Source organism: Lolium perenne, chromosome 6, assembly GCF_019359855.2.
Source record: "Lolium perenne isolate Kyuss_39 chromosome 6, Kyuss_2.0, whole genome shotgun sequence".
Taxonomy (NCBI): Eukaryota; Viridiplantae; Streptophyta; class Magnoliopsida; order Poales; family Poaceae; genus Lolium; species Lolium perenne.
Window position 1 is genome coordinate 197,807,518 of NC_067249.2, and position 67,397 is coordinate 197,874,914.

Genomic DNA, 67,397 nt, shown 5'->3' on the forward strand with positions numbered 1-67,397 from the left:
TGCTTGTTTTATGACAATACCTACATGTTTTATACATACTTTATGTCATATTTATGCATTTTCTGGAACTAACCTATTAACGAGATGCCGAAGTGCCAGTTGCTGTTTTCTGCTGTTTTTGGTTTCAGAAATCCTAGTAAGGAAATATTCTCGGAATTGGACGAAATCAACGCCCAGGGGCTTATTTTTCCGCGAAGCTTCCAGAACACCGAAAGGGAAATGAAGTGGGGCGATGAGGCGCCGCCACACTAGGGCGGCGCGGCCCAAGGGGGGCCCGCGCGGCCCTAGCGTGTGGGCCCCTCGTTAGCCCTCCGACTCCGCCCTTCCGCCTACTTAAAGTCTTCATCGCGAATACCCCAGTACCGAGAACCACGATACGGAAAACCTTCCAGAGACGCCGCCGCCGCCAATCCCATCTCGGGGGATTCAGGAGATCGCCTCCGGCACCCTGTCGGAGAGGGGAATCATCTCCCGGAGGACTCTTCACCGCCATGGTCGCCTCCGGAGTGATGTGTGAGTAGTTCACCCCTGGACTATGGGTCCATAGCAGTAGCTAGATAGTCGTCTTCTCCTAATTGTGCTATCATTGTTGGATCTTGTGAGCTGCCTAACATGATCAAGATCATCTATTTGTAATGCTACATGTTGCGTTTGTTAGGATCCGATGAATATTGAATGCTATGTTATGTTGATTATCAATCTATCATCTATGTGTTGTTTATGATCTTGCATGCTCTCCGTTATTAGTAGAGGCTCTGGCCAAGTCGTTACTTGTAACTCCAAGAGGGAGTATTTATGCTCGATAGTGGGTTCATGCCTCCATTCAATCTGGGACAGTGAAAGAAAGTTCTAAGGTTGTGGATGTGCTGTTGCCACTAGGGATAAAACATCAATGCTATGTCTAAGGATGTATTTGTTGATTACATTACGCACCATACTTAATGCAATTGTCTGTTGTTTGCAACTTAATACTGGAAGGGGTTCGGATGATAACCTGAAGGTGGACTTTTTAGGCATAGATGCATGCTGGATAGCGGTCTATGTACTTTGTCGTAATGCCCAATTGAATCTCACACTACTCATCATAACATGTATGTGCATTGTCATGCCATCTTTATTTGTCAATTGCCCAACTGTAATTTGTTCACCCAGCATGCTATATCTTATCGGAGAGACACCACTAGTGAACTGTGGACCCCGGTCCATTCTTTTACATCGAATACAATCTACTGCAATACTCGTTCTACTGTTTTCTGCAAACATCATCATCCACACTATACATCTAATCCTTTGCTACAGCAAGCCGGTGAGATTGACAACCTCACTGTTAAGTTGGGGCAAAGTATCTTGGTTGTGTTGTGCAGGTTCCACGTTGGCGCCGGAATCCCTGGTGTTGCGCCGCACTACACTCCGCCGCCATCAACCTTCAACGTGCTTCTTGGCTCCTACTGGTTCGATAACTTTGGTTTCTTACTGAGGGAAAAACTTGCCATTGTACGCATCATACCTTCCTCTTGGGATTCCCAACGGACGTGTGCTTTACCTTCACAAGCAGCAAAGCTTTTTCTGGCGCCGTTGCCGGGGAGATCAAGACACGCTGCAAGGGGAGTCTCCACTTCCAATCTCTTTACTTTGTTTTTGTCTTGCTTTATTTTATTTACTTCTTTGTTTGCTGCACTATATCAAAATACAAAAAAATTAGTTGCTAGCTTTACTTTATTTACTATCTTGTTTGCGTTCTCTATATTAAAAACACAAAAAATTAGTTACTTGCATTTACTTTATTTGCTTTTTGTTTATTTCATCATGTTTCCTCCTAAGTTTATTCTTAAAGATGTACCGGTAGGCCGAGGGTCTATCCTTGGGAAAGATAATATAGAAGATTTTTTCACTCATATTAGTACGGTTGAAGATTTTGAAGATAGACACTTGGTAGAACTTGCTCCTACTTATGAAATTGTTGTTGCTTCTTTAGTACACGCGTTAGAAGCTAGATTTGTTAATCTCAATCCCGTGATTCAACATATGTTTCTTACACTCAGTGATATGGAAAAAGATAGACAAAAGTACACTAATCAAGTTAATTATGAGGGGGATATTAAAACATCAGTACCTTGCAAGCTCTTAGGGATGTGCGAGGCACTAGAAAATAACTATGCTTGGCTTGTTCCCGAAAATTTGTTTGATGAGAATAGCAAGCCTAAGACTAATGAAAAGGGAGCCTCTGAAACTTACATAGATAAGATACAATGCATAGTTGAGAAAACTCCAAACCCCGCTGTTGACGCATCATCTCTTGATAATACTTGATACACACTTTCTGCGTCTAGCTGAAAGGCGTTAAAGAAAAGCGCTTATGGGAGACAACCCATGATTTTACTACAGCACTTTTGTTTTATATTTGAGTCTTGGAAGTTGTTACTACTGTAGCAACCTCTCCTTATCTTTATTTTGTTGCATTGTTGTGCCAAGTAAAGTCTTTGATAGTAAGGTTCATACTAGATTTGGATTACTGCGCAGAAACAGATTTCTCGCTGTCACGAATTTGAGCAGTAGTCTCTGTAGGTAACTCATAAAAATCTGCCACTTTACATGAGTAATCCTCAGATATGTACGCAACTTTCATTCAATTTGAGCATTTTCATTTGAGCAAGTCTGGTGCACCTAAAAAATTCGTCTTTACGGACTGTTCTGTTTTGACAGATTCTGCCTTTTATTTCGCATTGCCTGTTTTGCTATGCTTGATGGATTTCTTTATTCCATTAACTTTCAGTAGCTTTGTGCAATGTCCAGAAGTGTTAAGAATGATTATGTCACCTCTGAACATGTGAATTTTGATTATGCACTAACCCTTTACTGAGTTGTTTTGAGTTTGGTGTGGAGGAAGTTTTCAAGGATCAAGAGAGGAGGATGATACAATATGATCAAGGAGAGTGAAAGCTCTAAGCTTGGGGATGCCCCGGTGGTTCATCCCTGCATATTTCAAGAAGACTCAAGCATCTAAGCTTGGGGATGCCCAAGGCATCCCCTTCTTCATCGACAACATTATCAGGTTCCTCTAGTGAAACTATATTTTTATTCCGTCACATCTTATGTGCTTAGCGTCTGTATGTTTTTGTTTTGTTTTGTTTGAATAAAGTTGGATCCTAGCATTCATTGTGTGGGAGAGAGACACACTCCGCTGTTGCATATGGACAAATATGTCCTTAGCTTTATTTATAATGTTCATGGCGAAGGTTGAAACTGCTTCGTTAATTGTTATATGGTTGGAAACGGGAAATGCTACATGTAGTAATTGGTATAATGTCTTGAATAATTTGATACTTGGCAATTGTTGTGCTCATAAGGATCATGTTTAACCTCTTGCATCATATACTTTGCGCCTATTAATGAAGAAATACATAGAGCTTGCTAAAATTTGGTTTGCATGATTGGTCTCTCTAAGGTCTAGATATTTTTTAGTAAGGGTTTGAACAACAAGGAAGACAGTGTAGAGTCTTATAATGCTTGCAATATGTTTTTATGAAAGTTTTGCTGTACTGGTTCATACTTGTGTTTGTTTCAAATAACCTTGCTAGCCTAAGCCTTGTATTGAGAGGGATTACTTTTCGTGCATCCAAATCCTTGAGCCAAAAACTATGCCATTTGTGTCCACCATACCTACCTACTACATGGTATTTCTCTACCATTCCAAAGTAAATTGCTTGAGTGCTACCTTTAAATTTCCATTCTTTGTCTTTGCAATATATAGCTCATGGGACAAATAGCCTAAAAACTATTGTGGTATTGAATATGTACTTATGTATCTTATTTCTTATTAAGTTGCTTGTTGTGCGATAACCATGTTCCTGGGGACGCCATCAACTACCCTTTGTTGAATATCATGTGAGTTGCTATGCATGTTCGTCTTGTCTAAAGTAAGGGTGATTTATCATGAGTTGAATGGTTTGAGTATGCATATTGTTAGAGAAGAACATTGGGCCGCTAACTAAAGCCATGATCCATGGTGGAAGTTTCAGTTTTGGAAAACCATCCTCAATCTCTTATGAGAATATTATTTGTTGTTGAATGCTTATGCATTAAAGAGGAGTCCATTATCTGTTGTCTATGTTGTCCCGGTATGGATGTCTAAGTTGAGAATAATCAAAAGCGAGAAATCCAATGCGAGCCTTCTCCTTAGACCTTTGTACAGGCGGGATAGAGGTACCCCTTTGTGATACTTGGTTAAAACATATGTATTGCGATGATAATCCATGTAAATCCGAGCTAATTAGGACAAGGTGCGGGCACTATTGGTAATCTATGCATGAGGCTTGCAACTTGTAGGATATAATTTAGATAATGCATATGCTTTATTACTACCTTTGACAAAATTGTTTCTTGTCTTCAAAATAAAAGCTCTAGCACAAATATAGCAATCGATGCTTCCCTCGTCGAAGAGCCTTTCTTCTACTTTTATGTTGAGTCAGTTCACCTACTTCTTTCTGTCTTAGAAGCAAACACTTGTGTTAACTGTGCATTGATTCTTACATACTTGCTTATTGCACTTATTATATTACTTTATGTTGACAATATCCATGAGATATACATGTTACAAGTTGAAAGCAACCGCTGAAACTTAATCTTCCTTTGTGTTGCTTCAATGCCTTTACTTTGAATTTATTGCTTTATGAGTTAACTCTTATGCAAGACTTATTGATGCTTGTCATGAAAGTACTATTCATGAAAAGTCTTGCTATATGATTCAGTTGTTTAACCATTGTCTTTACCATTGCTTCGAATCGCTGCATTCATTACATGTGCTTACAATAGTATTGATCAAGATTATGATAGCATGACACTTCAGAAATTATCTTTGTTATCGTTTACCTACTCGGGACGAGTAGGAACTAAGCTTGGGGATGCTGATACGTCTCCAACGTGTCGATAATTTCTTATGTTCCATGCTTGTTTTATGACAATACCTACATATTTTATACATACTTTATGTCATATTTATGCATTTTATGGAACTAACCTATTAACGAGATGCCGAAGAGCCAGTTGCTGTTTTCTGCTGTTTTTGGTTTCAGAAATCCTAGTAAGGAAATATTCTCGGAATTGGACGAAATCAACGCCCAGGGGCTTATTTTTCCGCGAAGCTTCCAGAACACCGAAAGGGAAATGAAGTGGGGCGACGAGGCGCCGCCACACTAGGGCGGCACGGCCCAAGGGGGGCCCGCACGGCCCTAGCGTGTGGGCCCCTCGTCAGCCCTCCGACTCCGCCCTTCCGCCTACTTAAAGTCTTCGTCGCGAATACCCCAGTACCGAGAACCACGATACGGAAAACCTTCCAGAGACGCCGCTGCCGCCAATCCCATCTCGGGGGATTCAGGAGATCGCCTCCGGCACCCTGTCGGAGAGGGGAATCATCTCCCGGAGGACTCTTCACCGCCATGGTCGCCTCCGGAGTGATGTGTGAGTTGTTCACCCCTGGACTATGGGTCCATAGCAGTAGCTAGATGGTCGTCTTCTCCTAATTGTGCTATCATTGTGCGATCTTGTGAGCTGCCTAACATAATCAAGATCATCTATTTGTAATGCTACATGTTGCGTTTGTTGGGATCCGATGAATATTGAATGCTATGTTATGTTGATTATCAATCTATCATCTATGTGTTGTTTATGATCTTGCATGCTTGATGACCCACAAGTATAGGGGATCGCAACAGTCTTCGAGGGAAGTAAAACCCAATTTATTGATTCGACACAAGGGGAGACAAAGAACACTTGGAAGCCTTAACAGCGGAGTTGTCAATTCAGCTGCACCTGGAAACAGACTTGCTCGCAAGAGTTTATCAGTAGTAAGAGTTTTATAGCAGTAGCAGTAGTGAAATAACAGCAGCAGAGTAACAAAGACAGCAGTAGTGATTTTAGTAAACAGCAGGATTAAAATACTGTAGGCACGGGGACGGATGAACGGGCGTTGCATGGATGAGAGAAACTCATGTAACAATCATAGCAGGGCATTTGCAGATAATAATAAAATGGTGTCCAAGTACTAATCAATCAATAGGCATGTGTTCCAATTATAGTCGTACGTGCTCGCAATGAGAAACTTGCACAACATCTTTTGTCCTACCAGCCGGTGGCAGCCGGGCCTCAAGGGAAACTACTGGATATTAAGGTACTCCTTTTAATAGAGTACCGGAGCAAAGCATTAACACTCCGTGAACACATGTGATCCTCACATCACTACCATCCCCTCCGGTTGTCCCGATTTCTGTCACTTCGGGGCCATCGGTTCCGGACAGCGACATGTGTATACAACTTGCAGGTAAGATCAATAAACAATGAATATCATGATGAAACAATAACATGTTCAGATCTGAGATCATGGCACTCGGGCCCTAGTGACAAGCATTAAGCATAACAAGTTGCAACAATATCATCAAAGTACCAATTACGGACACTAGGCACTATGCCCTAACAATCTTATGCTATTATATGACCAATCTCATCCAATCCCTACCATCCCCTTCGGCCTACAGCGGGGGAATTACTCACACATGGATGGGGGAAACATGGCTGGTTGATGTAGAGGTGTTGGCGGTGATGATGGCGATGATCTCCTCCAATTCCCCGTCCCGGCGGAGTGCCAGAACGGAGACTTCTGGCTCCCGCGACGGAGTTTCGCGATGTGGCGGCGTTCTGGAGGGTTTCTGGCGACTTCGACTTCCCTCCGTGCGTTTTTAGGTCGAGGCCAATAAGTAGTCCGAAGGAGGGCGTCGGAGGCCGGCCGAGGGGGCCACACCATAGGGCCGCGCGGGCCCCCCCTAGGCCGCGCCGCCTTATGGTGTGGGGCCCTCGGGCCTCCACCTTATTTGTCCTTCTGGCTCCGTCAGTATTCTGGGAAAATAGGGCCTTCTGCATAAATTCCGAGGATTTTCCCGAAAGTTGGATTTCTGCACAAAAACGAGACACCAGAACAGTTCTGCTGAAAACAGCGTTAGTCCGTGTTAGTTGCATCCAAAATACACAAATTAGAGGCAAAACAATAGCAAAAGTGTTCGGGAAAGTAGATACGTTTTGGACGTATCAACTCCCCCCAAGCTTAGCTTATTGCTTGTCCTCAAGCAATTCAGTTAACAACTGAGCGATAAAAGAACTTTCACGAACACATTTGCTCATATGATGTATATATTCTCATGCTATGGCTAATACTTAAGCAGTTCATAATGAGATACATGCAAATAAGATCATCTAACAGCTATGTCAATCATGGAGAGGTACCAACAATTAATAATAAGCATCATGAATCACGTATATAAGCAGGATTGCAATGTTCATAAGAGAGTATGATAAAGTGGTATCTCGCTTGCCTGTATTTGATTGGCAAAACATAAATGCCCGGGCACCTCTGGAGTTCATAGAAAGACTAGAAGTAGTGATTGTCAAAGATAAAAGCATCAAAGTTATACCACAATCAATCATATTTTGAGACAAGCATATTATACTAAGAATGATAGTTGTGCTCTCAAGATAGTGCTCAAAGAAATAATGGAGACACAACATAGAAGTAAAAGATTGACCCTTCGCAGAGGGAAGCAGGGATTAACATGCGCTAGAGCTTTTCATTTTTGAAATCAGGAGTAAAATTATTTTGAGAGGTGTTTGTTGTTGTCAACGAATGGTAATGGGTACACCAACTACCTCACCAACCGGACTTTCAAGAGCGGCTCCCATGAATTATTTTTATGTTTATGCGGCACTCCTTCCAACCTTTCTTTCACAAACCATGGCTAACCGAATCCTCGGGTGCCTGCCAACAATCTCATACCATGAAGGAGTGCCTTTTTATTTTAGTTTTATTATGATGATGACACTCCCCCCAACCTTTGCTTACACAAGCCATGGCTAACCGAATCCTTCGGGTGCCTTCCAACAGTCACATACCATGGAGGAGTGTCTATTTAAGTTAATTAATTCGGGACTGGGAATCCCATTGCCAGCTCTTTTTGCAAAATTATTGGATAAGAGGATGTGCCACTAGTCCATATGAGAGTCCATCAAAAGTAAATGACAAGGTTGAAAGCTAAACACCACATACTTCCTCATGAGCTATGAAACATAAACACAAATTGAGAAGCATTTTGAAGGTTTTAAAGGTAGCGCATGAGAATTTATTTGGAATGGTTTGAAATGCCATGCATAGGTATTTATGGTGGACACTTTGGAACAACTTGGTTTTCAGGTGTTTGGAAGCATGAGCAGCGTTCCCGCTCAGTACAAGTGAAGGCTAGCAAAAGACTAGGGAGCGACAAATCAAAAGAGCAGTAACTGTCATAATCATGCTTGCGGCAAAATAAATTAACGGAGGCATAAAAGTGATACAAAAACTCTGAAACAATGTAAATCATCGAGGCTTAATTGACTCTTGTTCAGTCATATGCATGCGTGAGCATGTGCCAAGTTAATTCAAACGAATTATTCAGAGGAGGATACCACAATATCATACCTATCTATGAATAAAACAATGCAAGCAAACACCCATGACATGCTACTCTTATTAATAAATTGGAGCTAAACATGAGAGATCATGAACTACTAGACTTTCTTAAATGACATATACCTCACACGAACCAGCTAAGCATGCTCACATGGATTAGTATATGTACAAAAATGAAAACAAATAGAGTTCATACCAGCCTCTCACCACAATCAGATTGTCGTAGATCGTCATTATTGCCTTTTCACTTGTATAGCTTGGATAATATGAAATGAAAACCACGCTCCAGCCACCGAAGACCATTGAACTCAAGATGAACTTTACAAACCAAAGAAGAACAGCAAATATTTTTGGTATTTTTGAATTTGAGAACAAGAACGAAAGGAAACAAGCAAACAAAGCAAAATCTTTTTGGGTTTTCTTATAGCGAACTAGCAATAGCAAATAAAGCGAAACAAATGCAAGAAACCAAAGCAAACAAATGGTGAAGAGAAACAACAGAAATATTTTTGGTCTTTTTGTGTTTTGGAAAGGAAACAAAACAAAAACAAGAAATAGCAAACTAAAAGAAACACAGAAAAGCGAGATGGCAGAAATCTGCCAAAACCTGACAGCAGTACAGAAATCGATTTTTACAAAAATCTTACGTTGCTCAGCTCGAAAAGTGTTCAACTAATGAAAGTTAGATAACAATCTGGGGAACCTGCACAAAAATTGGCAACTCAAAATAATGCTCTGGCTGTGCGCACGAATTTTTCTAGTAACAGTCCAGAATCTGTTTTCAGGCAGCACTTCCCCAAATATCATCTTCCTCTCATTAGAAAACCACTCAAACGAACAAAACAAGTATGTACAAGTATCCAGCAATCATAATATGCAAAGAATGAGTGATGCCGGTATACCTCCCCCCAAGCTTAGGCTTTTGGCCTAAGTGGAGTTCAATCCCATCGATCCCATGAGGTAATATCTCCGTAGTATGACGAAGATGGATCGTATTCCGGGTATGTGCTAGAAGAAGCACCGGGATATGTGACGGTGTAGTCGTGGGAGGCCTCGGCGTCCTCGGAGTCATGCTGCTGGTGGAAGTCTTGTATCTTCATATGTTCATCCACCTCCTCCTTAGTGCACGACCATGATTGCCTGTCAATACTGAACAAACCTGGTTGGGGAAGAGGGATTTCCTTCTCCTCCCCGTCAGCAAACAACATTCTATAGACCATATTATCTAAAGTAGAATCAGTGGTAACAAAATGATGACTCTTCATAGCAGCAATATCGAGTCTCCTAGGGATCAATGGCACATCATTAGGATCAAGAGGAAGTCTTAAATATGTTAAAACGCGCAGTGCAATAGTTCCTCCAAAAATAGGCCCCCTGTTAGTCAGGCGGCGAGCAATAAGAGAACCAAGATGATAAGATGTCTGACCAGTAAGTGCAATATTCAAGAAAGCAAGATGGTAACTAGAAATATTGCTAGTGTTCTCCCTACCAAGAATGCTAGTAGCAATATAGTATGCAAAATACTTAATGGCGGGGAGTTGAATGTTCCTTATCTTGCCACGCTGAATGGTGCGACAATCATCATCGGTGATCCCTCGATAGAGCTCCAACAAGTCCCGGGGGTTGTCATCAATCCTACTTGCTGTACCTACAGGGGCAATATCCAATGCACGACAAAAATCTTCCAATTTCATAGTAACAGGATTACCATAGATCTTGAATGCAACTGTCGGCTCGTATTGCGTGTTGTTGAACCTGAAGCTCTCGACGAAAATTTTGGTGAGCATGTAGTATTGCTCCCTTTCGTCTCCCACGTAGGTGGTTAAGCCCGCCTTGTTGACAAGGGTGAAGAAATCATCCAATATCCCTGCATTTGTCAGAAAATCATAACATGGGAAGGATGAAGCATTAGGAGCCCCGTTGTCCTCTTCGGGCGCGAAGCTAGGCGCGATGATATCCTCATTGTACGATCGCCTAATCCGGGTGGCGGCCCTAGAAGGCCTCCCGGTGCTGGTTGTTCCTTTCTTGAACAACTCTCCAAAGTTGAACTTCTTCATCCCTTCTCTGAAATTTTCAACAAACAATATAAAATTTGATTTGGTGACATATAATCATGGGGAACTACTATAGGAACTTGCTAGAGTACTAATCATGCATCAAAACTAGTTTCTACCACTTAGAACAAGCATGCAAGCTCACTAAACATGTTACCTACAGCAGCAAAATATTCAAGATATACTCAACCAAACAAAATTCTACTTGGATGGGTGGAGGAGTCACATACCAAGGAGCAAATGTGCCAAATTTCAGCAAGAAATCTGGGCTGAGCAAAGAGATCGAGAAATCTGGAGCTCTTGGGCAAAAACGCGAGTGAGAGGAAGCTGGTGCGAGTTTTTTTCGGGAGAGAGAAGATGCTGGGAGAAAGAGATGGCAAAGTGGGGCAAGGAGGGGCCCACACCACAGGGTGGCGCGCCCCCCTCCTTGGCCGCGCCGGCCTGTGGTGTGCCACCCTGTGGTGCCCCACAGGTCATCCTCTGGTGCTCCCAGGTGCTTCGTCGAAAAATAGGACCAACGGTATAATTTTTGCGAATTTTTGAAAACTTTGAAAAATGCACATTTCTGGGTATTAAGTTTATTATTACTGGCCAGGAAATTTTTTGAAATCTTTAAATAACTAAAGAACTTTGCAAATTAAAAATGCTAAAGCAACTAGAGCAAGTGGAGGAAGAAAGAGATGTTGTTTACCTCCTCTATGCATATAAAAAGTATTTGTTAACAAGGTTGATCAAGTCTTGTCACCAAATAAATTTTACATAGCATAAGAAGAAATAAACCTCAAATCAATCATGTTACCGTGAATTGTATTGATATGGATCCAATCACGAGAGTTTGATATTCTTCCTTAGGCTCATATATAGGACAATCAATAGTTCCAACTTTGATAGTTCTCACATTAAAAATAGTATTGACTCCACATACTTTATCAATCTTCTTGGGGAAATAGACGGTATGCTCCTTATCATCAACATTAAAAGTAACCTTTCCTTTATTGCAATCAATAACAGCCCCTGCGGTGTTAAGAAAGGGTCTCCCAAGAATAATAGACATATTATCATCTTCAGGCATTTCCAACACAACAAAATCAGTTAATATCAAGCAGTTAGTAGTAACTTGAACAGGAACATCCTCACATATACCAACAGGAATAGCAGTAGATTTATCAGCCATTTGCAAAGATATATCAGTAGGTATCAACTTATCTAAGTAAAGTCTCTTATAAAGAGAAAAAGGCATAACACTAACACCGGCTCCCAAGTCACATAGAGCGGTTTTAACATAATTATTCTTAATAGAACAAGGAATAGTAGGTATACCTGGGTCGCCCAACTTCTTTGGAACTTTGCCATTGAAAGAGTAATTAGCAAGCATAGTGGAAATTTCCTCATTGGGAATTTTCCTTTTGTTAGTAACAATATCTTTCATATACTTTGAATAAGGAGGCAATTTAATAGCATCAGTCAAAGGGATTTGCAAGAATAGAGGTTTCATCCAATCACAAAATTTATTATAGTGTTCTTCTTCCTTTGATTTTAGTTTCTTAGCAGGAAAGGGCATTTGCTTTTGCACCCAAGGTTCTCTTTCATTACCATGTTTCTCAGCAATAAAATCTTCTTTAGTGTACTTTTTATTTTTAGCATGCTTTTCAGGTTCTTCTTCTACCTCTTCTTTATCAGAAGCATCATTCTTATCATTATCTTTAACATGTTCATTACCACTTTCAGTTTCAGCATCAGAAATAGAAATACTATTAGGATCATTAGCAGGTTCAGAGGATTCTACAACATTTTTATGTTTATTCTTCTTTTTCTTCTTAGAAGGAGCACTAGGTTCAATGCGTTGAGAATCTTGTTCAATTCTTTTGGGATGCCCTTCAGGATATAGAGGATCCTGGGTAGAGACACCACCTCTAGTTGTTACTTCATAAGCATGTTTCTCTTTAGAATTATTCCCCAACAAGTCATTTTGCACTTTAGTGAGTTGATCAATTTGAGTTTGAATCATATGAAAATGTTTAACAAGCATCTTAACATCATTGGAGGTTCTCTCTACAATATCATGCAATTCACTAATAGCTCGAGAATTTTCCATTAAATGATTCTCTACTCTCATATTAAAATTTTCTTGCTTAACAATATAATTATCAAACTCATCTAAGCATTGTGCAGGAGGTTTCGAATACGGAATATCTTCCCTAGTAAAGCGCTGAAGGGAGTTTACCTCAATCATGGATGAAGGGGGAATTATCTCACATATATCTTCTATGGGAGGAAGATTCTTCACATCTTCAGATTTAATACCTTTCTCCTTGAGAGACTTCTTGGCTTCCCTCATATCTTCATCATTTAATTTAATCATACCCCTCTTCTTCAGTATCGGTGTCGGGGTTGGTTCAGGTGTAGACCAATCATCATGATTCCGGCCTATTTTAGCCAATAATTCTTCAAATTGCCCTGAGTTCTTTTCCTGAAAACACAACCAGCACAACTATCCAGGTATGCCCTAGACTCAATGGTTAGTCCACTATAAAATATATCAAGTAAATCATGCTTTTCCAAATCATGATCAGGCCGAGCTCTAATAAGAGAGCAAAATCTCGCCCAAGCCTCAGGCAATTTCTCTTCATCTCCCTGGTCAAAATTATAGATTCTCTGCAAAGCAATATGTTGAGCACTAGCAGGAAAGTATTTACGGAAGAAAACATCAAGCAATTCTTTTGGACTTTTAATAGAATTAGGTGGCAAACTATTATACCAAGTTTTAGCGTCATCCTTTAATGAGAATGGAAAGATTTTAGCAACAAAGTAAGTACGCATCTTGACATCATCAGAAAACAAGCTACTTAGAATAGATAACTCAGTCATGTGTTCAACAGCACTTTCTTTTTCAGTACCACAAAAGGGTGTTTTCTCAACAATAGCTATATGAGATAGATCAAGAGAAAAATCATAATCTTTATCCTTAATGTTTATAGGAGATGTGGCAAACTTGGGATCAGGAGACAGTTTATATCTAACAGCATGTTCTGTAAGCAACTTTTTAATTTTTCTTGCATCAGTAGTAGCATTGCATTTTTCAATAAAATCATCATTAAGCTCCACATAATCTTCATCAGGATCATCACTAGAATAATCAAGTTCAGGTGAATTAACAGGTGTAGTAGCATTAGGAGTTTCAGTATTTTCAATTTGTCTAGACCTAGCAATCGTAGCATCTAGAAAGGATCCCAATGAACCACTATCATCAAGCACAGCAGAAATATTATCAATATTATGAGAGTTTTCAGATTCAGCAGAAGTACCCGCATGTGAAGCATGTGGTGGTGAAACAAGTTTATCAATCACAGATGGTGAATCAAGAGCAGCAGAGGTACTCAGAGTTGTACCTTTTCTTGTAGTGGATGGTAATATGGCGACCTTAGTATCGCGAGGTTTACCCATGATGGAGAATTTGCAGCAAACAATATCAATCCAAGTGAACTTCCAAATAAAGCTATGCTCCCCGGCAACGGCGCCAGAAAATAGTCTTGATGACCCACAAGTATAGGGGATCGCAACAGTCTTCGAGGGAAGTAAAACCCAATTTATTGATTCGACACAAGGGGAGACAAAGAACACTTGGAAGCCTTAACAATGAGTTGTCAATTCAGCTGCACTGGAAACAGACTTGCTCGCAAGAGTTTATCAGCAGATATAGTTTTATAGCAAGAGTAGTGAAATAACGAGCAGAGTAACAAAGACAGCAGTAGTGATTTTAGTAAACAGCAGGATTAAAATACTGTAGGCACGGGGACGGATGAACGGGCGTTGCATGGATGAGAGAAACTCATGTAACAATCATAGCAGGGCATTTGCAGATAATAATAAAATGGTGTCCAAGTACTAATCAATCAATAGGCATGTGTTCCAATTATAGTCGTACGTGCTCGCAATGAGAAACTTGCACAACATCTTTTGTCCTACCAGCCGGTGGCAGCCGGGCCTCAAGGGAAACTACTGGATATTAAGGTACTCCTTTTAATAGAGTACCGGAGCAAAGCATTAACACTCCGTGAACACATGTGATCCTCACATCACTACCATCCCCTCCGGTTGTCCCGATTTCTGTCACTTCGGGGCCATCGGTTCCGGACAGCGACATGTGTATACAACTTGCAGGTAAGATCAATAAACAATGAATATCATGATGAAACAATAACATGTTCAGATCTGAGATCATGGCACTCGGGCCCTAGTGACAAGCATTAAGCATAACAAGTTGCAACAATATCATCAAAGTACCAATTACGGACACTAGGCACTATGCCCTAACAATCTTATGCTATTACATGACCAATCTCATCCAATCCCTACCATCCCCTTCGGCCTACAGCGGGGGAATTACTCACACATGGATGGGGGAAACATGGCTGGTTGATGTAGAGGTGTTGGCGGTGATGATGGCGATGATCTCCTCCAATTCCCCGTCCCGGCGGAGTGCCAGAACGGAGACTTCTGGCTCCCGCGACGGAGTTTCGCGATGTGGCGGCGTTCTGGAGGGTTTCTGGCGACTTCGACTTCCCTCCGTGCGTTTTTAGGTCGAGGCCAATAAGTAGTCCGAAGGAGGGCGTCGGAGGCCGGCCGAGGGGGCCACACCATAGGGCCGCGCGGGCCCCCCCTAGGCCGCGCCGCCTTATGGTGTGGGGCCCTCGGGCCTCCACCTTATTTGTCCTTCTGGCTCCGTCAGTATTCTGGGAAAATAGGGCCTTCTGCATAAATTCCGAGGATTTTCCCGAAAGTTGGATTTCTGCACAAAAACGAGACACCAGAACAGTTCTGCTGAAAACAGCGTTAGTCCGTGTTAGTTGCATCCAAAATACACAAATTAGAGGCAAAACAATAGCAAAAGTGTTCGGGAAAGTAGATACGTTTTGGACGTATCAATGCTCTCCGTTATTAGTAGAGGCTCTGGCCAAGTCGTTACTTGTAACTCCAAGAGGGAGTATTTATGCTCGATAGTGGGTTCATGCCTCCATTAAATCTGGGACAGTGACAAAAAGTTCTAAGGTTGTGGATGTGTTGTTGCCACTAGGGATAAAACATCAATGCTATGTCTAAGGATGTATTTGTTGATTACATTACGCACCATACTTAATGCAATTGTCTGTTGTTTGCAACTTAATACTGGAAGGGGTTCGGATGATAACCTGAAGGTGGACTTTTTAGGCATAGATGCATGCTGGATAGCGGTCTATGTACTTTGTCGTAATGCCCAATTGAATCTCACACTACTCATCATAACATGTATGTGCATTGTCATGCCATCTTTATTTGTCAATTGCCCAACTGTAATTTGTTCACCCAACATGCTATATCTTATCGGAGAGACACCACTAGTAACCTGTGGACCCCGGTCCATTCTTTTACATCGAATATAATCTACTGCAATTCTCGTTCTACTGTTTTCTGCAAACATCATCATCCACACTATACATCTAATCCTTTGTTACAGCAAGCCGGTGAGATTGACAACCTCACTGTTAAGTTGGGGCAAAGTATCTTGGTTGTGTTGTGCAGGTTCCACGTTGGCGCCGGAATCCCTGGTGTTGTGCCGCACTACACTCCGCCGCCATCAACCTTCAACATGCTTCTTGGCTCCTACTGGTTCGATAACCTTGGTTTCTTACTGAGGGAAAAACTTGCCGCTGTACGCATCATACCTTCCTCTTGGGGTTCCCAACGGACGTGTGCTTTACCGTCACAAGCAGCAGGGGGACACCCGTCCTCCTCTTTTTCTGGCACGCGCATAGTGGCGCCTGTTTAGTTACCTCAAAGTGAAAATACGTTTCTACCTGTGGGCACACGTGTGATTCATCAGATCCATTCTCTCATCATCCAACGGCGCGACGTTTCTCTTAACTTGCTATAAATAATCATCGTCTTCCTCCTGCGTTCCCCTTCGCTGCGCCGCGCTCATATCCCCTCTGTCAAAAAACCTCCACTACAACAACAAGAGCTCCTGCGCTCATCCACTTCCGCAATCTCTCCAATGCCGACGTTGATACCACCGCGGGCGAGGCTCACGAAGCACACCCCTCCCGAAGCAAGCATGGCGGCTCAAGATCTGGAAGTTTCCGAGTGGGAGAGATCCAAGATCTCCAACCAAGACGCGAACCTGGTGAAGAAGCTTGGCTTGACGGCGAAGGAGGGGGCGCTGATCTTCCCCAGCGAAGAAAGCTTTCCTACGCCGCCCATCCAATACCGGGTAACCTTCGTTGACCACCTCATCCGCGGTCTCTCCGCTCCCATCCATGAATCCCTTCGTGGATTACTTTTCGTATACGGGCTGCAGCTGCACCAGCTGACTCCCAACTCCATCCTCCATATTTCTATCTTTATCACTCTTTGTGAATGCTTTCTCGGGACCCAACCGAATTGGGCCCTGTGGAAACGCATTTTCTGCCTTCGCCGTAACGGCTCCCACAATATTGCCTACAACATAGGTGGTGCTGTGATCTATGTCCGCCCTGACGTCGAGTATTTCAACGTCAAATTTCCCGACTTCGTCCAAGGGTGGCGCAGAAGATGGCTATACGTCCGCGAGGAGTGTCCCGACTCGCTGGAATACAACATCGCCCCCTTTGATGGTGGCGCAAAAGTCATTCGCCGCCGATCCTGGGATGCAGAGGCCACCGAAGAAGAAGAAACGGCGACAGAGGTGTTGATGAAGCGAATCCATGAACTGCAGAATACCTGACGCAAGGAATTGTCGGGTATCCAAATCACTGCCTATTTCCTTAGAATTAGGGTGCAACCCCTACAGGTTCGCAAAAACCCTATGTGGCTGTACGCTGGCGAGAAAGATGTCGACCGCCTATCCAAAGATCTCTCTGTGAAGGATTTGGAGAAGCTTGTTCGGCGTGTTTCGTCGTTAAGCAAGAAAGACTCGGTTCCATCCTCTTGCCGAGTGGAGCCGTACAGTAGCACCAATCCCCTTCCCAAGGTAAATGACTTGAACTCTCACAATTATGTTTTTTCGACTGCTATTTTTCGCAAATTATCCTCCCAAGTTTTTTACTTTTCTCGACTACTATTTTTGCTGAATGTTCTGTCGATGATTTTCTTCTTCAGAAACACCAAGTCTTATCCTCCCTACGCCCTCTTCCTGAAGGTGGACGTACCGTTGTACCTGACGATGCACAGGGTCGCCCTGAGAGTGAAGTCGTGGGATCCCACAAATCCGCGGGTTCCTCTGAAAGAGAGACTGAATCGGAGGCTTCCGAGTCAGCGCATTCTCTCCCTTCCGCTGTTTCTCCTCGAAGCAAGAGGAAGAGGGGTGATATCGAAGACTCCGACACCTCCAAAGCCGACCAATCTCCTGCCGAAGAAACTGCTCCTGAGGAGGAGGAGGCCTTCAATCCTTACGAGGAGGCCCTTGTTAGCTCGTAAGCTATCCTGCCTTGTTTCTTTTTTGCATATTACTTGTGTATCTTCTCATACTATGTTTGTGGACAGTGACGAAGAAAAAGAAGAACCTGCTCCCAATGTTACTGCACCCACGAGCACGTCACGGACTCTAGTTCTTTCAGAAACTCGTCGCGCAGCAGAAGAAGCTTCACCTCCTCGACAAGATCTGGAGGCGTGGACTCCTGCCATCAGCCCCCGAGCCTCCTCGCCGAAGAGGGCGAGGGTTGAACTGGGCGCAGAAACGAGCCTCTTGGCCGGGAGCTCGACAACTCCTTCCCTGGATGACGTAAGTATCCTTGTGTTGCCTGCCAAAACCCACCGGCGGGCAGCGGCCTGGCAACACGGTAGAGCCGGGAAGAGCCTAGAGCTGCGGCTGGCTGAGACCCCTCCGAGCGACGGCCCGCAATGCTCTTCTGGTCACACGTGGCTATGCGAAGTACAAGGGCGTGCCACCTGACCTATACCTGGTCAGGAAGGTGATGGGGATGCCTCGCTTAGTTCCTGCATGGCATACACATAAACATTAAATACGAGCCTCGATCGGCTCTCAGGTTATCCTGTGAATCGGCTCAAAGAGCCGATTCACCCATGATCCGTACGGGGTGCACGAATACTTGGTGATCCTGCTTGATCAAAATATAGCTAATGAGATCTACGACGATTTAGGGTTTTCACCGCATAATCGGATCATCCTACTCCAGGTTGGGCCTCGCGGCCACGCACGGTGCTCATAAGCCGATCCTAAACAAGGCCTAAAAACCAACATGACGTTGATCCTCGGAACATCCTGTTTAGGACTTGCGAACGCCACCCTACGTGCCGCTGGATCCTCCACCCCTTTGTAAGGCCTAACTATTGCAGATATTAAACTAATCCTTGCAGAGCAAGGAGCAATCGTAACGGATCAGATCTACTAGATGATGAACAAGCAGGGTGCCGCCCCCACGCCTGAGATAGGCGTGAGGGCGGCTAGACATGCAAGGGCTGCACTACGTAAGCATGTTATACGAAGAGCTATGCTAACCCTAACACATCTATGATAACTACGTTGCTCGCCATCAAAGACGCTTCAGTACGAGCAACGCATGAACAACGTGGAGCTTGTGCTGCCTAGATCGCAAGATGCGATCTAGGCAGCATGTCGCTTACCTGATTGAAACCCTCGAGATGAAGGAGTTGGCGATGCGCCGAGATTGGTTTGTTTTGGGTTGAACGTGAGTTGTTGTTTATTCCATAAACCCTAGATACATATTTATAGTCCATGGGACTTTCTAACGTGGGCGTGCACCTAACCGTGCACGGGTAAAACTCTAACTCCTAACTTAACATACGATCTAATATATTACAGATAAATGGGCAATCTAGCCCAACTTCGCATATAAGGCCGATCTTCGTGTTCTCTCCAAATATATCCTTCAGGCTTATCTTGATCGCGGCCCACCTCCAACTTGGTCGAATTCTGGTGATAACACATGCCCCCCTGGTTTTGGAAATGACATTTCCGAAATCATTATACTTTTACCGTCGGGTCATGTCGTGGCAGAGCAGAACCTATTGCAGTATTTTTCGTCATGATGCCCTGCCTTCTCGACTGCTCCGCGTGATTTGACCGTTGTATTTGGGCACCGCCTCCTCGAAAACTGCCGTGGCATTGAATTTCTTTACCATAGCCCCCTTTTATTTAACCGCTTCTGAGCGGTTCGTCACTTCACCATCCTGCTCTATTCTGGCCATCGGCACCGAAAAACCCCAATCTCCCACAGCCATGTCTTCCTCTTCTTCCTCTTCGTCGTCGGTCTTCCACGACTCCTCCTCCGAGCTTTCCTACGGGTCCTCCTCCTCCCGTGAGACGCCGCCGGACATCCGTGCCCCAGAAGCATGGGACCTGGAAGACCATGCTTCCTCGGTCTGGTCCGAAAACGACCAGTCCACGACCGGCGAGGGACGAAGATCTTCAGTTCCTTGCCGTCGGGGAACTGGAGTCGGAGAGCGAGGACGATCAATTCCCCTGGGACGGCTGCCCCACCTCTGAAGAAGAGGAAGAGGAAGACGACGATGATGACGATGACTCCCTCGAGGGCTACCCGCCAGCGAAGCGCCTCCGCATGTGGTGGGACGACGACAGCAGCGACGATGAAGACGAAGATGAAGCTCCTGTAGAGGGCTATGGGAGCAGTGACGAGGAACCCATCGGCAGCAGTGCCGATGAGAGTCCCGAGGATGACGATGAAGGAAGCGATGGCCCGTAGATTAGGATCTACTAGTGTAGGCCTAGCAGTAGTAGATTGGTCAATAGACCCTTCTTTTGTTCTTCCTTCCTGAGAAATCGACTCTTTCTTTGTAAGAAATCCCCTTACTAATGAAGAAAATCCCTTAATTAATCTCGCTCCCTTGCCGATTGTCGAAGGGAGTTGTCGTACAGGGAGCCGATAGCAGGGCATCGGCTCATATTACTGTCGAAGCCAAGCTATTGTATAAACTTATTTCGCTAAAGTCGATATCAGCGTATCGGCTTTGTTTTCTGAAGTCGATGCCCGTGCATCGGCTGTTCTTGCATACTGTCAATCTCCACACATTTTCTCAAATCGATGTCTGTGCATCGGCTGTGATTTTTTTTGTTTTTTTTTTTACTGGCCGATTCTGAAATCGGCCCCCATATCTTACTGTCCATCATCCCACATGCTGGGGAAATATTTCTTGAGGTGTTGACCATTTACAGCCACTGGGAACTTTTCGCCGCTCAACTCCTCCAGCATGTATGCGTTACCCTTCAAGGCCTGGACAACTTTGTACGGACCGTGCCAATTAGGAGACCATTTGCCATATGCCTTATCCCTGGTTCCCAATGGCAACACGGCTTCCCACACAAGATCACCAACTTGGAACTCCTTTGGCCTAACCTTTTTATTGTAAGCACGAGCCACCTTGGCTTTGTTCTCCTTAATCTTCTCCAACGACCAAAGCCTGAGTTCTGTTGCGTCCTCAATAGTGTCGCTCATCAAAGCTGCATATTCTTCAGCTGTCAGATCATTCTGAAACATGACACGTCTTGATCCAGCCGTAATTTCCCAAGGCAATACGGCTTCCTGTCCATAGACAAGCTGGTACGGTGAAGTCTTTATGGATCCATGGCACGACATGCGGTAGGCCCATAATGCTTCTGATAACTTCTCATGCCAATCCCGAGGGTTCTCTTCAATTTTTCTCTTGATTAGCTTAATCAGACTCTGATTGGACGCCTCAGCCTGCCCGTTAGCTTGAGCATAGTATGGGGATGATCGGATCAGTTTGATCCCTAAGTCATCACAGAACTTCCTGAATTCTTTAGAAATGAAGACCGAACCTCCATCGGTCGTGATAGTTTGGGGGATCCCAAACCTGTGAATGACGTGTTCTTTCACAAACTTGATCACATCTTCTGACTTCACCTTTTTCATAGGGACGGCTTCTACCCACTTAGTGAAGTAATCTGTGATAACCAAAATCCATTCATGTTTTTTTACCTGACGCCGGATGGATTTTGCCGATCATGTCCATGCCCCACCCCCGAAACGGCCAAGGCTAGATGATGGGGTTCATTGCTGATGCTGGCACCATTTGAATCTTTCCAAACATCTGACACGCTTGGCACCCCTTGTAATAATTGAAGCAATCTTCAAGCATAGTGGGCCAATAAAACCCTGATCGCCTGATCAACCACTTCATCTTATGAGCCGACTGATGCGTTCCACAGGCACCTTCATGCACCTCATGTAAGAGCTGATTAGACTCAGTCGGCCCTAGGCACTTGAGTAGCAACCCTTCCAATGTCCTGTAGAACATGTCGTCTCCTATAAGGACATACTTCATGGCTTTGTATCTTACCCGTTTAGGTGCCCCCCGAGCCGAATCTTTTAAATAATCGAAGATCTCGGCTCTCCAATCATTCTGTTCCAGGAATTGTATCTGAACTTCCGATCCGTCGGCTATATCTATGTAGCCTGACGCCATTTGTGCGAGATTGTTGGCATCGGTATTCTGGGATCTTGGGATCCAATTAAAGTTGATGTACCGAAACTGTGTCATCAACTCACGGCATTCCACCCAATATGGGAAAAGCGATTCACTTTCGCAATTATATTCATCCGTGAGCTGGTTAATCACCAACTTTGAGTCTCCAAAGAGCTCCACAGCTTCCGCTCCAGCTTCTAGTAGCAATTCCATTCCCTTGCGTATTGCCTCGTATTCTGCTACGTTGTTGGTGCAAGGGGTAGATAATCTGATGGAGAAGGAGTACTCCGCCCCCCGAGGCGACACAAGCAGAATGCCGATGCCACAACCCCCGTCACAAACCGATCCATCGAAGAACATAGCCCATGCACGTATAGATAGTGCTGCTATATTGGTACTGATCCGTTCAGCGATGAGATCGGCCAACGCTTGGCCCTTGGATCGCCTTCGCCGGCTGGTACCGGAGATCAAATTACGACAGTGCCAACATCCACTTACCGAGTCGGCCTTTCAAAACAGGGGCCGACAACATGTGCTTGACAACGTCTGATTCTGAGATGACGATGATCTCTGCCGTCAGAAGGATGTGATGAAGCTTGGTGCAGGTAAAGAACAGGCAGAGGCAAAGTTTCTCGACCTCAGGATATCTTGTCTCCGCGTCCAGCATCCTTCTGCTGAGGTAGAAAACGACTCTCTCCACGCCCTCGTAGAGTTGTACCACCACCGAAGCAATGGACGTGTCAGTTACTGACAGGTAGATGTAGAATGGCCTGTCTTGTCAGGCGGAACTAGCACGACGGCGTCGTCGGATATCGCTTAATCTCATCAAACGCTTTGTTCGTTTCTGCCCCCCAGTGAAACTCGTCGTCAGATTTAGTCTTTACCAGCGCCATGAACGGCTCGATTCGTCCTGACAAATTAGAGATGAACCGCCGGACGAAATTGATCTTGCCGATGAGGCGTTGGAGCTCCTTTTTCGTGGCCGGCGGCTGCATGGTACGCACCGCCTCCTGACTTTTCAGGCCGATCTCAATTCCCCGTTCATGAACCAGAAAACCTAGGAATTGACCAGCCGTCACGCCAAAGGCACACTTCTTCGGATTCATTCTCAGCCCGAATTTCCGAGTTCGGTCTAGGACGCGCCGTAGATCGCTCAAATGTCCCTCCATGGAGACCGATTTGACCACCACGTCATCGATGTAGATCTCCACCAACTTGCCGATCAAATCATGAAATATATAATTCATGGCTCGTTGGTACGTTGCACCAGCATTCTTCAACCCAAAGGTCATGACCACGTATTCGAACAAGCCCACTGCCCCTGGTACCCTGAATGCGGTCTTGTGTATATCTTCCGGAGCCATGAAAATCTGATTATAACCGGCGTTGCCATCCATGAAGCTCAACACCTTGTGGCCAGCAGCAGCGTTTATCAATGTTTCTGCCACGGGCATTGGATATTCGTCCTTTGGGGTGGCTCTGTTCAGATCTCGGAAATCGATGGCAACGCGCCATCGGCCGTCCTTCTTCTCCACCGGAACGATACTGGAGATCCACTCCGCATACCTGCATGGCCTGATGAAGCCAGCGGCCAACATTTTCTCGATCTCCTTCTTGACCTCTTCCAGGATTTCGGCCCTCATCTGACGTGCTCGCTGTTGGAACGGCCGAAATCCCTTCTTAAGGGGGAGCCGATGCTCAATGATGCTCCTGTCCAAACCAGGCATCTCCGTGTAATCCCAAGCAAAGCAATCTGGGTATTCCTTCAACAGGGCTATCATCTGTCCCCTGAGCTGTGGATCTAACTTCGTGCTGATGAAAGTAGGTCGAGGTTTATCCCCAGGACCGATGTCGACTTCTTCTAGCTCATCAGCTGATGTAAACCCGTACCCTAGCTTCCCGTCACCTGTGAGGTCGACGCCACATACTGGGAGAGCAGGTGCTACGGATACTATGGGCCGATTACTAGCATCGGCTTCTACCTTGATCATCACCAAGATGTTTTGGCGGTGTCGGGGCCGATCACATGGAGCAGCCTCTTCCTCATCTTTGCCACGAGAGCAGTGGCCCTCGCCTTTATCTCCATCTAGGGGGTGTCCCAGTTCTATCATGTTGACGTTGAACGAGCGTCCTGGTTGGTACCTCCCAGGGTAGGTACTGTTGATCCTGTCAACGGTGCGCGACGGTGAATGAGGCACTCTTGGTGCCGCCGATGTGCACGACAACGGCATACGGGGCTGGTGTGGCACCTTTCCTCGGTAGGTCCTGAGAGCTGGCTCTAATAGAGAGTGCCGATTCTTCATGACCTCCTTGACCATCCGAACGGCGACATGCTCTAAAGTATTCACCAAGCTCTCGGAATGGAGATGCAACGAGTGAGCCACCATGCCACCGATCTCCTGGCGCACGGCCCTGGTACGTTCCTCTGACGGGACAGATAGATCCACTTCATCGAGCGCGCCTTCCGGTGAGAACCCCTTCCGCCTGATGCCATACGCACGGGTTCTGTGATATGAGCCGATGAGGTCAGCTTCGAGGCTGGCCTTGATCTCGTCATATTTCTTCTTGAGCTCGTCAGGCAGCTCCTCGTAGGTGACTGGTGTGCCGTCCGCCATCTCAGATGTAGATGGCGATGTGGTTGATGTAGACGATGGTCCCACCGGGCGTGCCAGAATGTGTTGCCTGCCAAAACCCACCGGCGGGCAGCGGCCTGGCAACACGGTAGAGCCGGGAAGAGCCTAGAGCTGCGGCTGGCTGAGACCCCTCCGAGCGACGGCCCGCAATGCTCTTCTGGTCACACGCGGCGATGCGAAGTACAAGGGCGTGCCACCTGACCTATACCTGGTCAGGAAGGTGATGGGGATGCCTCGCTTAGTTCCTGCATGGCATACACGTAAACATTAAATACGAGCCTCGATCGGCTCTCAGGTTATCCTGTGAATCGGCTCAAAGAGCCGATTCACCCATGATCCGTACGGGGTGCACGAATACTTGGTGATCTTGCTTGATCAAAATATAGCTAATGAGATCTACGACGATTTAGGGTTTTCACCGCATAATCGGATCATCCTACTCCAGGTTGGGCCTCGCGGCCACGCACGGTGCTCATAAGCCGATCCTAAACAAGGCCTAAAAACCAACATGACGTTGATCCTCGGAACATCCTGTTTAGGACTTGCGAACGCCACCCTACGTGCCGCTGGATCCTCCACCCCTTTGTAAGGCCTAACTATTGCAGATATTAAACTAATCCTTGCAGAGCAAGGAGCAATCGTAACGGATCAGATCTACTAGATGATGAACAAGCAGGGTGCCGCCCCCACGCCTGAGATAGGCGTGAGGGCGGCTAGACATGCAAGGGCTGCACTACGTAAGCATGTTATACGAAGAGCTATGCTAACCCTAACACATCTATGATAACTACGTTGCTCGCCATCAAAGACGCTTCAGTACGAGCAACGCATGAACAACGTGGAGCTTGTGCTGCCTAGATCGCAAGATGCGATCTAGGCAGCATGTCGCTTACCTGATTGAAACCCTCGAGATGAAGGAGTTGGCGATGCGCCGACATTGGTTTGTTTTGGGTTGAACGTGAGTTGTTGTTTATTCCATAAACCCTAGATACATATTTATAGTCCAGGGGACTTTCTAACGTGGGCGTGCACCTAACCGTGCACGGGTAAAACTCTAACTCCTAACTTAACATACGATCTAATATATTACAGATAAATGGGCAATCTAGCCCAACTTCGCATATAAGGCCGATCTTCGTGTTCTCTCCAAATATATCCTTCAGGCTTATCTTGATCGCGGCCCACCTCCAACTTGGTTGAATTCTGGTGATAACACCTTGCCACTTTTTTTTGTTATCTGTCGAGTTTTTTGTTTTTCAACTTTCCTCTTTTTTGTTCTCCGACAGCCTCTTATGAAGCAGCTCATCAGCCTTGGTACTCAATTTATTGGGTACCGAGACACTGTCCAAGGCTTGAAAGGTACACTTTTATATTGTCTTTTTATTTTTCACGCGATGATCTATCTTGATGTATATCATAACCCGTCTACCACATTCCCCTTGCCAGAGGCTCTCGCCCAAGCTAACAAACAAGCCGATGACTTCTCCAACCAGCTTGAAAAACCTCGCGAGAAGGCCGAACAAGATGATGCCTCTGTTGAAGATCTTCGGAAGAGACTTCATCAAGCTAAAATTGCCTTAAGCGAGAATATATCTCAACAGACTGTTCGCGAGGAAAGTGTCATTGGCCGCCTGGAGCCGCAAAATCGGCGCTTTGTTAGTAAGTTTAACTAATCCCTTTCTTCGGATTCCCTTTTAAGATCAGTTCTTCCTGTATTTGTTGATCACCCAAAATTTTGTTCAGCAGCAATAATGGTTCAGGACTTTGAATTTGAAAGGCCTGAAGGGGACCGTCTTCTCGACGCCCTTTCTCTCCTTGAGATTCATGGGGACCTAGCATGCCGCAGTATCGCTGATGCGGGAACCGCGCTCACACGCCTTTTTCCATATTTCTTCCCGAAGAAAAGCGTGTCGGAGCCCTTCTCTGAGCTTGCGAAGTGCTATATTCCCGAAGAAGATAGTGGGCTAGCTTTCCGATAGGAAAACTTGAAGATTGGCGTCGAAGACACCATAGCTTTGGTTGCCGAGAGCCAACAAAGCGTCGACTGGGCAAAGGCTGGCGAGACGAAGAAGATTGGCAAGGAGAGGTGGCAGTCTTTGATCAAGGCTACCAAACCGCATTCGAAGAAGATTCTCTCCTTCCTCGGATACAAGCCAGCTACTCCTTCCAGTTCTGCCAAGCCGGAGGTCAAGTAGACCATCCTGTCTCTGTTTTCTTTTTTCTTTTCCTTCTTATTTTGATGCTGTCGCCTTAGTAATGTCTTGCGGCAGCCTTCCATTGGTTCACTAGGAACCAATTCTTGTAATGATCGTGTAAGAACCCAAATGATTAATGGAATGCATTTGTTGCAAAATTATTGATGTCGAGATTTTCTTTCCAGTTGGTTTTTGACAATTATACCGCGACACCTCGCTCCTCGGATGCTTTGCCTGCTTCCTCATACTCGAGAAAAACTTCCGCCAATGATTTCGTTGAAGATTCTTCGTATCCTTCATCTTTACGGGTCTTGGATGAACTTCAACGACAGCTTTAGTCGATGAAGAAACAAACACTTGCAGTAATGGAACAGTTTCAAAAATCTTCCGACCGGGAGAAGATTTCTCTTCAGAAGGCTCAAGAAGCATTGACTTTAAAAGATGTTGCGATCGCTGATGCTGCTCAGGCTGCCGCTCGAGAGAGTTACATGCTGGACTTGATGACCGATGCTAGTAAAGATATGGCAGGTATGCTTCTCAAACTTGATATTCTTCCCCTTTATTTGCTTGCTTTCGTCTTACTGTTACACCTCTATTATGTAGGCTCTTTTGTTGATGCTGCTGCTGAAGATCAGCGGGTTGAATCGAGATCAGCCGCGCTTGTCAAACTTTCTTTGGAGCATGGCTCCGATTTCTGGGCTACACCCGATCGTACCCGACAAATCGTCCAATTTCAAGACCGCGCTGGCCAAGTTCGTGACTATCTTGATTTCTGTGCAAGAACACTAGCATTGGTTTACAACACCATGTTTCCTCGGAACTCTCAGCCAAAGACTCTTCCTGATTTGATGACCAAATTCAGTGATGCTCATCGAATTCATAATTTTGTGAAGTCCCAGTTGACCGCTGGAGCTCGATTTGCCATGATCATGATACAGGTTTGCTACCCCAAGTTGGATATGACCAACATTGTGGAAATTTGCCATGACAAGATAAAGAGGTGAAGGAGGAATATCAAAAAAATCGACGAAGCTGTGACCCCCGTGGCCGAGGAAATAATGGATGACTTACTTCGGATGGACGCTGAATTCTTCGTGAAAGGTAATTATGTGGACTTCATGGGTGCCACTGCTGGAGATGAAAGAGTAAATATAGATGACCTGATAGACCATGACTGAATCCTCCTCCTTTGTCGAAATTTGCTTTGTCAAAAGGGACCATGTATATTGAGAACAAAGTGTATTTTTTCTTTTCCTCTAGCCCCCGAGTGTTTCGGTGGCTAGCGTATTTTTATTTTTTGTTTATTTGCGAGGTACTTTTAGACCAAGGCAAATATCCTGTGTGTTGTATATTGTCTGTATATATATTGAATTTGCGGTTGAAAGCTTCCGAATCTTTCAAAGATAAAGATGCATATCAATAATTTTACTATATTGCAGCATCGCGAGCCCGCCTCATTAAAAACCTTTCAGTCCCACTCGGTACCCTGAAAGGAAAAGAGTGCTTCTGAAAACTCGCGAGCTTTTCAGTACAATGTATGTTTACATATATATTTCTATATTGACTTCTACGCGTAGAAACGTCGAAGCTGTGCCACATTCTATGGATTCTTCTCTGGGACCCCTGTCTTCTTGTCCTTTATCATGTACGCTCCTCCCGCAATTACTTTTGTAATGATGTATGGTCCAATCCATGGCGACTCGAACTTTTCATGACTATCCTGGGAAAGCCGAAGAACTAAATCTCCTACTTGAAAAGACCTTGGTCGTAAACATCGACTGTGGTAATTTTTCAAGTCTTGTTGGTACTTGGTGACTCTTGACAGCACCTCATCTCTAGCTTCATCAAGTGCATCGACATCATCTTCGAGTGCTTTCCGTGAGGTTTCTTCATCATATTCTGCCACTCTCGGTGAATTGTGTTCTATTTCTATCGGGGGCACTGCCTCGGCTCCATGGACCAGGAAGAACGGGGTTTCCTGTGTTGTTGTATTGGGCGTCGTTCGTATGCTCCATAAGACACTTGGCAACTCTTCTGGCTAGGTGTGTCGAGCTTTCTCCAGAGGTGTTATCAATCGCTTCTTGATACCATTGCAGATGACACCATTTGCTTTCTCGACATGACCATTGGTTTGCGGATGCGTGACACACGTACAGCACGCGACCGTTGGGAACCCCAAGTGGAAGGTGTGATGCGTACAGCAGTAAGTTTCCCTCAGTTAGAAACCAAGGTTTATCGAACCAGTAGGAGTCAAGAAGCACGTTGAAGGTTGATGGCGGCGAGATGTAGTGCGGCGCAACACCAGGGATTCCGGCGCCAACGTGGAACCTGCACAACACAAACCAAGTACTTTGCCCCAACGAAACAGCGAGGTTGTGAATCTCACCGGCTTGCTGTAACAAAGGATTAGATGTATAGTATGGATGATGATTGTTTGCAGAAAACAGTAGAACAGTATTGCAGTAGATTGTATTTCAGTATAGAGAATTGGACCGGGGTCCACAGTTCACTAGAGGTGTCTCCCCCATAAGATAAACAGCATGTTGGGTGAACAAATTACAGTTGGGCAATTGACAAATAAAGAGGGCATGACCATGCACATACATATTATGATGAGTATAGTGAGATTTAATTGGGCATTACGACAAAGTACATAGACCGCTATCCAGCATGCATCTATGCCTAAAAAGTCCACCTTCAGGTTATCATCCGAACCCCCTCCAGTATTAAGTTGCTAACAACAGACAATTGCATTAAGTATTGCGCGTAATGTAATCAGTAACTACATCCTCGAACATAGCACCAATGTTTTATCCCTAGTGGCAACAGCACATCCATAATCTTAGAGATTTATGTCACTTCACCAGATTCACGGAGACATGAACCCACTATCGAGCATAAATACTCCCTCTTGGAGTTACAAGCATCTACTTGGCCAGAGCATCTACTAGTAACGGAGAGCATGCAAGATCATAAACAACACATAGATATAAATTGATAATCAACATAACATAGTATTCTCTATTCATCAGATCCCAACAAACGCAACATATAGAATTACAGATAGATGATCTTGATCATGTTCGGCAGCTCACAAGACCCGACAATTAAGCACAATGGGGAGAAGACAACCATCTAGCTACTGCTATGGACCCATAGTCCAGGGGTAGACTACTCACACATCACTCCGGAGGCGACCATGGCGGCGTAGAGTCCTCCGGGAGATGATTCCCCTCTCCGGCAGGGTGCCGGAGGCGATCTCCTGAATCCCCCGAGATGGGATTGGCGGCGGCGGCGTCTCTGGAAGGTTTTCCGTATCGTGGCTCTCCGTACTGGGGGTTTTCGCGACGAATGCTATTTGTAGGCGGAAGGGCAGGTCAAGGGGCGTCACGAGGGGCCCACACTACAGGTCGGCGCGGCCAAGACCTGGGCCGCGCCGTCCTAGGGTGTGGACACCTCGTGGCCCCACTTCGTCTCCTCTTCGGTCTTCTGGAAGCTTCGTGGCAAAATAGGACCCTGGGCGTTGATTTCGTCCAATTCCGAGAATATTTCCTTACTAGGATTTCTGAAACCAAAAACAGCAGAAAACAGAATCGGCACTTCGGCATCTTGTTAATAGGTTAGTTCCAGAAAATGCACGAATATGACATAAAGTGTGCATAAAACATGTAGATAACATCAATAATGTGGCATGGAACATAAGAAATTATCGATACGTCGGAGACGTATCAGCATCCCCAAGCTTAGTTCCTGCTCGTCCCGAGCAGGTAAACGATAAACAAAGATAATTTCTGGAGTGACATGCCATCATAATCTTGATCATACTATTTGTAAAGCATATGTAGTGAATGCAGCGATCAAAACAATGTAAATGACATGAGTAAACAAGTGAATCATATAGCAAAGACTTTTCATGAATAGTACTTCAAGACAAGCATCAATAAGTCTTGCATAAGAGTTAACTCATAAAGCAATAATTCATAGTAGAAACATTGAAGCAACACAAAGGAAGATTAAGTTTCAGCAGTTGCTTTCAACTTATAACATGTATATCTCATGGATATTGTCAACATAGAGTAATATAACAAGTGCAATATGCAAATATGTAGGAATCAATGCACAGTTCACACAAGTGTTTGCTTCTTGAGGTGGAGAGAAATAGGTGAACTGACTCAACAATAAAAGTAAAAGAATGGTCCTTCAAAGAGGAAAAGCATCGATTGCTATATTTGTGCTAGAGCTTTGATTTTGAAAACATAAAGAGAGCATAAAAGTAAAATTTTGAGAGGTGTTTGTTGTTGTCAACGAATGGTAGCGGGTACTCTAACCCCCTTGCCAGGCAAACCTTCAAAGAGCGGCTCCCATTTTATTTTATTTTTGTGTGGCACTCCTTCCAACCTTTCTTTCACAAACCATGGCTAACCGAATCCTTCGGGTGCCTGCCAACAATCTCATACCATGAAGGAGTGCCTTTTTATTTTAGTTTTATCATGATGACACTCCTCCCCACCTTTGCTTACACAAGCCATGGCTAACCGAATCCTTCGGGTGCCGTCCAACAATCACATACCATGGAGGAGTGTCTATTTTTGTTAATTAATTTGGGACTGGGAATCCCATTGCCAACTCTTTTTGCAAAATTATTGGATAAGCGGATGAAGCCACTAGTCCATTGGTGAAAGTTGCCCAACAAGATTGAAAGATAAACACCACATACTTCCTCATGAGCTATAAAACATTGACATAAATCAGAGGTAATAAATTTTGAATTGTTTTAAAGGTAGCACTCAAGCAATTTACTTTGGAATGGCGGAGAAATACCATGTAGTAGGTAGGTATGGTGGACACAAATGGCATAGTGATTGGCTCAAGTATTTGGATGCATGAGAAGTATTCCCTCTCGATACAAGGTTTAGGCTAGCAAGGCTATTTGAAACAAACACAAGGATGAACCGGTGTAGCAAAACTCACATAAAAGACATATTGAAAACATTATAAGACTCTACACCGTCTTCCTTGTTGTTCAAACTCAATACTAGAAATTATCTAGACCTCAGAGAGACCAAATATGCAAACCAAATTTTAGCATGCTCTATGTATTTCTTCATTAATGGGTGCAAGGTATATGATGCAAGAGCTTAAACATGAGCACAACAATTGCCAAGTATCACATTATCCAAGACATTATAGCAAATTACTACATGTATCATTTTCCAATTCCAACCATATAACAATTTAACGAAGAAGAAACTTCGCCATGAATATTATGAGTAAAGCCTAAGGACATACTTGTCCATATGCTACAGCGGAGCATGTCTCTCTCCCACAAGGTGAATGCTAGGATCCATTTTATTCAAACAAAAACAAAACAAAAACAAACCGACGCTCCAAGCAAAGCACATAAGATGTGATGGAATAAAAATATAGTTTCAGGGGAGGAACCTGATAATATTGTCGATGAAGAAGGGGATGCCTTGGGCATCCCCAAGCTTAGACGCTTGAGTCTTCTTGATATATGCAGGGGTGAACCACCGGGGCATCCCCAAGCTTAGAGCTTTCACTCTCCTTGATCATGTTGTATCATCTCCCTCTCTTGATCCTTGAAAACTTCCTCCACACCAAACTTAGAACAACTCATTAGAGGGTTAGTGCACAATCAAAATATACATGTTCAGAGGTGACATAATCATTCTTAACACTTCTGGACATTGCAAAAAGCTACTGAAAGTCAATGGAATCGAAATATCCATCGAACATAACAAAACAGGCAATGCGAAATAAAAGGCAGAATCTGTCAAAACAGAACAGTTCGTATTGACGAATTTTATCGAGGCACCAGACTTGCTCAAATGAAAATGCTCAAATTGAATGAAAGTTGCGTACATATCTGAGGATCACTCACGTAAATTGGCATAATTTGCTGAGTTACCTACAGAGAATTTTGCCCAGATTCGTGACAACAAAGAAATCTGTTTCTGCGCAGTAATCCAAATCTAGTATGAACTTTACTATCAACGACTTTACTTGGCACAACAAAACACTAAACTAAGATAAGGAGAGGTTGCTACAGTAGTAAACAACTTCCAAGACACAAAATAAAAACAAAGTACTGTAGTAAAAACATGGGTTGTCTCCCATAAGCGCTTTTCTTTAACGCCTTTCAGCTAGGCGCAGAAAGTGTGTATCAAGTATTATCGGAGGGTGGTGCATCGTTATCATGAGCTCCCCCATCCGTAGTGGTACTAAGGGATTTGTCAATTTTAGGCCTATAATAATACTTCTTTGGTTTAGGCACTTTAGAGACATACATAAACTTTTGCTCCTTACCCACATAAGCTTTCTCCTTATATTTAAGAGAAGAAAATGTTGAACCCAAGGTTCCCATAGCTTTTTCAAGTTCGTCAATCCTATTGATTTGATCATCATGGACAGCACAAGTTCCTAGGACACTAATTCTTTCATCAATTCCTCCTAAGGATTTATCAAGTTCATCAGTTCTATCAAGTAACATTTCCAATTTAGTTGCAACACTTGAAAAAATTTTCTCTATGGTTTCCAATTTTTTCATAACATCTTCGAGAGAGATTTCAGTTTTAACTTCATCAACAGGGGGTATCCCAAATAGGCTCTCAATAATGCAACTAGCTTCTAATGCAGGAGTACTTAGGAAGTTACCTTTCGCGAGACTATCAAGAACATACCTATTCCAGCTAGAGATACCAACATAAAAATTCCTGAGTAAGATATTGGTGGAGTGTTTCTTAGTGCACCTATTATGGGCATCACTAATTCTATACCAAGCATCTCTTAAACATTCTCCCCCTCGTTGCTTAAACGTACGAACTTCAACTTCAGGATTACTCATTTTAGCAGTAGTAAATAAAGCAAACTAGATAAAGTAAATGCAAGTAACTAATTTTTTTTTTGTGTTTTTGATATAGCAAACAAGATAGCAAATAAAGTAAAACTAGCAACTAATTTTTTTGTATTTTGATTTAGTGCAGCAAACAAAGTAGTAAATAAACTAAGCAAGACAAAAACAAAATAAAGAGATTGGGATGTGGAGACTCCCCTTGCAGCGTGTCTTGATCTCCCCGGCAACGGCGCCAGAAATTTAGCTTAACACGCGTACAGCACGCGACCGTTGGGAACCCCAAGTGGAAGGTGTGATGCGTACAGCAGTAAGTTTCCCTCAGTTAGAAACCAAGGTTTATCAAACCAGTAGGAGTCAAGAAGCACGTTGAAGGTTGATGGCGGCGAGATGTAGTGCGGCGCAACACCAGGGATTCCGGCGCCAACGTGGAACCTGCACAACACAAACCAAGTACTTTTCCCCAATGAAACAGCGAGGTTGTGAATCTCACCGGCTTGCTGTAACAAAGGATTAGATGTATAGTGTGGATGATGATTGTTTGCAGAAAACAGTAGAACAGTATTGCAGTAGATTGTATTTCAGTATAGAGAATTGGACCGGGGTCCATAGTTCACTAGAGGTGTCTCTCCCATAAGATAAACAGCATGTTGGGTGAACAAATTACAGTTGGGCAATTGACAAATAAAGAGGGCATGACCATGAACATACATATTATGATGAGTATAGTGAGATTTAATTGGGCATTACGACAAAGTACATAGACCGCTATCCAGCATGCATCTATGCCTAAAAATTCCACCTTCAGGTTATCATCCGAACCCCCTCCAGTATTAAGTTGCTAACAACAGACAATTGCATTAAGTATTGCGCGTAATGTAATCAGTAACTACATCCTCGAACATAGCACCAATGTTTTATCCCTAGTGGCAACAGCACATCCATAATCTTAGAGATTTCTGTCACTTCCCCAGATTCACGGAGACATGAACCCACTATCGAGCATAAATACTCCCTCTTGGAGTTACAAGCATCTACTTGGCCAGAGCATCTACTAGTAACGGAGAGCATGCAAGATCATAAACAACACATAGATATAAATTGATAATCAACATAACATAGTATTCTCTATTCATCGGATCCCAACAAACGCAACATATAGAATTACAGATAGATGATCTTGATCATGTTCGGCAACTCACAAGACCCGACAATTAAGTACAATGGGGAGAAGACAACCATCTAGCTACTGCTATGGACCCATAGTCCAGGGATAGACTACTCACACATCACTCCGGAGGCGACCATGGCGGCGTAGAGTCCTCCGGGAGATGATTCCCCTCTCCGGCAGGGTGCCGGAGGCGATCTCCTGAATCCCCCGAGATGGGATTGGCGGCGGCGGCGTCTCTGGAAGGTTTTCCGTATCGTGGCTCTCCGTACTGGGGGTTTCGCGATGAAGGCTATTTGTAGGCGGAAGGGTAGGTCAAGGGGCGTCACGAGGGGCCCACACTACAGGTCGGCGCGGCCAAGACCTGGGCCGTGCCGCCCTAGGGTGTGGCCACCTCGTGGCCCCACTTCGTCTCCTCTTCGGTCTTCTGGAAGCTTCGTGGCAAAATAGGACCCTGGGCGTTGATTTCGTCCAATTCCGAGAATATTTCCTTACTAGGATTTCTGAAACCAAAAACAGCAGAAAACAGCAACTGGCACTTCGGCATCTTGTTAATAGGTTAGTTCCAGAAAATGCACGAATATGACATAAAGTGTGCATAAAACATGTAGATAACATCAATAATGTGGCATGGAACATAAGAAATTATCGATACATCCGAGACGTATCAATGCGCTAGTGACGCGAAGTGTAGTTCGATGCCTACCTCTGCGCAGTATGCTTTGAACTCCTTGGAAGTGAAATTGCTGCCATTGTCCGTGACAATACTATTGGGAACACCGAACCGAAAAATGATACTCTTGACGAAGCTGACCACTGATACTGCGTCGGGCGAATTTATTGGTTTTGCTTCAATCCACTTGGTGAATTTGTCGACAGCCACCAGCATATAGTCGTAACCTCCTGGCCACGCTTTATGTAGTTTCCCCACCATATTGAGGCCCCATTGAGCGAAAGTCCACGACAAGGGTATTGGCATCAGTTCTACTGCCGGAGAATGAGGTTTTGCCGCAAATCATTGACACACGTTGCAGGTGCGTACTACGTCCTTTGCATCTTCTATTGCTGTCAACCAGTAAAATCCTGCTCTGTAAACCTTGGCTGCTATAGCTCGACTACTTGCGTGATGACCGCATACCCCATCGTGTACATCCTTCAAAATAAGCCTTCCTTCTTCGGGTGTGACACATCTCTGTAGTACTCCCGAAATATTTTGCTTGTAGAGCTCTCATTTGATCACAGTAAAGACTTTGGATCGTCTGATAACTCGCCTTGCTTCTACTGGGTCTTCGGGTAGTTCTTTTCTTAGGATATATGCTACATAAGCTTGCATCCAAGGAATTTGTACCATCATTATCACCTGTGGTTCCTCCTCATCTTCCGATGTGGTTGCCTCTGGTGCTACTAGAGCCCCCGAGCCTTTCTCAACCTTCTCCTTCTTCTTCTGCTGCTTCTTCGCCTTGGTTGATCTTTCAGTTATCTCTTTCCAAAACACACCAGGTGGTATTGCTAGACATTGCGACCCGATGTTTTCCAGGACATCGGCTTCATCATTGCTGATCCTGCTGATATGATTTACTTCGCAACCGTCGAAAAGCTTCTCGAGTTCATTATATACTTCTTTGTATGCTGTCATACTGTCATTGACTGCGTCACATTGATTCATCACCTGTTGAGCCACCAGCTGTGAATCACAAAAGATTTTTAATCGAGTTGCTCCGCAGGCTTTCGCCATCTTCATCCCGTGTATGAGTGCTTCGTACTCCGCCTCATTATTAGATGCGTTTGGAAACGTCATCCGTAACACGTATTTCAGCTTGTCGCCTTGAGGTGACACTAGTACCACGCCTGCTCCAGCTCCTTCTAGCCTCTTGGACCCGTTGAAGTTCATGGTCCAGGTTCTCGACAAATCTGGGGGTCCTGTATTTTGCAGCTCCATCCACTCTGCGACGAAGTCTGGTAAGATATGTGACTTTATTGCTTTTCTTTTCTCATATGTGATGTCCCGAGGGGAAAGCTCTATTCCCCAAAGGGAGACACGACCCATAGCCTCTGGGTTGTTTAATATATTGGATAAAGGCGCCTCATTGACCACTATTATCGGATGCACCAAAAAATAGTGTCGCAATTTTCTTGCAGTTGTGAGCACTCCATATGCTAACTTCTGGTACTGCGGGTACCGCTGTTTTGAAGGCGATAAAACTTCACTGATGAAGGATACCGGCCGCTGGACTCCATGGAGTTTTCCTTCTTCTTCTCTTTCGACCACAAGTACTGTGCTAACCACTTGAGGCGTGGCCGCGATATATAACAGGAGAGGTTCCTTTTCCTTGGGCGCCACCAAAATTGGTGGGGTCGAGATTGTGCGCTTGAGGTCCTCAAAAGCTATGTCTGCTTCCTTGTTCCACTTGAACTTTTTTCCTTTCTTGATCAAGGCGTAGAACGGCAACGCCTTTTCTCCCAGCCTGGCGACGAATCTGCTTAAAGCCGCGACTCGCCCAGTTAGCTATTGTATTTCCTTTAACTTTATTGGCTTTCGCATCGTCACGATGGCTTGAATTTTCTCTGGGTTGGCCTCGATTCCTCTTGCTGACACCAGAAAGCCAAGAAGTTCTCCTGCAGGAATGCCAAAGGAGCACTTCGTCGGGTTCAGCTTGAGACAGAACTTGTCGAGGTTCTCAAAAGTTTCATTCAGATCCTCTATCAAGGTTGACCCCTTCTTTGTTATTATGACGACATCGTCGATATACACTTGGACATTCTTGCCAATCTGTGTGGCAAGACACTTCTGCATCATCCGTTGATATGTTGCTCCCGCGGTTTTTAACCCGAAAGGCATCGTTCTATAGCAGAACACGCCATAGGGTGTTATGAAAGCTGTTTTGACCTCATCCTCTTCTTTTAATCGGATCTGGTTATAACTAGAATATGCATCCAAAAAGGAAAGACGTTCATAGCCTGCCGTGGAGTTGATGATTTGATCAATCCTCGGGAGGGGGAAGTGATCCTTTGGACAGTGTTTATTGAGACACGTGAAGTCGACGCACATGCAAAGGACCTCTGTCTTTTTCTTTGGGACCAACACTGGGTTTGCGACCCATGTGGCCTCTGTATGTAACTCTTTGATGAATCCTGCTTCTCAAAGTCGATTAATTTATGATAGCATAGCTTTGCGGTTTGGCTCCGAAAATCGCCGCAAAGGTTGTTTGATTGGTCTGGCCAACGGATCTAACTTAAGGTGGTGCTCGGCGAGTTCCCTAGGTACTCCTGGCATGTCAGCTGGACACCATGCGAAGATTTTCCAGTGCTCACAGAGGAACTCGACGAGCGCGCTTTCCTATGCGAGATCCATGTCTGTTGCGATGAAAGTCGTCTTCTTAGGATCTGTCGGGTGGATCTGTACTTCCTTTGAATTTTTGGCAGTATCAAAAGTCGGCTCCCTCAGTGGTCTTCTGTCGTCAGGCAATACATCATAATCAGTTGTTAGCCTCGATGCCATGTACTCTGCTTGCATCCCGAAGGTTTCGACAGTCGATGAAAATCCTTGTCACATTTATCAGCTAGCGCAAAGCTTCCTTTTACTGTGATCGGGCCTTTGGGTTCAGGGAGCCTCCACAAGAGATATGTGTAATGTGGTACTGCCATGAACCTGGCATAGGCAGGTCATCCTAACAAAGCATGATACTGCGATGGGAAATCCACGACCTCAAACTCCAACTTCTCTCTTCTGTAGTTTTCTCGGGTTCCAAACTGAACGTCGAGATTGATCTTTCCTAATGGATAACTTGGCTTGTCTGGTGTGATACGGTGGAAGCGCGTGTCAGTTGGTAGTAAATTTTCCAAGGATATGTTCATCTTTCTCAATGTATCCGCGTACATGAGGTTCAAGCTGCTCCCGCCATCAATGAACACTCATGAAAAGTCGAATCCTGCGATTACCGCTGGCAAGATCAAAGCAGACTGTCCTTGTCGCGGAACTTGTTGCGGGTGATTAGCTATAGTGAAGTCGATATCTTGTCCTGACCAGTTCAGGTACTCGATTGTTGGTGGAGGCATCGTCTCTGCATCAAAACTTGTCGCGAGATTACTTTCTGAGCTCTATTGTATGGTATGCCTTTCTGAATCATCGAGACCGCACCATTGGTGTCGATATAAGGACCTGGCTGTGGAGCTGCCGCTATTTGTAACTGGTGTCGATTTGCATCTATAATTGCGGGTGGAGGTGGAAGGTGGATCTCACTCCTCGGCCCTTGAGGGTTCCTTTGTACTGCCTGTGTACTGGTATGCCCTGCATATCGATGTAGTGCTAGGAACTTTCGGAAGTCCTTCTGTAGATGCCCTGATTGCCTCTTTCCATTGTTGTCAACAAAAAAGTGCATTTGGCATGGTCCGTTTAAGAGTTCCTCGGGTGATACATATGGCCTCTGAAACCTTGGTCCGTTATTTTGCCTGTTGGGACAGGGACCATCCCGCTGATCACCTCGTTGCTCATTAGTCCTCTGATAATCATCTCTATTGTTACTGCCACTAGTTGTTCGGAAACCAGCCGATATTTGGCCAGGAGCATCATAATCAGAAAACTGTCAAGAAAAACGTCATCTATTTTGATTATTTCGGCTGCGGTCCTCCTCCGACGACCTGTGTCGCTTATTATGAACAACATCTTCGCCATCCACCCAGTGATTCGCTATTTTCATAAGTGCTGCTATTGTTTTTGGATTGGTCCTTCCCAAATCTTTGACCAAGTCCTTTCTTCGAATTCCGGCAACAAACGCATCTATTGCTCTCTCGCCAGATATGTTTTCTGCCGAATTTTTGATGATGTTCCATCTCTGGATATATGCCCTCATAGGTTCATCATACTTTTGTCTGCAGGCCCTTAATTGCTCCAAAGACGCAGGTTTCTTGCATGTGGATAAGAAATTTTTCACAAATATATCCTCGAAAGTTTGCCAGCTGTCGATGGATCCAGGTGGCAGCTTTTTTATCCATGATCTTGCTGCTCCACTTAAGTGCACCTGGATGCTCTGCATGGCCGTCACTTTAGTCCCTCCTATCAACTTCACTGTCTCCAAGTAATCGATTAACCAATCCTCAGGATCTTGCAGGCCATCGAATTTCTTGTAGTTGTCAGGCAATTTAAACCCAGATAGGACCCGAGTTTTGCGAACTCGTCGGGTGAAACAAGGGAGTCCACACATGTCCTCCTCATCAACCTCAGGTGAGTGCCGACGTTCTCTTCTTTCTTGCCGCGCTCTATCAACTCACGCCTATGTTGCTGCATCTCTTGCGCCACTTGATCTTGGAGGATCTTGTATTACCACTGTGGGCCGTGGACTATTCTGTCTTGCTACGCCTTCGGGAGGCGTGCTAGTACTCGCGAATGTTGTTCCCATGGTTCCAACTCCTGCCATCGCCATATTGTACAACGCTTCTCTCGGGTCTCCAGGAGGTGGCCTAGATGCCAATATGAAAGCTTGAGTCGCCATATAACCTACCTCCGTTGTTTTGGGAATGATGTTTCCCCTTATGTCTATTGACATAAATGACATATCGAGGTTTTGAACTAGGTTCTCCCTCTCAGCTTCAGGTATATGCTGCAACCGAGATCTTGCTCTGTTGCGAGTTGCTCTATGACCGTCTCCTCCCGACGTACCTGATTGTTGACTTAGCTCAGCCCTTCGCCTGCTTGACGCGGAAGCTGCAGCCCTTCTTCTATCAAGCTTGGCTCTCTGTTTTTCGAGTTCTCGACCAGCACGGGCGAGTCTATATTGGAACGCCTGTAATTCCTCGGCTGTAGCAGTAGTAGTCATTGGCTCCGTGCCATCGATAGCTTTTGCGGCTCTGTCCCAAGTTGCTTGCGAAAGCTGCACCATCTGACGTGCTGCAGGTCCCACATATTTGGTGCCTAATCCTCGCGTAAGATCAGCGGGGTCGACGTATGGATTGCCCACATCATCGAAAGCCTCTGACGTTTCTTGCTGCGCACGGCTTGCTTCTCCAATTACATAGACTTGGTGATTTTTCAGATTTTGATTTTTGTCGAGGTTGGTGACACCGTCGTATAGATCGGCGAAGACCTCCCGAACAGAAGTAGATTTGTCGATGAAGTCGAAGCTGTCGATGCTGTCAAAATCGCTGCTTATACTTGAGTCCGCAGACGACTAGAAGGATATATTGCCGAAGACTTTGACGAGTTGTTCGCTTGTTGAAGCCTTGCCAAAGCGTGGTGGTGAGAGCCCCTCGACACCTGACTCGAACGATGACGATGAATCCAAAAGATCGGAATCCACCACCGGCGTTCTCGACGAAACCGGAACCTCGAGACGATGCGATCCTTCTTTCCTGACGCGGAAGTAGAACTTCCCGAACACCATCTCCATAGGCTCTTCCAGATGTGCATATGCATCCAAACGGGAGGGTGGGTGAGGAACAAAATCGACTAGACCAGTTTCGATCTGTTTACCTCTATCCATTAGGAAAAGTACTCGACTGCTAGAAAACTAGGGTTGTGTTGACAATGAAATCGATCCCCTCTTTCTCCCTCGACTCCCCTTTATATAGGAGGCGGAGCCGAGGGTTTTGTGATTTACAAGTTACAATGTCCGGGAGACTCTTTGAGTTCGTCCCGTAATAGTTACAAGTCATTATTCCTATTACAACTCTATCATTCCAAACTATCTCTTAATTGGGCTTCCGAGCTTCCCAAACATCAGGTCGTGGGCCTTCAATAAATCCCGGGTACCATCTTCGGCAGGCCCATTGGGGATGCCTATGTCAATACAAAAAAAATGATCAGACTGTACTGAAGACAAGTGCTGCACACGATACTCTGGATAAAGGAGAAGAAGAGCTTCATTAGCCAAAGCTCTGTCTAGTTGTGCCTTCACATTCGCTCTCCCAGGCTGCCTGTTATCCCATGTGTACGGCAACCCAGAGTACCCGAGGTCTTGCAACTCACAATCATCTATTGCCCCTCATGGAAATTCCTCATTTGACATTCGTCCCTTGCATGCTCACTGAAATGTTCCAGGCCATTGATTGTCTCGTTGAAGTCTCCAACGCACAACCATGGGTACTTTCGGAGCGAGTATAGCCTTCACAGTAGTGTCCAACTCACATGTCGGTTCTCCCACCTAGGTTCTCCATAGAATCCTGTAAACCGCCAAGGGGCCGATGTTACAATGGCATCAATATGGTTCAGATTGAAACTTTGAACATCCACCATTACATCAGCCATCTAGAACATGCCAATACCTCCACTAAGGCCATCACTATCCACAACAAAGCAGCCACACATACCTAGTCTGCTTGCAAGCTTTTCCAATATTTTCCCATTATCTTGGTTTCATAACAAAGATAAGGGTGGGACCAAACTGCTTTACAATGCTATGAAGCTCTCGAAGTGCCGCGTCACTCCCAAGCCCATGACAGTTCCACCATAAGTAACTCATTGCGATCGCGGCAGCTGCTCCGCAGCTGCCGCTAAAATGTTTGTTTCAGCCTCTGTTGCCTTTTTTCTTTTTTGCATCAGGACTTGGTGCTTCTGCCCTAGCTCTTGGCACCTCTGAATTATCACGCTTCGCACCCGATGCCTTAGGGTCATAAACCACCATCCTGCCCTCAAGTTCCATGGCGGACACAGTGGAAGCACCATCTGTTGGCATATCAAGATGCCGATATGTTTGAGTGTTTGTGCGTTCATCTCTGGATCTCCCACCGCGTCCTCTCACTACATTCCCTCCACGTCCACCTTGATCATCACTCTGAGGTGGAACTCCATGGCTACCCCTCCCCACATTCTCAGCACCACGGTGGCCATGGGAGCCCCCTGCATCATTCCATGCCCCTCCATTATGCCTCTTTGGCTTCCTATCATCTGGAGCACGGAACTCAGCGCTATACGGCCATTTACCAAGTTCATCACGCTCCCCTGGGTTTGGACATAAAATATCAGAGTGACCCAACAACCCACAGGCGAAGCAGAAATAGGGCAAATCCTCATATACCAGCTCATACCAGTCACACGACTCCCTCCGTGTCGAATCAATGGCTACACATCTACGCAGAGGTTCAGCAATCTTGATCCAAACCCGCGCACGCAAAAAACCTCCTGAGGTCAAACCCTGTTTGTTCACATCCACGCGGACCACATCAGTACTGATCCATCCGGCTATTCTCCCCCCACCCCCCAGGTTTTGTTCAATAAATTGAAGGGTAGATCCATGACCCATACCCATATCAGGAGCTTATCAAACAGGATCTCCGCCGGTCTCTGGCAATCAACAAAGTTTTCAATGATCACAGCATTCTTTGACACCGTCCATGGCGATCCCTGCCGCACATGCTCACGGTCGCGTTCCGTTGCAACAGATGCGACAAACATGTTTTTGCCTCCGTCCCTGAACAACAAGCCCCTAGGGCTGCCCCATGCTGGCCTGAGAATCTCCCAGATGGTTTGTATGTGAAAAACCTTCTGTGAAAGGACCTTCCCTGCCAACGACCAAGATGGCCGTGCGCTCTCATCCTCCCGATCGTCCAGGACTAGCTTCCGGGACTCAGCTTTAGTCAACTTCAGTCTACCAATCTTCTCCTCTTGCGTTTCCTCAACCACCGACGCCTTGCCGGGCCGGCGATCACACTCAGCCGAGGATTGTTCCTCCATCGTCGCTGTTAACAAACCCAACAAACCCCGCTGATCCAATCTACCTCCCCAAGGGTGGGCAGTGACCCAGGGTCTCCCCTTTGTCGCCCTGAGTTTAGCGTTGCGAATAGACGGAGATTGGGCTAGATCACCACTTCTAAGCCTCCAGTCACGCTCGGTAGCTTACGGAGCGCCCCAACGTCGGCCGTCGTGCGCTTATGTTTTCACTGGAACCCTAATCGCCAGAGAGAGATGAAGGGGTATCCGGAAAAAAGTCGTGACACTTGATACTTCACAACAACCACATTGCAAGGCTTCACACCCTAATCACAATCCTAGAAAACTACACAAAATATTTATCATGTGATAATAAAAACAAAGAAAAGATAGAATTGAATGTGAGGATAGAAACAAATGCTAGTATATTACTTGACTTATTCTTGTGTCAAGCGTGTTAGGAGGCCATATCAAGTGCCAAGTGGAGTGAAAGTCGCGAGGAGTACCTTTTAAGAAAATTCTAGCAAACACACTACCTCGCATACCTTCTCTCTTTGGTTACATATTTGTTTATTTATTCTTAGAAGATTCTAAGACCATGATATTAGAGTGGTAGGCAACTCTTCTTATGTAGTGTTCCCAAAATAATACCCCAATTATAAAATGGTACCTAGAGTTAAATATGTGAAACATGAAGAAAAATAGTAACGATATCATATTTGTACATCCAGACTAGCTACAAATATGAAATGCTACCTAGAGATAAAAAGTAAACACAAATAAAAATAGATTTTATACATCTAATGAACACATTTATACATGTAGATAGTAGTACATGATAACAGTTCATCTACATACTCAATATAAAACACTAATGTAGATCTAATTAACGATAGTGATGCAATAAATAAATAATGGACCTAACCGCATGAATAAAAACTAGAGTGGATTCGTGGGGAAGCATGGTACATATGTGGGGATGCCGCTGGCGAGAAGAGTGAGTGACACATTTTATAGGCGAGGATATAAACTCCGAAAGCTTTTGAGTTTGCATTTTGAACAGAAACGGTGAACTTGCGGGCAGATTTCACGATCAAAATATTCACAAACGATTTTCCATAGATTCATTGTTTGTGATACATATTTGAACATGTGTGCGATACTTATCTTCGCATATGATTACCATGGAAGATAGCGTATACGATCTTCGTCGTCCTCACATTCCTTTCGCCTTCGTCGTCATCGGAGGACCCGACGGAATATGAGGGAGAGGATCCGGCTTAGTTGTCAGTCAGTTGGAGGGATTGCTCCTCCTCCGTGACCGGAGATGCTCGTCCCTCATCTGCCACCTGAGGTGCCTACTCTAGGTCGAAATTATTGGCTATCACCGTTGTTCCGCATCACACATGGAAAATGTCTTTTGTGTGCCATAGGAGGCCTTAAAAGGCCCGATATGTACTAGTGGGACACATAAAATGCTGATTTGCACGAAACTTGGCGTGGGCAAATAGAATATTGAGATATACACAAAGAATATTTGTTCGGATTTTTTAACATTTTATAAAATAAATCGGTAACAGGAGCATATGCACCTAGATCAAACTTGGATTTCCCAATGTTAAAGCCTATTGACACCGATTAGCACAAAGCAACTCCTTATATTTTTTCTTTCTAAGGAAAGTCTCTCACAAAGCCTCTACCTGTTCTTGAGACTCTGAAATGCAGACTATCGACGCCGTTCCTATACTCCATTTCCATTGCACGAGTCCTGAATCTGTAGCTCGTGCGAGAGGCCGTCGTCTCAGCCGCGCCTTCCGCTTCCTGTTTGCCCTCATTGTCAGCGGTAAACTGGTTATTGCCAATTGCCATGTCCGGCCGGGAACGAAGGAGATGGACACAGCCGCGGCAAGGATCGGCAGCTCTCGCCTATCAGCCTCGAGCATTTAATGCGGATGTGCATTGTATAATCTTCTTCCCACACGCCCTGCGATTTGTTGTACCGCCCCGGCGCCCCCCATGTGGGCTGTGGCCGCCATGGCCCGAGCCTCCGCATCTATATATATGACCAGGGCATGGCGCGAAGGCACAACACAGACTCACACCATTGCCGCCTACTGCCCACAGCTATTGTCGGAATAGGTCACAGAAAGTGCAACAGATCATACACTGCTTCTAGCTTGGCTTAGGTGCTTGCCACTTACAGACTAGTGCTAGCTTAGCTTTGTTAGGTACGTTTGATCATGGCGTTAGTGCGGGAGGCGATGGCGATGTATGACGGAGGCTTCGTCGAAGCCGAGGTGTCTGCGTTCGACGCCCTCGGCTACGGCGGGGGCGTCGACGCGGCCGCGCTGTTCGACTTCGGGGGCTACGCCTACGTCCCCGCCCACGAAGAGCCGGCCGGCACCGCGAGCGCCTGCGTGCAGGACAGCGCGAGCTGGGCGGGCGCGGGGCGGTCCGTGCTCACGTTCGACCGGGCCGCCCGTGGCCACGGCGCGCAGGCGGTGGCGTCGGTGGTTGCGGACGACGAAGCCGACTACGACGCGTGGATCGACGCCACGGACGAGGACGACCAGGCGGCCCCTGCGGCATCGACAATAGGCTTCGACCCGGCCTCGGGCTGCTTCAGCCTCACGCAGAGGTCCGGCGGCGCGCGCCGGCCGTTCGGGCTCCTGTTCCCTGGCACGTCCAGCGGCACGGGCTCGCCGGACACTGCTGCGCCGGCGCGTATCTCCCAGAAACGGGTCAACGTGGTGCCCATGCAGGGCGCGGAGCCGCGGGCCGCCAAGAGGCAGTGCGGCGCGAGCAGGAAGACGAGCAAGCTGAAGTCGCCAAAGCCCACCACCACCACTCCCCCCAAGGAACCGCAAAGCCACGCCGCAAAGGTAAGACCAGTACACCACTGCCGAAGTTGCGCTGCGCACCGCTCGAGTTCTTTGTGCGTTACCTTGGGATTTCGATGGGTCTGAACGTAGCGCTCCTCTGAATCTTGTTGCAGAATCGCCGGGAGAAGATCAGCGAGCGGCTCCGGACGCTGCAGGAGCTGGTGCCCAACGGCACCAAGGTGGACATGGTCACCATGCTTGAGAAGGCCATCAACTACGTCAAGTTTCTGCAGCTTCAAGTCAAGGTGCATACTCTTCTGAAGTCTGAACTGAATTCTCGAAAAAAAGTCTGAACTGAATCCTGTTGATAGGCCGACTGTGGAATTCTGACATGATCGAATCGCAGGTGCTCGCGACGGACGAGTTCTGGCCAGTGCAAGGGGTCATGGCGCCGGAGATCTCCCAAGTGAAGGAGGCGCTCGATGCCATCTTGTCGTCGACACCGCCCTCGGAGGGCCGAATGAACTGAACTGGACTTGAACTAGCTAGAAAGAAACAAACAAACAACTTAGCTACATCCTTATATATAAGGATACGTGTAGAAATTAATCTATAGCGAACAACCTCGTTCGAAGATAAATAAGGAGGCATCTGCAATACATCCCTCTTGTTTATGGTCATCAGGATGTAACTTTCTTTTTATCAGAGGACCTACCTATAGAAGAGGGGAGCCTTTTAACATTTTGTTAATCCAAGCATTTCTGTTCTATGTGTACTAGTACGGATCTGTAGGATTTTTTTTCTTCTTTTGAGAACGGATTTTGTCATGAATTTATTGCTAGCTATACACATGAGATAGATACGAAAAGTAGACAATACCCCCAAATTCATTAGAAGACTAATAAACCGGACTAGAGGGAGTAGTAAAAATACTAAAAAATCACATTGTACTTCTCATATTATTAAGACATTAATTACTCCCTCATAACCATAATAAGTGTCGTGGTTTTAGTTCATAATTGAAATAAAATGACGATGTTTATTATTGATTGGAAGGAGTACTGTGTTTTGTTTCTTTCTATAAATTCTCTATAATGTTATTGAATTTTTACAATCCCATATTTATTTTATAATTTATCTAGGGTTAGAATAGCACTTCGGACCAATGGGCTTGCCCACATGGGTCACTGGACCAGCCACCCATTCGAGATAGGTTGGAACCGGCCGTCTGGTTCAGTCTAGCCTACCTAGACCAGCTCGATCCTCTCTCTCTCTCTCTCTCTCTCTCTCTCTCTCTCTCTCTCTCTACTTTGGTCACCGGCAATGTCGCCGTCCTATTCCGGCTTTGAATTCCAATGCGTGGATCTCACGTCGGTAATAATGACACCTAATGAGTTGTACCAATGTGTGGATCTCCAGCTACTCCGTGGAGTTCGTTGGTGCAAGGCGTGCAACTTTTTATGTGAAGCTCATTGTCATTGTCATACCAGCCTCTTCGTAGACGCTATTCGGGTTGACAGATTGGTATGGGCTGACCTGGCGGATGCGCTACTAGCTACACCATACCGGTGGCGCACCATCCTTCTACGCCAAAATTACCTGACTACCGGTGGCACACCAGCGTGGTGTGCCAGCGGTACGCCGGTTACCGTTGGCGTACCAGGCAGGTGCGCCAGCAGTAGCCAGTTTCCAGCACCATGCGATTAGTAGCGTACCCTTGTGCCCGAGCGGTATAAGAAAATGGTACGCCAAGTATAGGCATTTCCCTAGTAGTGTGGGTGTCTGCATCGATTGCGGCATGGGCCCGTATGTGATCATCGAGGGTGAAGTTAGAAACGTTGGCTCGTGGAGGAGTGATGACGATGACACTCAATGGAAACATGAGGTCCTTCTTGGTGGGTGTTTGTGCACTACGTGTGTTTTGCCAGGTCGGCTGGGGTGCACAATACGGTCGTGTTCCATGTCAATATTACTAAGTCTGTACAAAATTTCGTATGTTTTCCTTGTAATGAACCGGTCAACTCTAATATATTTTTGTAGTAAAATGAGAATTTTTTCCCATTTTTGTTTTAAAAATACATCTGATCCAAATTAGTCGTCGTAGGTTGACCTGAACAGATTTAGGCAACATTTTACCTAAATGTGCGACAATTAATTTGGATCGATGGTAGTACTACCCTATCTAATTTCACTTTTTTAGAAGAATACCCGTTTTACTTTTTGAGTATACATATTAGGGCTGCACTTGTTCAGTTACGACTGCCTCTTAGTGCGGACAGTGCTGTCAGTTTGTTTCCTAGTATCAAGCTCGGGACAGTGCTTACACACACCAATCATCAATGTTCATTCGTAGTTGCATGTACGTGGAGTACTTTTACACATGCTTGCCAACAGTCCAGGTTATACTAACTGAAGCATTGCACACTGATTAGTGATTACTCTAAATTCCCATGGCAGTTAAGTCTCAAGAAATGGTGGTTATTTGCACGGGGATTGGAGCAAACACAAGAGATAGTGCAATACTTATATTATCTTTTCAGCTAGAATTTGGCCCAGGAAGGGCTGGAAAAGGCACCGGCTTATGCTCGCTAAGTCGTCGTATATGATTTACAACTGTTTGCGGTGGCACAACCAGATAATTTATTTATTTGTCAACTGAAGATTGCCCACAGTTGGGCTGGAAAACTCAGTAGCTGGTAGTAATAGATGATCTAGATTGGGAAGCGATTCTTGGTTAGATAAGGCTTTTATTTGTTGCCACACTTTGGCACGATAAAGGAAGACATGATTTATTTGTATTTGATGTAATTAATGGTTATTGGTTCCATTAATTGCCACAGTGACATGCAGACATAGACGGCAGGTCTTCTCGTTAAAAATCGGCTAACTTGGGAGTACTTTCTTACACACCTCGGCTTTCGATCTGCATTTCATTTTTTTGAAACAGGAGCTCAGCCGCGGCCTCTGCATCAAGCAATGCGCAACATTAGTTTTTTTTTCTGCATTTCATCAAGTTATATTATGATGATCACATTGATGACTTTGTGTAGTATTTCGATTTCTTGTAGTAAGATGTTCTTGTAAGAGCTGGTTACATATAAGTTATGGCATTATGCTTTTCCCGCATAAATAAATAAATAAATATTGTTAGCCTTGTTTTATTAAATAAAAAGTCAAGCTAAGAGCTCCTACATAGACTAGAGGTGGCATGGTTTGCGCATTTTGGGCGAATAGCTCCTATGCGACGTCGTTGGAGAAACGCGTCCAGAATGCGACGTTGTGGGTGGAAATAGCTCTCGTGCGACAGCTAAGATGGCCCAAATAGCCTATGTGCGACAGTCGGCCCAGACACAGGTTAGTGGTAGTATTATGTGATCGTCGCGGGTCCCACAACTTATACACATCAGCCGAGGGGCCTCAAGCACCGGTCCCACAACTTATACACATCAGCTGAGGGGGCCTCAAGCGCGGGACCCACCAGTTGTCCACGTCACGGCGTGGGACCCACAACTAACAACAGAAAACAGAGCCGCCACTCCCCGGAGCCATCCAACGCCACCATTTCGACCGTTGCCCGCATCTTCCACCCCTCTCCCCTCTTCTTCTCGGGCTCCGGCGACAAATCGCGGCGGCAGATGTCGAGCGCTTCATCCTCCCAATCCCGCTGGCCGCAATATGGTCCAGTGCCGATGATGAGTTGCCCGGATTGCCCCCGTACCGCCCCCCTGAAGCGGCGTGTCACCATGTCCGACACGCACGGCAATCTTGGGCGCGAGTATGTCAAGTGCGACAGCAAGCCAAAGCTGGGGAAGGTCAGATCTTGGTTATACCTCTCCCAATTTCATTTTGGTGTGTCCAATTTCTGCTTTTTGTGCCGATTTGGGGATTAGGGTTCATATTTCCGATTTGGGAATTAGGGTTCATCGTTCTGATTTGGGAATTGGTTTCAGGATCTACGCAATTGCAAGCATTTTGAGTGGTTGGACGAGTACATCGATAGGATTCAAGGTCAAGGCGCATCCCTGGGGATGATGTTGGACAAATCTGTAGCTCCCACCACCGGCGGGCTTGCTTCAACTGTTGGGAATGGGGAAGAATTCAAGGTAGCTGAGTTGAATGAGCTGAAGCAGATGCACAAGCAGATAAAGAAACTCGTGGTTCTGAAGAAGCAGGATAATATGATGGCTGCATTCTTTTATATTTGTGTAATTGCTCTTGGGGTTGCTTATGTGCTGATCATTAGTCGATAGACGATGCAGTTAGATATGAATGACAGGGCACCCCTGTTTGATTTCCATCTAGATGACCGTGAAGAATGAGTTGCAATTTAGTTTTTGTGCAATGTTAATTACCGTTCAATGTGCACTGTTTTTGTGATAGAAGAACAAAGTGCATTGTTATGTAGCCTTCAATATAAGGCAATGAGCAAATTGTATTATAAAGTTTTGTAAATAAAATGAGTAACATTCAAATTTGAGCACAGAAAATGAGAAGCAAAAGAAAAAATAAAAAAGAAATAGATGAAAAGAAGTGGAGGAAAAGAGAAGTGGCCTGGGCCTGGCCCGGCCTGTTAAGCTAAATGTAAAGCGGGCTGCGTCTGTAAACGAAAAAAGGGTAAGGATTGAGACCTAACCCTGTGGCCCGGCCTGTTAAGTTAAATGTAAAACACGGCCTGGGTTTTTCATTTCATATCACTCTTTTCTCAGTTGTAGATGTTTAAGGGTTAGGATTGAGCAATGTGATGCACAAATGTTTTACCAAATGCATAAATGTTTGACCACATGAAAATTAAATAAAAATACTCATAAAACATGGAAATTAAATAGAATAGATAAAGTGGGGCATATATGCCCAAGCAAGCACACGGTACAAACTCACACGATAAAAAACACACACAACGACAATAGATAATAAAAACTAGAAAACATTAAAAGAAGACGCGACGCCGTCATCCTTGGCTCCTCCTTGGCTCCTCCTTGGCTTGGCTCCTCCGGTGGTCACTCCTCCTCCTCCTCGATGGTGATGGTGGGCGGGTAGTGGAAGTTGTAGGGTAGGGAGTGCATGTTCCCAAGAGAGGGGAAGATTGCACGGAAATTGGTGAAGATATTGTAGGTTGTGAATGCGATGAACTCGCATCCACACCAAAACACCTTCCCAAGAAGGAAGAAGGCGTCGTGGGGGTTGACGAAGCGGACGGTGAGGCCGATCTGGAGTTGACCGTTGTCCCCGTCGAAGTACCCGTCGAGGTGGAACATGGGCGGCGCGCCGCGAGGAAGGTTGAGGTGGCGGTAGCCTTGCGAGAGGAATACCTCCGCAAGTTCCCTACCAGTCCTCCACCTAGAAATGGTCCACACACGGAGTTGGTTCTCCACAATCACTCCCGCCGGGAACTCGCGCTCCGGGACGGTCGCCGGGAGACGGTAGGTTGGGTGGGTGAACGCCATGGGCTTGGTGGTGGCTAGGGCTAGGGCACGGATAGGACGGTTGCGGCTTGAGAGAAGGAGAGTAGTGGTGAGTGGTGAAGAGGAAGGGGATGGGTGCCCTTAAATAGCCATAGGAAGGGGAGTGGACGGGGGCATCGTGTGAAAGAGAAGGAGAAGGGGAGGGGGCGTGTGAGAAAATTAAATGGATGAGCATGACCCGTGGTCGTTTGCATGCCCGTGTTTGCTGAAACGATGGCACGTCTGCCTGCACTGCCCGCCAATGTGAGCTGCTCGCCCGCTGAAAAGAGAGCACGCCGCCCCCCGCACTGCGACACCGACGGGCGACACGGGCCTGAGACGTAATAAATAGCTACGGTACTACGCGGGCAGGGCTGAAAAAAGATGCCCTTCTGATTTGCTTGTGTATGTTTGTACATGACCGTTTGCACTTAAAGTAGAGTATTAAGAAAATGAATCGACTAAAATAAAATGAGTTTGTAAAATAGACACGAAAATGAGTTGATTTAAAGAAACTATGTTATGCTTGTATTTGGCAAACACACACGAAAAATGAGTTGAATAAACCAAAATGAGTTTTGGTATGTTTGGATTTGGCAATGACACACAAGTATGATTTGATTTTCAAGAAACTAAATATGTTATTCTTGTATTTGGCAAAGACACACCAAAATGATTTGAATAAATCAAAATGAGTTATCATATGTTTGGATATTGCAATGACACATAAGCATGATCTAATTTCAAGAAACTAAGTATGTTATGTTTGTACTTGGCAAAGACACACGAAAATGAGTTAAATAAATCAAAACGAGTTTTGTTATGTTTGGATTTGGCAATGACACACAAGCATGATTTGATTTTCAAGAAACTAAATATGTTATTCTTGTATTTGGCAAAGACACACCAAAAAGAGTTGGATAAAACAAAATGAGTTATCATATGTTTGGATAGTGCAATGACACACAAGCATGATCTAATTTCAAGAAACTAAGTATGTTATGTTTGTACTTGGCAAAGACACACGAAAATGAGTTAAATAAATCAAAACGACTTTTTTTATGTTTGGATTTGGCAATGACACACAAGCATGATTTGATTTTGAAGAAACTAAGTATGTTATGCTTGTATTTCAGAAAGACACAAGAAAAAGAGTTGGATAAAACAAAATCAGTTTTGTTATGACAGACGATAATTAGTTGAATAAAATAAAGTAAGTTTTGTTACCGTTGGTTTACCGTTGCTCCCCTAGATTCCAATGACACACGGCACACACAGCCCGGCCTCGTATTTTAGGGCCCCGTATTTTATGTGTAGCTTTAAAAGGAGTGGCAAGGCTGAGACTAGGAGGCTGCACTCTACAAGACAATAGCTCTGCTGCGACGCTGCATGGGGCATGCATGCCGATGTGGGCGTTCTGCTCGATGGCTCGGTCGGGCGCAGGCTCTCCAGGAGGCGACACGATTCGGCCCAGCGGGCAAAAGGATCTGAGCTCAGCCCAAAGAGAGAAAAGATGGCAGCCAATCAGATTCGAGAACTAGTCCTCCCACGGATCACGCTCGCCAGCCCGCGGAATCCTTCTAGAAGCACAGATCGGACGAATGCGGTTGGTCCTCAGGGTTAGCTGACGGTCCAGATTGGCCGTTAGGGTTAGCTGGCCAGCAGATTTGAAACGAGGATAAAAAATTCAAAAAAATTCAAAAAAATATGAATCCTGCTCACATTGTCTTCTTATATCATCTAGCAACAACTCAAGTTGATAAACATGGTCTAGATACATTGTAATGAAAAAATCATGTGTACAATGTGATATCTTGAACTCTGCCGTACGAAGTCGAGGATTTGAGAGAAGGGTTTGAACTTTGAATCATGGAATGGAACCAAAACTTGGAAATAGGTTCATTTTGGTGTAAGTAAGAAGGATCCATGCTTCATTTCTCAATTTTGTGTGTTGACCATGTTTTAATGCTAGTCAAACCATAGCTTTGACCAGATTTGAAATGAGGATAAAAAATTCAAAAAAATTCAAAAAAATATGAATCCTGCTCACATTGTCTTCTTATATCATCTAGCAACAACTCAAGTTGATAAACATGGTCTAGATACATTGTAACGAAAAAATCATGTGTACAATGTGATATCTTGAACTCTGCCGTACGAAGTCGAGGATTTGAGAGAAGGGTTTGAACTTTGAATCATGGAATGGAACCAAAACTTGGAAATAGGTTCATTTTGGTGTAAGTAAGAAGGATCCATGCTTCATTTCTCAATTTTGTGTGTTGACCATGTTTTAATGCTAGTCAAACCATAGCTTTGACCAGATTTGAAATGAGGATAAAAAATTCAAAAAAATATGAATCCTGCTCACATTGTCTTCTTATATCATCTAGCAACAACTCAAGTTGATAAACATGGTCTAGATACATTGTAACGAAAAAATCATGTGTACAATGTGATATCTTGAACTCTGCCGCATTTAAGTCGAGGATTTGAGAGAAGGGTTTAAACTTTGAATCATGGAATGGAACCAAAACTTGGAAATAGGTTCATTTTGGTGTAAGTAAGAAGGATCCATGCTTCATTTCTCAATTTTGTGTGTTGACCATGTTTTAATGCTAGTCAAACCATAGCTTTGACCAGATTTGAAATGAGGATAAAAAATTCAAAAAAATTCAAAAAAATATGAATCCTGCTCACATTGTCTTCTTATATCATCTAGCAACAACTCAAGTTGATAAACATGGTCTAGATACATTGTAACGAAAAATTCATGTGTACAATGTGATATCTTGAACTCTGCCGTACGAAGTCGAGGATTTGAGAGAAGGGTTTGAACTTTGAATCATGGAATGGAACCAAAACTTGGAAATAGGTTCATTTTGGTGTAAGTAAGAAGGATCCATGCTTCATTTCTCAATTTTGTGTTTTGACCATGTTTTAATGCTAGTCAAACCATAGCTTTGACCAGATTTGAAATGAGGATAAAAAATTCAAAAAAATTCAAAAAAATATGAATCCTGCTCACATTGTCTTCTTATATCATCTAGCAACAACTCAAGTTGATAAACATGGTCTAGATACATTGTAACGAAAAAATCATGTGTACAATGTGATATCTTGAACTCTGCCGTACGAAGTCGAGGATTTGAGAGAAGGGTTTGAACTTTGAATCATGGAATGGAACCAAAACTTGGAAATAGGTTCATTTTGGTGTAAGTAAGAAGGATCCATGCTTCATTTCTCAATTTTGTGTTTTGACCATGTTTTAATGCTAGTCAAACCATAGCTTTGACCAGATTTGAAATGAGGATAAAAAATTCAAAAAATTCAAAAAAATATGAATCCTGCTCACATTGTCTTCTTATATCATCTAGCAACAACTCAAGTTGATAAACATGGTCTAGATACATTGTAACGAAAAAATCATGTGTACAATGTGATATCTTGAACTCTGCCGTACGAAGTCGAGGATTTGAGAGAAGGGTTTGAATTTTGAATCATGGAATGGAACCAAAACTTGGAAATAGGTTCATTTTGGTGTAAGTAAGAAGGATCCATGCTTCATTTCTCAATTTTGTGTTTTGACCATGTTTTAATGCTAGTCAAACCATAGCTTTGACCAGATTTGAAATGAGGATAAAAAATTCAAAAAAATTCAAAAAAAATATGAATCCTGCTCACATTGTCTTCTTATATCATCTAGCAACAACTCAAGTAACATAAGATGATTTAGACAAGGTTGAAAAAAAAGTTGCTTAGAAATGGGGTCGTTTACCCTCACCCGGAGGCCGTTTTTGAACACATCTTTCATTAAACTGATGAAAATGAGTTACTCCACAAAATTGTCCAATTGATTAACAAGTTATAACAAACTAGTGCATAAACTAGTGCATAACATTCAAATAGCATTGCAACATCAAAAATGATGTCAACTTTCAAATTTGGTTCAAATTTAAAATTGGTTCAAATTTGAAATCTATTCAAATTACAAATAATAAGTTTCCACACCATAGCACATAAGTTTAAAACCATTACATCAAACTATTTCTTCTGCTTCTTCCTACCACTTCTCATTGCAGTACCATAGCATAGTTTGTTCATACTCCTGAACTTTTTGCCGCAACCACTAGGCCCCCTCATCTTTTGCACATCTGGCACAGGCACAAGCACATCAGCAGCCATAGGCAAATCTGGCACAGGCATAACCTCCTGAGGCACAGGCACATCAGCAGCCACAGGCACATCTGGCATAACCTCCTGAGCTTCAGAATTCAGCACAACCTCTAGAACAGGTTCAGAATTCATCATAACCTCCAGAACAGGTTCATCTGGCAACTCAATAGTCAAATCTGGTTGAGGCAACAGAAGTAGCTCTGAAACAGGTTCATCTGGCACTGGTGCATTGACCAAACTGTTTCTTTTCTTTCTATAGCCATTGAGTCTTGGCTTTTTCATTGGCCAGCACTGTTCAACAACAAGAGGTGGGGCTTTTTCTCCACGCTTCCTCCTTAAAAAAGCATATAAATTGGAACAAGGATATAAATTAGATACTGAAATAAGCAAATGAAACAAGGTACTGAAATAACATTAACATACTTTGGTTGTACAGGAGTGTAACGGCATTTTGGGGAACCAATTCTATGCCCAAGTTCCTCACACAACTTGCACCTGTTTTTGTTACCTTTTTGAGCCCTTTTAGGCTTTTCTGGTTTTTCCTTTTTCCCCTTCTTACTACAACCCCCCTTCTCAAACCAAGCTTTGTATCTGCTCTGTTTGGGCCTCCCAGCCTTTCTTTTACTCAGAGGGGGACACAGTGTAAATTCTATATCCACCTCAGGCCACTGAGATTGGTCAGTCAAGGCTGGAATTGGAGTTGCATATGCAGCCTTAAACTTTTGTACTGAGTAATACTCATGCAAATATGGGTGCATATTTAACCTAGGTTTAGATGCCATAAAAATTATGGCATGCTCACATGGTTTTCCAGTGTGTTGCCACTCTAGGCAAGTGCACTCCTGCAACTCAATGTTTACCACATGCCTCTTGACACTCCTTGCATCTTTAACTTCAGCATCAAATAAGGAGGATTTCTCAGCAGATAGATGTGAAAGGTTTCTACTCTTGTTGACCACCTGTTGTACCACTGCTGGAAGCTTGTCCCCTTCCAACATATCACCAAGTCTTCCTCTCAAGTCCCACAAACGCATGATCATGATCCTTATTTGGTCCACCATGTCATGCACAGGCAAATCTTTTAAATCTTTCACTTTATTGTTGAAACTTTCTGCCAAGTTGTTATTGATGTGATCACATTTTATTGCAGTATTAAAACCTGATCTGTACCACAACAGAGAATGGTATGTGTTCAACCAGGAAGCAAATTCATTGTCAGCACAAGCTTCCATGATCTTACCAAGGTGGTAGGAATGTGTCTGTGCTCTGTAAGCTCTTGCTGCTGGCCACATGCGCCCAAATTCATCTCCTCTAAATTTTTTTATCAGATTCATCCACATATGTCCAAAGCACTCTCTCTGCTCAGCATGGGGGAAAACATTTTTTACAGCATTTTCCAGCCCTTTACATGCATCTGTGTGGATGGCCAAAGGCGAAACTGGCCCTATGCATCTTTTCAGTTGCATCATGAACCATGTCCAGCTTGCCTCTGTCTCTGATTGAAACAGTCCAATTGCAATTGGGAACATCCAGTTGTGTACATCCAAAGCATTGCATGCAGCCAACTGACCATTCCACTTGCCAGTCAAAAAAGAAGAGTCTATGCTCAAATATGGACGACATCCTGCTTTGAATCCATCTATGCAAGGCTTCAAACACATAAAAAACTTGCTGAAGTAAACACTGCCATCCTCTGTAACCTCTGTATCTATCTCCACCACACTTCCAGGTGACCTCTTCTCCACCTCAGCTTTAAAGCTATACAACATCCTAAATGTATTTGCCCAGTCACCATACAATGATTTCATTGCCCTTTGTTTTGCCTTCCAAACTGTGGTATATTTCAGTTTGATGGGGTATAGCTTCTCCAAGTCCACTTTAAGCCTTTTTGCAGTAGTGTTTGGAGTTTTTGCTAAAATAGGAGTAATCTTCTCTATAATCCAAAGCTAGTTTGTCATATTTGAAACTCTCTGTGAAGTGGTCATACATGTATGCTGGTTTGGTATTTGATTTACCCTGACTGTACTGCCATCAGGTTGTAGTCTGGCAGATATGTACCATTTGCATGGATTTCCACCACCATCATAGCCTTTGCACCTAGCATAAAATTTCTTCCTATCAGTCCACATAGTCTTGGCATCAAACTCTTTTTTCACTGCATAGGTCCTAAAAGACATCCTAAACTCATTCCTATTTGGCCACAACTTTTCAACCTCAACAACTGGGTTCTCTTTGTCATACAAACAGACCAGCTCATTGTCATTTGCATCATCCACATCATCTGCAGCCTGTCTCATCAGGTCTTCTTCATCCTCATTTCCACGGCCTGCATTTGTGTTACCATCTGCAGGCAAAGAACTGTCATCCTCAGTTGCACGGCCTTCATCTCTATCATCAACTGGAATGCCAAACATTTTGGCCATTTCAATGTCAGATATTGGTGCAATGACTAAATCTATTTTTTCATTTAACTCTACTACATTCCAGTCAACAACAATCTTTTGAGCACCATGGTTCCCCTCCTCTGCATCTGCATCAGCCCCTATATCTTCAGCTAGTATTGTCGGTTCAGTGAACAATTCCAACATCTGCCCCCTCCTTTGTGAAGCCCACTCATCATCTTGCATCTGTGCAGCCATCTTTGATGGCACATAACCTACTCTGGAATTTGTTTGTAGATCAATAAGCTCTGCATGAAAACTTACTTGATTGCTTTCCCACCCTTCTTGACGATCAATTTCAGCAACCATAGATTCTCCATCTTCAATTCTCACATATTCACCCTTATAGTTGTCAAACCGTAGCACAGACACCTCTTGTTCTGGACCCCAAACAATCTTCTCCCCTATCTTCTCCACCAGATTGCGCACGGCCTCCTCCTCCTTTCCCTCCAATTCCTGCGGATCAACATCTTCAAGATCAAGAGCCAACCTCACGGTGCTATTTGCAATGTCTTGGACGCTTCCATCACTCAACTTGGCTTTACATGGAAAAAATTCGACTGTAATTGCGAATGTGCTGGCAGAATCGGGCGCAGCATCTCCCCTGTCAATGGTGGGCAGCGGCGGCGTAAGCAATTGATCCCCAAATCGGCCCCAAATCGATAACGATAACATTAAAAGAAGGGGCGCATTACCGATTTGAAGCACCGTCTCGTCCCCCCATCCGATTCAGCCCGCGCTCCTCTCGATCCGCCCAGATACGCAGATTCTAAATCGGCAACAAAAAATAAAATCAGGCCAAGATCCAGGGGTATGAGACTAGGGTTTTGCAATTACTCACCTGCAATAGCTCCGCCGCCGCCGAGATAGACGCTCCGCCGCCGCTGAGATGAAAAAGGGCCGCTGTCGGAGAAGAAGCCCAGGGCGCCGCCGCTCGCCGCCGTTCCCAGTTCACCACGCGCGAGTCGAGCAGACCGTTGAGACGTGCGGGACCCTCACTCGTGAACGGTTGACTCTGCCGTACATGGACCATGGTGGACCCCACTTGTTATAACCCTCACTGTCCTAACCTAATCGCATCCTAACTAAGTTTCTTAACCCGCGTCAGCTGCCTATCGCATGCGAGCTATTTGAAGCATAAAAAACGACGCATGGTAGCTATTTGAGCCAACAACATCGCACCGTGGAGAATTTCACTCAACTGTGTCGCATAGGAGCTATTGGCCCGCGCATTTTACCCGTTTGCATGTATGTCCAACTGTGAACCAACTAAACATTTTATAGAAGGTCATGTATTTCAGTGCTAGCTATGTGGAATCATTGCTCAAATATACAGTCATATTTTTAAGATAAAAATAAGAGATTCTAGGTGATTTGCCTCTACATTGATGGATGCATATCTCTCTTTCCCCGCAAAAAATGCATGGTACTTCTAAGCTTCCTCAAAATAGTGCTAAAGGCATCAAGCATGGTTGGCTTAGAAAAAAATGGCAAACAAATTTAAAAATTGTGTCCATGTTCGACAAGACCACCATATCAACAAGAAAATACGAGGTTGAAAAACCTACAATGAACCAAGGATCAAAGTTGTGTCATGTTTGGGTGTTTGTTCGTGTCGCTTTGTGGTCTCTTGTGTTGGTTAAAGTGGGTGTGATCGTGATGTTTCGGATCTTCTTTAGGCTAGAATGTGTGTGTGTGTGTGTGTGTGCTTGACCTATTGTTACAGGTTTTCGACCAGTTTTCTCCTAAAAACTGGGCACTCTCTTCTTAATTAATAAATCAGGCAAAGTTTTTTCCAAAAAAAAACTTGCATGGCTGGAAGCAACCAATATATGCTACACAAAGTGCATTAACCTTGGTGAGCACGTTGCAAATTTCCAAGACAGCGCGTTCAGCAAAGATATGCCAAACATACATGCATATTGCCAGATCCAACCAAGCAAAGGCTAGATCAAAGGTTTTCACACTTGAAAGAGCACATACAGTGGAGCATGAGACGCCACCATATCATCATTGCTGCACCAAATGATGGATGCTAGGTTATCAACATCAGAGATAGAGCTTTCGAAAAGTACATGCAACACATATATCATTGGACCCAACCATTGCAGGATAGATTTCTTTTGATGGAAAAAACTATCCTTCAGCCGTTGCCCGTTGGGTCCAACAATAACCAGTGAAGGATAGATCAAAACGCTCGCCTCAAAGAGCACGATTAAGTGACGGGGACACACCATAATATCATTTTTGTTAGATCAGACCAATGGAACTTATTTTGCATCCTCACGTTGAGCTGATCAGATGACCACAAATATCAGTAGAATTCATCTCGGCCATGTCTCACACTGATCAGGAATGCCCAGGTTGTCGAACTGCTTCTCCACACTAGAGGGAACTGCTGCTCCACACTAGGGGGGGGGGGGGGGGGGGGGTGTCCAATCACACATTACCTATTGGAGCAAGAGGAAGGAGAGCTGACCACATGTCAGAATCGTAATTCTACTATGAGATTTTACGACCGCTTTACGACCCAAATTAAGCTAAACGACTCTACGATTCTACAGGGTAGAATCTAATATTTTACGGTTATGAAAGTTAAGATCATATGGTTTACGATCCTGCCATAGAGATTCCGATCCGATTCAGAATCACGATTCTGACAACTTTGGCTGACCGAACGGCAGGCACCTCAAAAAGTAGAAACGAGGCGACACTGTGACGCAGGAAATAGGGTAGCTAGACATGCCATCTTTACAAAGACTATTTTTTGTGATGACAACAATTTGCATCACTTTTTTTTGGCACAGTTGGCGACTATTGATATTTTCTTATGTCTAAATTGATTTAGAAAAGTGCATCCTAGACTTTGTCAATTGTCATCCACATCCAGAGGTCGCACTTATAACAACATGAACTTGCACTTGTTAAGAATCAACGTGAACGTGAAAAAGATCCTGGGCAACTTAGGATAAGCAAAACCCTTTTTTGTCGAATATTATCTTCTATATATTGTAAGCTAGCAATAGTCTAAAGATTCACACCACATTTCCTTTTGCTTGCAGTTCGAAGTGCCCAAGAAATGATCGTAGATATTCTGTATATCCGTTTGATCATCAGATTAAATCTGCTTATCCACAAATTGATGTTCTTTGGATCCATATACTGTAGTACATAACTTCACACAATTTTATATTTTTTCCTGACAAGACTAAAGTGGCAATTAGCTGCATCATCCAGATTGCCTATAAAGGCTATATGGAGTCAGTGATGCATCTTATGTTTTTTATGTACCATTTTGCAAGCACTTCTTCTTTCTTAACCAATAGCTCCGATGGTTACTCCACTCATGATGAACTTCTAATACTGCAAGATGATGGTGTAACCTCGTCCTCACAGAGCAGTACATTAATATAGTTACCCTGCAGTCAATGTTGACCTCACATATACTACTTTGCGTTAACTAATCAAAATCATTCAATTTTTCTTCCTCAATGAGAGCTTGTGTTAACTACTGCAAGAGCAGCGTTCATGTTGTTGGGCGCTCTAACATTACTATGCTTGAATTCGTACGCATTTCAGTGTGCAAGTCGTATCGGTCATTCACTGTTGGTGCACAACTAGGAGGATATGACTTAATGATCTGCCGACCTTGCATAAACTTCACAGCTACTAGATGGTAGCCCATACTTTTGGCCATGTCATAATTCATGCCGACCATTCCTCGTGCTTTCGTTTTCTGAAGCTCCATGGAGAAATGTTACTCCAGTATAATATTTGGTTGACCAATTACACCATTACATGTATTGTACACCTACTATGGTCTTAAATGAGCGCCAAATAAGCTATCCCCACTAGCTATTGAAGCTAGCTGACTTTGTCAAGCTTAATTCGATCGATCACGAGCGGCATCGCAAACAATTTTATGGGCCCGCGCATGCATGAGTAAGTGCCCAGCATGTCTTTCCATGTCTTGTGAGCTCATCCACCGCGTGCAAGCCGAGAGAATCTCTCATCAGTTTGCAGAAGTGTTAATAAGATTCCACACAGCCATTTCGTTACTTAGATTTGAGAAAGACTGAGAGAAAAAGAGAGAGTGGTGGCAGATACATGCATGGCTTCTGTACAATAATTGGATGGATTGAGGAGTAGAAGACAAGGCGTTTTGGCTCATAGGTACTAGATACACCTATTAGGAAAAGTAAATTTTAAATTTATTTCAAAATGTTAAAAAAAATTGAATAAAATTTCTCATCGTGCCTCCAAACATCCTATGTTACCTCATGAAAGTTTTGAGGGAAAAATATTTTATGTGGCCTATGTAAAAAAGACTAATAAATGTCTCATAAAAAACTTTGTTGGAGCATCAGAAATTATCCTTTTTTGCACGGGCCATAGAAAATAATATTTTTTTTGCAACACTGTGTGCAGGCATACAATACGTGGAAGTACACCCCGAATTTATTTTCGAAATTTTTAGATATTTTGAAATATTTCTTTTTCGTAATAGGTGCATCACCTATGAGCCAAAATGGATTTCCGAACTGTCAGGCTCTATCTTCGTGGTTGTTTATATTCTTTTATACGGTAAATTCTCTAAACCCCCGTCAAAAGTCTTGGCAGAGTCAAGACCAAACAGTTTAAGAAAGGCCGATGCCCACAACGTGAAATTCTTAAGCATGGTTTAGGGTTAAATGTACAATAGATGGTTCAAGACATACAAGTATACAACAGTTCATGGTTTAGGACGGGCTTCTTCCTTGTTAGAAATACAACAAGTATACGGATGGAGACCATTTGATCATATATATACACAAGATGTGGGGATAAGTACTAGTACTATAATTTGTTTTCGGATGCCCTTTTGCCCTCCTCGTATGGCCGCACTTTCAATTATGATTTTTTTTTTCAAATTCCCTTTCAATATGAGATCCAGGCGAGGGCATGCGCTTTATATTGTGCTATTTGGAACTGTAGTAATGATGTTATTATTATAACAAGAAAAAAGATCTTATAGTATCTTGTAGATTATGCATAGGCCTGCATGCGCGGAATTCTTTGCCCTGTTGGTTTGGCCACTTAGAGATGCTAGTTCAGGCGTTGTTCGACAAATATGGTTGTCAGACTAGTAAGATGATTGAAGTCACATAGGTTACAATATTTAATGTTGTCACATATTGGTCGCTCTTACATTTTTTCCTTAGTACAAACACAAAGTGGAAATATAACTAGTTTTGGACCCCTTTCCCCTCTCGTTGTCACCCACGCGAGCTTGGAGGAAAACCCTAGCCGCTACAGAGGGCCCTCCTCCGAGACCTCTGATACGCGTACATCACGCGTCCGTTGGGAACCCCAAGAGAAAGGTGTGATGCGTACAGCGGCAAGTTTTCCCTCAGTATGAAACCAAGGTTTAATCGAACCAGTAGGAGCCAAGAAGCACGTTGAAGGTTGATGGCGGCGAGATGTAGTGCGGCGCAACACCAGCGATTCCGGCGCCAACGTGGAACCTGCACAACACAAACCAAGTACTTTGCCCCAACGAAACAGTGAGGTTGTCAATCTCACCGGCTTGCTGTAACAAAGGATTAGATGTATAGTGTGGATGATGATTGTTTGCAGAAAACAGTAGAACAAGTATTGCAGTAGATTGTATTTCAGTATAGAGAATTGGACCGGGGTCCACAGTTCACTAGAGGTGTCTCTCCCATAAGATAAACAACATGTTGGGTGAACAAATTACAGTTGGGCAATTGACAAATAGAGAGGGCATGACCATGCACATACATATTATGATGAGTATTGTGAGATTTAATTGGGCATTACGACAAAGTACATAGACCGCTATCCAGCATGCATCTATGCCTAAAAAGTCCACCTTCAGGTTATCATCCGAACCCCCTCCAGTATTAAGTTGCTAACAACAGACAATTGCATTAAGTATTGCGCGTAATGTAATCAATAACTACATCCTCGGACATAGCATCAATGTTTTATCCCTAGTGGCAACAGACATGAACCCACTATCGAGCATAAATACTCCCTCTTGGAGTTACTAGCATCAACTTGGCCAGAGCATCTACTAATAACGGAGAGCATGCAAGATCATAAACAACACATAGACATAAATTGATAATCAACATAACATAGTATTCTCTATTCATCGGATCCCAACAAACACAACATATAGCATTACAGATAGATGATCTTGATCATGTTCGGCAGCTCACAAGACCCGACAATCAAGCACAATGAGGAGAAGACAACCATCTAGCTACTGCTATGGACCCATAGTCCAGGGGTAGACTACTCACACATCACTCCAGAGGCGACCATGGCGGCGTAGAGTCCTCCGGGAGATGATTCCCCTCTCCGGCAGGGTGCCGGAGGCGATCTCCTGAATCCCCCGAGATGGGATTGGCGGCGGCGGCGTCTCTGGAAGGTTTTCCGTATCATGGCTCTCGGTACTGGGGTTTCACGACGAAGGCTATTTGTAGGCGGAAGGGTAGGTCAGGGGGCGTCGCGAGGGGCCCAGGAGACAGGTCGGCGCGGCCAAGGGTGGGGCCGCGCCGGCCACCCTCATGGCCACCTCGTGGCCCCACTTCGATGACTCTTCGGTCTTCTGGAAGCTTCGTGGCAAAATAGGACCCTGGGCGTTGATTTCGTCCAATTCCGAGAATATTTCCTTACTAGGATTTCTGAAACCAAAAACAGCAGAAAACAGAAACTGGCTCTTCGGCATCTTGTTAATAGGTTAGTTCCAGAAAATGCACGAATATGACATAAAGTATGCATAAAACATGTAGATATCATCAATAATGTGGCATGGAACATAAGAAATTATCGATACGTCGGAGACGTATCAGCATCCCCAAGCTTAGTTTCTGCTCGTCCCGAGCAGGTAAACGATAAACAAAGATAATTTCTGGAGTGACATGCCATCATAACCTTGATCATACTATTGTAAGCATATGTAGTGAATGCAGCGATCAAAACAATGTATATGACATGAGTAAACAACTGAATCATATAGCAAAGACTTTTCATGAATAGTACTTCAAGACAAGCATCAATAAGTCTTGCATAAGAGTTAACTCATAAAGCAATAATTCAAAGTAAAGGCATTGAAGCAACATAAAGGAAGATTAAGTTTCAGCGGTTGCTTTCAACTTGTAACATGTATATCTCATGGATAGTTGTCAACATAGAGTAATATAACAAGTGCAATATGCAAGTATGTAGAAATCAATGCACAGTTCACACAAGTGTTTGCTTCTTGAGGTGGAGAGAAATAGGTGAACTGACTCAACAATAAAAGTAAAAGAATGGTCCTTCAAAGAGGAAAGCATCGATTGCTATATTTGTGCTAGAGCTTTGATTTTGAAAACAAGAAACAATTTTGTCAATGGTAGTAATAAAGCATATGTGTTATGTAGATTATATCTTACAAGTTGCAAGCCTCATGCATAGTATACTAATAGTGCCCGCACCTTGTCCTAATTAGCTTGGATTACCGGGATTATCATCGCAATGCACATGTTTTAACCAAGTGTCACAAAGGGGTACCTCTATGCCGCCTGTACAAAGGTCTAAGGAGAAAGCTCGCATCGGATTTCTCGCTATTGATTATTCTCAACTTAGACATCCATACCGGGACAACATAGACAACAGATAATGGACTCCTCTTTAATGCATAAGCATGTAGCAACAATTAATTTTCTCATATGATATTGAGGATATATGTCCAAAACTGAAACTTCCACCATGGATCATGGCTTTAGTTAGCGGCCCAATGTTCTTCTCTAACAACATGCATGCTCTAACCATTAGGTGGTAAATCTCCCTTACTTCAGACAAGACGAACATGCATAGCAACTCACATGATATTCAACAAAGAGTAGTTGATGGCGTCCCCAGGAACATGGTTATCGCACAACAAGCAACTTAATAAGAGATAAAGTGCATAAGTACATATTCAATACCACAATAGTTTTTAAGCTATTTGTCACATGAGCTATATATTGCAAAGGTAGAGGATTAGAAATTTTAAAGGTAGCACTCAAGCAATTTACTTTGGAATGGCGGAGAAATACCATGTAGTAGGTAGGTATGGTGGACACAAATGGCATAGTGGTTGGCTCAAGTATTTTGGATGCATGAGAAGTATTCCCTCTCGATACAAGGTTTAGGCTAGCAAGGCTATCTGAAACAAACACAAGGATGAAGCGGTGCAGCAAAACTCACATAAAAGACATATTGTAAACATTATAAGACTCTACACCGTCTTCCTTGTTGTTCAAACTCAATACTAGAAATTATCTAGACCTTAGAGAGACCGAATGTGCAAACCAAATTTTAGCATGCTCTATGTATTTCTTCATTAATGGGTGCAAAGTATATGATGCAAGAGCTTAAACATGAGCACAACAATTGCCAAGTATCACATTATCCAAGACATTTTAGCAATTACTACATGTAGCATTTTCCAATTCCAACCATATAACAATTTAACGAAGAAGAAACTTCGCCATGAATATTATGAGTAAGGCCTAAGGACATACTTGTCCATATGCAACAGCGGAGCGTGTCTCTCTCCCACACAAAGAATGCTAGGATCCATTTTATTCAAACAAAACAAAAACAAAAACAAACCGACGCTCCAAGCAAAGAACATAAGATGTGATGGAATAAAAATATAGTTTCAGGGGAGGAACCTGATAATGTCGTCGATGAAGAAGGGGATGCCTTGGGCATCCCCAAGCTTAGACGCTTGAGTCTTCTTGATATATGCAGGGGTGAACCACCGGGGCATCCCCAATCTTAGAGCTTTCACTCTCCTTGATCATGTTGTATCATCTCCCTCTCTTGATCCTTGAAAACTTCCTCCACACCAAACTCAAAACAACTCATTAGAGGGTTAGTGCACAATCAAAATATACATGTTCAGAGGTGACATAATCATTCTTAATATTTCTGGACATTGCACAAAGCTACTGAAAGTCAATGGAATTGAAATACCCATCGAACATATCAAAAC

The 67,397-nt window shown here is 44.2% G+C and overlaps 1 protein-coding gene across 1 annotated transcript; it reads left to right on the top strand.

The window, feature by feature from the left end:
- The first annotated feature begins 45,602 nt into the window (after positions 1 to 45,602).
- Positions 45,603 to 47,012, top strand: LOC127309387 (uncharacterized). Its single transcript, XM_051340258.2, has 3 exons — positions 45,603 to 46,371; positions 46,485 to 46,616; positions 46,718 to 47,012. The coding sequence occupies exons 1-3, from the start codon at positions 45,730 to 45,732 to the stop codon at positions 46,838 to 46,840; spliced, it is 897 nt and encodes a 298-aa protein (XP_051196218.1). The 5' UTR covers positions 45,603 to 45,729; the 3' UTR covers positions 46,841 to 47,012.
- Positions 47,013 to 67,397: the final 20,385 nt, after the last annotated feature.

Bases quoted from the DNA above. Each gene is read 5' to 3' on its own strand.
- LOC127309387 (XM_051340258.2), top strand. From the start codon at position 45,730: ATGGCGTTAGTGCGGGAGGCGATGGCGATGTATGACGGAGGCTTCGTC. The intron at 46,372-46,484 runs GTAAGACCAGTA...ATCTTGTTGCAG, and splicing joins CGCAAAGCCACGCCGCAAAG to AATCGCCGGGAGAAGATCAG. The intron at 46,617-46,717 runs GTGCATACTCTT...ATCGAATCGCAG, and splicing joins TTCTGCAGCTTCAAGTCAAG to GTGCTCGCGACGGACGAGTT.